The sequence below is a fragment of the Mus musculus genome, chromosome 14 (genome assembly GCF_000001635.26).
Source record: "Mus musculus strain C57BL/6J chromosome 14, GRCm38.p6 C57BL/6J".
NCBI classification, from domain to species: Eukaryota; Metazoa; Chordata; class Mammalia; order Rodentia; family Muridae; genus Mus; species Mus musculus.
In genome coordinates, this window is record NC_000080.6 from 56,152,368 (window position 1) to 56,220,788 (window position 68,421).

General features: G+C 43.8%; 3 protein-coding genes, 3 non-coding genes and 3 pseudogenes across 10 annotated transcripts; 4 read left to right on the forward strand and 5 right to left on the reverse strand.

Moving 5' to 3' along the window:
• The first annotated feature begins 3,780 nt into the window (after window positions 1-3,780).
• On the forward strand, window positions 3,781-3,862 carry LOC115488405. Its single transcript, XR_003951262.1, has one exon. It is a non-coding gene; the product is annotated as a small nucleolar RNA SNORD55/SNORD39 (small nucleolar RNA).
• Window positions 3,863-4,213: 351 nt separating this feature from the next.
• On the reverse strand, window positions 4,214-7,212 carry Gzmg (granzyme G). Its single transcript, NM_010375.2, has 5 exons — window positions 7,103-7,212; window positions 5,928-6,078; window positions 5,318-5,453; window positions 4,840-5,100; window positions 4,214-4,465 (listed from the first exon to the last, which is right to left on the reverse strand). Exons 1-5 carry the CDS (start codon window positions 7,155-7,157, stop codon window positions 4,322-4,324), a joined length of 747 nt encoding a protein of 248 aa, NP_034505.1. The 5' UTR covers window positions 7,158-7,212; the 3' UTR covers window positions 4,214-4,321.
• Window positions 8,898-10,438, reverse strand: Gm9547 (predicted gene 9547; annotated as a pseudogene).
• LOC115488407 lies at window positions 12,995-13,076 on the forward strand. Its single transcript, XR_003951264.1, has one exon. It is a non-coding gene; the product is annotated as a small nucleolar RNA SNORD55/SNORD39 (small nucleolar RNA).
• Window positions 13,077-13,418: 342 nt separating this feature from the next.
• Gzmn (granzyme N) lies at window positions 13,419-22,245 on the reverse strand. 5 transcript variants are annotated; one of them, NM_153052.2, is made up of 6 exons: window positions 22,179-22,232; window positions 16,645-16,747; window positions 15,453-15,603; window positions 14,873-15,008; window positions 14,409-14,669; window positions 13,429-13,680 (listed from the first exon to the last, which is right to left on the reverse strand). In NM_153052.2, exons 2-6 carry the CDS (start codon window positions 16,697-16,699, stop codon window positions 13,537-13,539), a joined length of 747 nt encoding a protein of 248 aa, NP_694692.1. In that variant the 5' UTR covers window positions 16,700-16,747; window positions 22,179-22,232; the 3' UTR covers window positions 13,429-13,536. The 5 variants fall into 5 exon arrangements, with proteins under 5 accessions (XP_006519083.1, NP_694692.1, NP_001292737.1 ...); NM_001305808.1 differs by having other exon boundaries at window positions 14,375-14,669; XM_006519020.2 differs by lacking the exon at window positions 22,179-22,232 and having other exon boundaries at window positions 13,419-13,680; window positions 15,453-15,601; window positions 16,645-16,708.
• Window positions 22,246-25,515: 3,270 nt separating this feature from the next.
• Gm8961 lies at window positions 25,516-34,557 on the reverse strand (annotated as a pseudogene).
• On the forward strand, window positions 29,460-30,137 carry Gm8963 (predicted gene 8963; annotated as a pseudogene).
• Window positions 34,558-52,444: 17,887 nt separating the features above from the next.
• Window positions 52,445-52,525, forward strand: LOC115488406. The gene has a single exon (XR_003951263.1). It is a non-coding gene; the product is annotated as a small nucleolar RNA SNORD55/SNORD39 (small nucleolar RNA).
• Window positions 52,526-52,895: 370 nt separating this feature from the next.
• On the reverse strand, window positions 52,896-59,040 carry Gzmf (granzyme F). The gene is made up of 5 exons (NM_010374.3): window positions 58,936-59,040; window positions 54,542-54,692; window positions 54,003-54,138; window positions 53,550-53,810; window positions 52,896-53,151 (listed from the first exon to the last, which is right to left on the reverse strand). The coding sequence occupies exons 1-5, from the start codon at window positions 58,988-58,990 to the stop codon at window positions 53,008-53,010; spliced, it is 747 nt and encodes a 248-aa protein (NP_034504.1). The 5' UTR covers window positions 58,991-59,040; the 3' UTR covers window positions 52,896-53,007.
• Window positions 59,041-68,421: the final 9,381 nt, after the last annotated feature.

The following is a 68,421-nucleotide window of genomic DNA, read 5'->3' on the forward strand; positions in this document are numbered from 1 at the left end:
ATTACAGGAAGCCAAGGAGCCAGGTGTTCTGTCCACAGGACAGGATGTCTCGCTGTCCCAATCTGGTACAGGAGGTCCTGAGGATTCCTAGAGATCTGCTGCTCTCATCTGTGATGGAGTCCTGAAGAACTAGGTTCTCCCACCAAGGAAGGAAACCTTAGCAGCAGGACAGATATAGCCAGAAAGGATGGGACAAGCAGGCAAAAGCAAACCTTTCTTTCTCCATGTCTTTGTGTGGGCTGCCTGTAGAAGTGGTGGCCCAGATTCAGAGTCCGTTTTCTACCTCAAATAATCTAATCAAGGGGTGCCTGGATGCTTGGGCTTGGTTATTTCGAAATGCAGTCAAGTTAACAACCACAATAACCCATCACAGACTATACTCCAAAATAAATAAAGAATTTCAGAAAGTAAATATCAGGAAAGTAAAAGTGCCAATCAACAAATGGGCAGTTAAAGGGAATGGATGGTTTAAACTGAAAGAAAAAGGATGAATGAAAGAAATAAAATCTAATAACTATAACTTTTACAGTGTTCAATATTCATCCATGAATTTAAGCACTACTACTGAGCTTCATAATAAATAGTGCATGGTGTTGTCATAAAACCAGACATGTTGATCAACAGAATCCAATGGAAGGTTTGGGTTTTTAAAAGAACTAACCTGTGGACAACTGATTTTTCATTTTAAAAATCTATAAATACAAAATGGAAAAAGAAGGCAGCTTGAACAAATGGTCTTCATCTAACTGGATATTTGCATGTAGAAGAATGCAAATTGGTCCATATCTATCACCCTTCACAAAACTCCAGAGCAAGTGGACCAAAAACCTTAATATAAATTCACAAACATTAAACCTAATAGAAAATAAAGTGGGGAAAATCCTTGAACCCATTGGCACAGGACACAACTTTCTGAACAGAACAGGGATAGTGCAGGCCCTATGACAAACAGTTTACAATGGGGATTTCAGGAAAGTGACAAATTAGTTTAAGGCAAAGGAACCTGTCAGTTAGAAAAAATGGCACCCTGGGAAAAGATTTTCATCAACTTCATAAATGACTCTAGCAGGTCTGAGCATGTCAAAGACAAGTCCTAGCATAACAAACATGGCGCCCACAGGTTTTGACTTTTACCCTCTTCTTCTTGCTTAAAAACTGTTAGAGTACATTCTTAAAGACAGGCACCAAGGTCTATTTCCTTATTTGGCCATTGACGCATTCGTGACACTAACCTCAATGCCCAAGAATCAAACTTCATTATTTGGTTAGCTTATTCAATCTCCATTTACCAACTCAACATAGCACACACTCCCATTTTCCCCTTAAAAGCAGGTTTCTGGCTATTCTGAATAAAGCTACTATGAATATAGTTGAGCAAGTGTCCAAGTTGTAGGATGGAGCACCCTTAGTGAGGTAACCCAGACCCAGAAAGACAAACATGGTATATAGTCACTGAGAGGTGGATATTAGCTGTTCAATAAAGAATAATCACACTGCAACCTACAGACCCAGACAGGCTAAGTGACAAGGAGAGATCAAAGGCAAAGGGGGGGTGGGGATCCTAGAGTTCCCTGAGAAGGAGAAATAGAATGAATTGTGCAGATGGACAGGGCTGGGTGAGGTTGGGAACAGGAAGAATCAGGTGAGGGAGGGACCAATGAAGGGAGAGTGTACTGAGATGATGACTGGAGTTGGAGCATTTGGAGGCAATGTGAAATCTACTGCAACAGACTGTCCCTGGAATCTTTGAAGGAGACCCTAGCATAGTCTCTAAGTCCTGGGAGATACAGAGGCTGAACAGGCCATCTTCTGTAACCAGGCAAGACTTCCAGTGGTGGTACTGGGACACCAACCTGGCCAGAAGTAATTGACCCACAATTTGTCCCGTCTACAAGATGTGCTGGGATAAAGGTGGCACAGCAATTGTGGTGTGGCCAATCAATGACTAGTCAACCTGAGGCTCGTACCACCAGAGGTAATCCAACACCAAACACTGCCTGCATGTTCAGGAAGCAAAGGCTGGATAGTCCAGAGACCAAGGATGGAAACAAACACAACTGGCCATAAGGAGAAGTCAATGAAATGATTCCTGCTGATACTCTGCCATACTCATAGATGGATGCCTACCCCATCAAGTTCAGAGAGGCTTCATCCAGCAACTGATGGGTCCAGTTGCAGAGACTCATGGCCGACCACTAAGCAGAGCTTGGGGGAAACCCCACTGAAAAGGATCTGGAATGATTTTACAAGCCAAAGGGGTCAAGTATACAAGGAAACACAGTCCACAGATTCAACTGGCAGGGCTCATAGAGCCTCTATGGATCTCAGCTAGGTCCTTTGCATATGTCTATGGTTGTGAAGCCTTGTGTTCTTGTGGGACTCCTAACAGTAGGATTAGACATGTCTCTGAACCTTTAATCTTCTCTTGTACCACTGTCCTCCTACTGGTTTGCCTTGTCCAATCTTGATATGAAGGCTTGTGCCCAGTCTTATTGTACCTTGTTGAGCTGTGTTCAGGTGACATCCCTGGGAAGCTCATGCCTCTCGGAAGGGCATTGGGGGAGGAGTGGATCTGAGGGAGAGGAGAGGTTGCAGGTGCTGGAAGAATTGGAGGGAAGGAAAACTCTGGTCAGGATGGAATGTATGAGAGAAGAAAAACTATAATTCACCAGGCTGCTGTGTGAGGGACTTGAATAGGGTCACATGGGTCACCATGAGCTGTGTTATACTTCAGTTGGAGTGGTTGAGTCTGTGATTACAATGTCAAGAAAGGTAAACCCTCTCTACTTGACTTTCTCCGGCTTCCGTGTTATGGTAGAGGGTCAACGTGAAGTACATAGAAAACCACAGGGGTAAAGAGCTTACAACTTCCTCCCATTCTAAGCCCAAGAATACCATGTCCATGGAACTGTTAGAATAGAGAGATTTTGATCATTTTTTTAAAAACATGAGTGTTTATTGTGCATTCCAGCTATAGATCCATGGATGCCACATTGAGATGCCTAGAGAAACAAGAGGATGAAGGTGGAGGAGGAGTCCAGTGTGTATCTGATACAAAACCAGAGACCTAGAAGTGTTGGTTGACGATGTCAAAATATATTTCTAGCTTAGCATCCCTTAGAACTCTAGAGTTCACAAACTGCCATATCCCCATGTGGCCAATAGGGGGAGGCCGAGGTTCTAGGACAAGCCATGGTAGTTGACAAACTGGAGGTCTTGATTGAGCCTCTCTGTCCATGGAATTGTCCAGGGATCATTAGCCTGGCTTTGGTGGGAGGGGTAACCCCAGGTGACTGGCAGCCCAAGTCTAGCTGGAATATGAGGTAGAGAAGACTCTACACTTTTGGAACTTTATAGGTAAAGGAGTGAAAATGTGATATAAATCAGGCCTGGCTGATGTAGGGATGGAGTAGAAACTACTGTTAGCCAGAGGTCAGATGAAAAACACTGGAAGGCCACAGAGGGGAACAGAAATTGACTGAGCTCTGTGGTGGGCTGGGAAACAAGACCCAGGTGAGTCTGGGTCCATCAGAGAGATGACTCCATATTAATACTACAGACAGTTCAGGAGAGGAGAGTCCCCTACCCTGCTAGAAAGGGGGACCAGAAACAGGAAACTGACTGGGTTGTACAGCCCATTGCCTTCTGAATCAAATCTCCTTTCACCCCAGTGCCTTGGACTTTCTGCCATTGTTGGGGCTGGATGAACGTGACTCAGAGATGAAGTAATTTCCTAGGTCCAGAAGATTCATTTCCAGAGGACAAAGTATGAAAAGTGACTTAGTGTAGGGCATCTCAGTAGTGCTGTAGACTCCTGATGTTTGTGTTGTGAGAAAGCCAACCTTGGAGACTTGAGAACTAAACATGGGTATGGCTGTATGTCGTGCACACACTTCTAATCCTCTCACCGAGGAAGCAGAGAGGGGCAAATATCTGTGAGTTGACAGCCAGGCTCATTTACATAGCAAATTTCACACAGCCAGAGCTATACAGTGAGATCCTATCTTATAAATGGAAACAAAGAAACAGCACCCTCCCTCCCACCATGTATGGGTGATAAACCTGTGGGAATTGTGTGGCCTGAAGTTCCAGCAAGAGCAGACGCTGGGGAAGGAGGAGGAAGGCAAGCCCAAGAAGTGACAGGGGAGGATTGTCTGGGCCAGCAGAGGGCCCAAACCATGGAGTGACTCAAACAGCAAAAATTTCAGCTCTATGCACTCTGGAGGTTATTTATTGTGAATTTTCATTCTTTGCTGCCCAGTCCATGTGGTTCTTGCCTGAGGTCGGACAGGCTGGTCAGGCACGGGTGGTTTAACTCCTGTTAGAGCAGCTTCATGTTTGTGCTTATCCACGGCAGGAAGTGCACAACCTTAGTGAAGACTCCTGGAGTGATTGTCCTGTTTATTCCATAGGATACAACTCCATAAGCTAGGTTGTCACACACGAGGGGTCCCCCCGATTCACCCTGTGGGCAGAGAAAGGAAGAACTTAGCCTGGCTCTCCCCACCTCCTCCTGGCAAGGCTAACTTTAGATCAGGGCAGGACAGGTTTTCCAGCTTCCCTCAGTCCCAGAGCTCCAGGGAGGCCCAACTTTTCCTTCTATCCCAGTCCTAGGCTTTCCCTGAAGTCCTCAGGGATACTGAGATAATTTATCCTGTTTGGGATGACAGAGGTTTTCCCACTTACAACTTTTGCTACACAGACACAAGGGATAGAAAATTTGATTTTTGCACTTTCCCTTCTTTGATCTGAAGCTTGAGGGTTTTGCCATTCTCACACCTTGTCCTCTCCCAGGTCCCTCTCACCCTGCATTTTGGTTCTTAAATGGTTGATCCCCACCTCGTAAGGAGCCTGTACTTTTTTTGGGTCTCCAGCACAGATCTGCGTGGTCTTGGAATAGGTGTACCAGAGTTTTTTGCATTCCTCGTCCTCCTGGATGATCAGTTGAGCCTCTCGCAGGCGGGCAGATGCTTTAGTGGCATTGATGGATGTTTTCCCCCAGCCAGCCACACTGCACACATCCCCTGGCTTCACCCTGGCATTGGGTCTGGGCAACTTGAGGGGCCTCACAGCTTTAGTTCTCTTGGCCTTACTCTCCAGCTGGTAGGGAAGAGGGAGGAGAGACCAGCTCAGCTAGGAGCCTGCTAGCCTGAGACTCTTTGAAAGTCAGGATGGAAGAGAGGGAAGAAGAACCAGTATCAGAAAAGGAGGGGGAGGCTCTCCCTGCACCAAGAAGAGCACAGACAAGTGGGCAGGGGTAGGTGATAGGGAAGAGGGGTGGGCAGAAGTGTGTACAAGAGATGGTGGCATGTCTCACTTTTAATAACATAATGTCATTGGTGCCATGCTTTCTATTAAAAGCTGGATGGGGAATGGCTTTTGCCACAGGGATGATCTGCTGTGTCTCCTCCTTAGCCTTGATGTTGTGGGCCCCCAGTGTGACTGTCATTGACCTGTGGAAAGAGCAGAGTGGAGAGCAGAGATGTGGAGTCAGAGAAGATGCAGTGCAAGAGCTGTGAAAGGCAGGGTAGGCAGGGTGGGGTTCTAGCTGAGGGGACTTGAGGACATTGGAGGGCCTCAGGGTCAGACCTACTGCTCTCTTCTTTTCCAGGACATGAGACATCTGGGGGTTCCTTCTTGAATCTCGGCAATATTCCAATAGCTTGCATTGTGTTTTAATGTGAACTTTCAAACTCAATCACTGCTTTAGTTTTCCCGGTGCAGTTGACCAACTCAAGTGAGCTGCTGGCTCTGATCTCTTACATGTTGATCTAAAACTGACCTCTCAACCAACTCCCATTTTCACAGTCCAGCCTTCAGGAGAGCTCACATGGGGCTCTATATCATTCACAATAGAGGACAGAAGATCCTGTGTATGTCGGGGTGGGGGATGTCTGAGTAAATGCGAGATAGCTGCTTCTCCTCACCTGTTTCTGCAGTGAGCAGCCGTCAGCACAAAATCATCTTGAACCAAGAAGCCTCCGCAGTATTTCTTCTTCCCTTCGATATCCACAGACTTAATGAACGCCATGTAGGGGCGGGAGTGTGGCTTCACCTCATGGCCGCCGATGATCTCCTCTGAAAAAAAGGGCTAGAATATGTCTAGAAGCAGTAGATAGGGTGAGCAGGGAGATCTACGAAGGGAGTGACTGGGCGTCGGATCTGCATCCCCCAAAGCCTATTGCAGACAGGATTCCTTGTTCATGGAATAAACTTTGCTGACACTTAAGCCTTAGAACCCTGCTCTAGGAAGATGTGGGTAGCACTTGACTTACACCTCCTTCTTTACAAATACATGGAGGGATATGCTCTGTCTTCATCATGTAGAGGCTGCGGGAATCCTGCGAATATCCATGCTGCTGTTTGGTTGTTAGTGAGTCATCTCACCCCTGTACAATGACTGGTGTCATTTTCTCACATTTTACCCACACAGGCCTTATAGAGGTGGATTTTTTAACATTATTGTGCCTAACACGTCTTGGGTTATCAGTAAATGCTTTTTGCTGAATGGAAGAGTGGCTTGTAATTAACTCGGGGGCTGGTGTGTCAGTGCTGGTGGGATTCAAAGCCAAGGCCATATTGGAACAGTGTGCTGTCCTAGCTGGGAGTAGCTGGGGACCTGCAGAAGTGGAGAGGTGAACTAAAACTAGCCTGCAAAGCTGGTGGAGCGTGCAGTGCAGGATCTTGTCAGCCTGGGTCTCTTTCTTCTGTAGAGCTGAAGGTAGACTTAATTAACAATGCTAAGATTATTGAGCTGGGGGCCTCACCCCATTGCAGACTGGTCATTAAAACTGCCTTGCCCCTTGGCTAAAGTCAAGATGCACATTTTTGATCTTTGCATTCTGTGCCACATCTCTTCTAAGGATGAGTTGAAAAAAAAAACAACTGGGAGAATCTAGTGGCTACTAAATTTCTGATAACACTATCCTTCCTCAGACCTTGTTGAGAATCTAGTCAGTGTCAGATTTCCAAGTCTGGGTTTGGTACCTGAGGTTCAGAAACATCCTGGGTCCAGTGCCAGGACAATTCCTGACTACTGCTGGGCAGAAAGTCACCAGAGGTGTCATGGGACGGCATCACTGGCACAGGGGTGTTCACTCACCTGCTCCAGCTCTGAGAGGCAGAAGTAGGGTCAGGAGAATCAGGATTGGTGGCATCTTCCCAGGAAGGCTGCTCAGGATGAAGGAGGGCAGAGCAGACACTGCCCTTGGAAGGCGAGGAAGGAGATGTGGGCTCAGGGGCCTCACAGGCATTTTAAACCTATGCACCTCTGCTTCTGATTGACGTCACATTACTTAAGGAAATATTCTGGTTTTGGTAAAAATGACACTATCACCACACTGACATCCTATGAGCTAAGTTGGGATAAAGGTAAAAAATGTACAGGTTTGGAGGTTGTGGTTGAGGAGGTCTGAGATCCCAGGAAGTCAACAGTGGCTGCACACAAGTATGTCCTTTTCTAAGGCTGAGACACTTTTTATATCTGTTTTGCTTTCTTTGTTTTTTTTTTCTCCTTCCATTTTCAAAAAATAATACTCACAACCAAATTATCCTCACAGCAGTTATCGCACACTACAATGCACTCTCAAAGTTCCACAGTACTGAGTGAGAGGTGAGACTGTGCCATATCTGCTGGGCAGTGTTGCTGTGCATCAGGGCATTAATCTCTGGGATGACATCATCCTGTGGAGTTGTCTGAATATTCTGATGAATTACTCTGAACTCACTCTGATTCTCCTGGAACTCCTAGGAAGTCACAGAGAAATATCAAAAGCAAGTGTTTGCCCTGTCTCCAAGTAGTCATGTGAACTGTCACACATAGTTAAGTATAATAATGGATCACAAATTACAGGTATACTTTATCTGTGAACTGGGTATTGTCATTTATCTCTGGGTCAATAACTTGAGGTCTGGATTTAATGACCTAGCCCCATTTTTCCATTCACTTCCAGGTAAGAAATCAAACAAATGTATACAGAGGTTACAACACAATACAGTTCTGTTATGTCTCACATATGACCCCTTCATATCCTAAGAAAGACATTTTTTCTTAGAAGTCACTAAGATCAGATCAGCATTGGCTTCCCTGCTGATGACTCCAGTGGTATTTCCTACAGTATTGCCTAGCATTCTCTATAGAAAAACAAGGACCATGATTAGGTCTTGAATGAGTATTTAATGGACTACATCCAGGAGTGAGAGATATATGGATGCAGCCCATGAAAATGTTCATCTTGATTGGAGAGAGATGAGAGCTTGTGCTTAGAGTGCTAGATGGTGAGAGCTGTGTGTGATCACTCTGGGAGATAAGACAGGCTGACCTAGACCTGAGCACAGGAGTGTGTGTGTGTGTGTGTGTGTGTGTGTGTGTGTGTGTGCATTCAGAAAACCTCAGATCTACCCCAGTCCTGCTTTCCTATCATTGCTTCGTGGATCTCAGATACTTTTGAATTTTCTCACTTCATATTTCAGATCAAGGGAGGCTTTTATTTCTTAGTTGTGAACTAAAGTTGTGATAATTTTAGATCAAAATTAGTCATGTAGCCCATTCTTATGTAACCTTTTAGCTTTTCTGGGCTACCGTGAAGGGATAACTCTTTTGGGCTACACATTACTTACATAAACTCTAATGAGTGTTGATATTTCCCCCTGAAAGGGACTGTGTATAAATGACATGGTATCTGCACATACAGATAAGCAACCAAAGCCTTACAGAACAGAATAATCTTAATCATATGGGTGACCACATAAAAAGAAATTTAAAATTATGATGGAGAATTCATGCTTGTGATATCTAATGAGTAAATTGTACACATGAAAGTAATAAAATTTGCTCTGGTTTTCTTTTATCATAAAAGCATGACTCTGGTTGTAAATTCAGCATGGCTTTTCTTTTTAAAGGCATCAAATGTATTTTAATAAGATGATGCTACATTACTGCTCCATTTCTCAGAAAAAAATTTCAAATTGAAAGTATCAGGAACAAATCATAGTACACTAATAAAAATTCACAGTGCAGCTACCCAAGACAGGCAAGACTAAGGCTACTGTTGCAGAGATTGTACTAGTCCTGTCAAGAAAAGCTGTGAACAGCAACATCAGAGACACAAAAAATGGAGGCAAGTTATCACAAGATCTTTTAAGATATACTAAAATTAAAAAACTCTAAGAGAAAGTGTCTTCTTTAGGACACAAAGTGGTCATATATGAGATATAACAGAACTGTATTTATGCTGTAACCTCTGTGGACATTTGTCTGAATTCTTACCTGGAAATGAATGGAGGAATGGGGCTAGGTCATTGGAGGATGTTTATGTTTTGTGGTATATATGGCAGTGTCTCTGGGGTTGAGGGGAATAAAGTTGAGAAAGTAATTAAAACACGACTCGGGCAGGGGAGGCAGAGAGAGAGAGAGTTAGAGAGAGAGAGAGTTAGAGAGAGAGAGAGAGAGAATTATCAAGATTAATGAAGCAATGAAGCTGAGTCCATTTTTTATGGTTCTCCAGGCTCTCAACAATCAATATCAATATAGTTCAGGAATGTACCAGGCAGACTTGATAAAGCACTATACCACAGACTTTGATTTGTTAAATACCACCCCCCCCTTGTCCTCTTCCTTCAAACATACTCCCTAGAGTAGTACAAGCAGGGAAGAAATATATATTGGGAAGAACCCCCAACAGTTTTTCAGGGTAGAGATCTGGCTAGTGCAAAAAGGGCCCTTCTTTTAAGGGCTGCAGGAAACTAGACAATACAACTTTATCTAATAGTGGCCTGTTTATTTGGAGCAAATTCAGCTCCCGGAGCTAGATGGTTGAAAGCAGGAGGAATTCCACCAATTGCTCCAATTTCTTCCATTGTAGCAGCTTGGTCAAAACATTCAGTTGTTGGTGGGGTTAATTCAAGGGTTCCATCTGGCATCATAGTGGCAGGTCTTGGAGGAGCTGAAGTACCAGATGGCACAGGAGCACTGGTCATGGCTCCTCTGTTGTTTATGCCCATAGCACCTTTCATAGCCATTTGGCCCATCTGTATCTCTTGTTCTCTCACATCAGAAAAGATTCCCTTGAATCCTTCCTTCTGTCATCGCATCATTTCTTCTTGTTGCTACTGCAATCACAGTGCCTGTGTTCCCATTCCTGTCTGAGTTCTAACTGCTTTTGTTTCTGAACCTCTTGGTTATGCAGTTCCTCTATCTTCCAAAGCTCTTCTTGACATCTCATCAAATCCTGCCTCATTGGCATAATGTGGTACTCATGTCATGCTGCCTGCATCTCCATCTCCAGGTTCTTATGATCCTCCTTGATGTTCTGGTCCACTTGATCCTGCTGTTGCTTCTCCATCGTAGTGAGTGCCTTCCAGCGCATGGCATACTCATACTCAAAGGACCCAGGTTGTGCAAATCTGGGTGGCTGTTCTCTCTCCTTGAGAAATTGCTAGAGAAGAAGGAAAGACGAGAAGAAAGGAAGATGGAGGAGGAACAAGATGATCCAGATTCTGCATGGTTTTTAATAGCCACAGGTAGTTATGATTATCTTATAAGGGATACATAATTGCAGGACAATTGGTCTTATCTAGTTGAGCAACTTATGTCATTATCAATTGGCTCTGAAATTATTTTTTGGGCACCTTGAGATTTGAGAATTTATAGATATATAAATCTGATTAATTATAAGCTTCTAGAGCTTTGATTTACTGGGTTAAGGGGTATTGTGACTGCTGACCATGAGGGGCGGAGGAACGATGGCTGAGAAGGTAAGGGTGGCTTTGAGGCAGGCGAACCGAAGAAGGGAAGGTTGTGGATTGAGGCTAGCCAAGAGGCAGCGAGACCACAGGGCAGAGAGTAGATGGGAATAGCATGGGAACTTGGTGTTTCTTTTTTAATATTTCCCCCAACAGGGTGGCCCTGATTTAGGGTCCATTTTCCATATCATGTAATCTAATCAAGAAAATCCCTCACAGGTGTGCCCAGATGCTTGGGTTTGGTTCCTTCCAAATGGAGTCAAGTTAACAACCACGATTAGCCACCACAGACTATTCTCCAAAATAAATAAAGAATTTCAGAAATTAAACACCAGGTAAGTAAAACTGCCAATCAACAGATGGAGAACTAAATAAAATAAACAAAAGTTTAAACAAAAAGGAAAGAATGAATGAAATAAATTCTAATAACTATAATTTTTAAAGTGTTCAATCTTCATCCCCGAATTTAAGCTCAGCTACTGAACTTTAGTAATAAATAGTGCATGGTGTTGTCATAAAACCAGACATGTTGATCAACAGAATCCAATGGAAGGTTTGGGTTTTAAATGCAGAGACCTATGGACAACTGATTTTTCATTTTTTTTAATTCCTAATACACAATGGGAAAAGAAGACAGCTTCAACAAATGGTCTTGGTCTAACTGGATATTTGCATGTAGAAGAATTCATATCTATCATCCTTCACAAAACATGAGGGCAAGTGGACCGAAGACCTTAACATAAATCCACGTACAATCAACCTGATAAAAAATAAGGTGAGGAAAAGCCTTGAACGCATTGGCACAGGAGACAACTTTCTGAACAGAACAATGATAGTGTAGTCCCTAAGACCAACAGTTTTTAATTGGGACTTCATAAAAGTGACAAATTTCTGTAAGGCAAAGGAACCTGTCAGTTAGATAAAAATGGCATTCTAGGAAAAGATTCGCACCAACTTCAAGAATGGCTCTAGCAGGTCTGAGCATGGCTAAGACAAGTCCTAGCATGACAGACATGGCGCCCATGGGTTTTGACTTTTACCCTAATCCCCTTGCTAAAAACTGTTGGATTTCATTCTTAAAGACCTCCCCCAGGATGGAATGTATGAGAGAAGAAAAACTATAATTCGCCAGGCTGCTGTGTGAGGGACTTGAATAGGGTCATGGGTCAGCATGGGCTGTCTTATACTTCAGCTAGACTGAGTGTACGATTTGAATTTCAAGGAAGCCAAATCCTCTCTACTTGCCTTTCTTCTGTCCACAAATTACAGTAGGGGCCCTACCTGAAGTACACTGAAATCCAGAGAGTTGGAAGTCTTCCAACTTCCTTCCAATTCTACACACTGCATTCTGAACCCAAGAATGCCAGGGACTTAGAACTGTTAGAATCGAGAGAATTTAATCATTTTTTTAAAACATGATTTTTTTCTGTGCATTCCAGATATAGATCCATCTGTGTCATGTTGACCTGTCTAAAGAAACAAGAGGATAAAGCTGAAGAAGGAGTCTACTGTGTACCTGATACAAAACCAGAGACCTAAAATTGTTTATTGTTGATGTCAAGAGATACTTCTTGCCTAGCATCTCTTGGATTTCTAGATTTCACAAACTGACATATCCCTATGTGGTCAGCAGGGGGAGGCTGAGATTCTAGGATAAGCCATGGTACTTGACAAACTGGAGGTCTTGATGAGTTTCTCTGTCCATGGAATTCATTAACCTTGCTTAGGTGGAAGGGGTGAGCCCAGGTGACTCGCAGCCCAAGTCTTGCTGGAATATGAGGTAGAGAAGACTCCAAAATTTTGGAATTTATAGGTAGAGGAGTGAAAGTCTGGTATAAATCAGGCCTGGCTGAGGTAGGGATGGAGTAGAAACTACTGTTAGCTAGAGGTCAGATGGAAAACACTGGAAGGCCACAAAGGGGGACAGAAGTTGACTAAGTTGTGTGGTGGGCTGGGAAATGAGACCCAGGTAAGTCTGGGTCCATCAGCTGATGTCTATGTATTTGAGACTGCAGGTGTTGAGAGTCACATGTCCTGCTAGAAAGGGGGAGTTCCTTCCTACAAACTGGAAAGTGACTGGGTTACACAGCTCATGGACTTCTGAATTCCCAGAATCAAATCTCCCTTCACCTCAGTGCCTTGTTCAACCATCTGCCATTGTTGAGGGGTGGTGGTGATGGTGGCTCAGAGATGTAGGAATTTCCTCTGTCCAGAAGATTCATGTCTGGAGGACTAAGTGTGAACAAGTGACTCAGTGCACGGCACCTCAGTAGTGCTGTAGACTCCTGATGTTTGTGTTGTGAGAAAGCCAACCTTGGAGACATGAGAATTAAACATGGATATGGCTGGATGTCATGGCACACACTTCTAATCCTAGCACCAAAGAAGCAGAGAGGGGCAGATCTCTGTGAGTTGAAGGCCAGGCTGGTTTACATAGCAAACTCTATGCAGCCAGAACTATACAGTGAGATCCTATCTTATAAATGGAAACAAAGAAACAGCACCCTCCCTCCTACCGTGCATGGGTGATAAACCTGTGGGAATTGTATGGCCTGAAGTTCCAGCAAGAGCAGACGCTGGGGAAGGAGGAGGAAGCCAAGCCCAGAAGTGACAGGGGAGGTCTGCTTGGACCAGCGAGGTTCGCAATCCATGAAGTGACTCAAACAGCAAAGAACTTCAGCTCTATGCACTCTGGAGGTTATTTATTGTGAATTTTCATTCTTTGCTGCCCACTCCACGTGGTTCTTGCCTGAGGGCGGACAGGCTGGTAAGGCACGGGTGGTTTAACTCCTGTTAGAGCAGCTTCATGTTTGTGCTTATCCACGGCAGGAAGTGCACAACCTTAGTGAAGACTCCTGAAGAGATCTTCTTGGATTTCACATAAGACAAAACTCCATGAGCTTTGTTGTTACACACGAGGGGTCCCCCCGAGTCACCCTGTGGGCAGAGAAAGGAAGATCTTAGCCTGGCTCCCTCTGGCTCTGCTTGTCCTCCTGGCAAGGCTAACTTTAGATCAGGGCAGGACAGGTTTTCCAGCTTCCCTCAGTCCCAGAGCTCCAGGGAGGCCCAACTTTTCCTTCCATCCTAGGCTTAGGCTTTCCCTGAAGTCCTCAGGGACACTGAGATAATTTATCCTGTTTGGGATGACAGAGGTTTTCGATGCTTACATTCTTGCTACAGCCACATAAGAAACCAATGCTGGATTTTGGGAGCTCCCAGGGACTAAACCACCAACCAAAGAGTACACATGGAGGGACCCATGGCTCCAGTCTCATATGCAGCAGAGGATGGCCTTGTTTGTCATCAATGAGAGGAGAGGCCCTTGGTCTTAGGAAGACTCAATGCCCCAGTGTAGGGGAATGCTAGGACCAGGAAGCAGTAGTGGGTCGGTTGGTGAGCAGGGGAAGGGGAGAGGTGATAGGGCGTTTTCTGAGGGGAAACCAGGAAAGGGGATAACATTTGAAATGCAAAGAAAGAAAATATCTAACTAAAAAAATAAAAAGAAAGTGACATCCAGCCCTGCCCTCCCCCTTATAAAAACAAACAAACAAACAAACAAACAAAACCCCAAGAGACCAAAGCTGAGGGTTTTGCCATTCTTACACCTTGGCCTCTCTCAGGACCCTCTTACCCTGGATTTTGTCTGTGAATTGCTTGATCCCCACCTTGGACGGAGCCTCTATTTTGTTTGGGTCTCCAGCACAAATCTCTGTGATTTTGGAATAGTGACGGAATTGTTTTTTGCATTCCTTGTTCTCCTGGATGATCAATTCAGCCTCTTCTAAGAGAGCAGATCCTTCAGTGGTATTGATGGACGTTTTCCCCCAGCCAGCCACACTGCACACATCCCCTGGATTCACCTTGTCTTTGGGCCCAGGCAACTTGAGGGGCCTCACATCTCTAGTCCCCTTGGCCTTACTCTCCAGCTGATTGGGAAGAGTCATGAGAGACCAGCTCAGCTAGGAGCCTGCTAGCCTGAGAGTCTTTTAAAATTGGGATGGAAGAGAGGGAAGAAGCAGGATTAGAACAGGAGGATCAGGCTATCTCTGCACCACTCGGAGCACAGGCACCAGGTGGGAGGGGAGAGGAGTGGGCAGAGGAGTGTGGGTGGGAGGGTAGCAGGTCTCACCTTTAATAGCATGATGTCATTGGTGTGATCCAGAGGATTATAGTCTGGGTGGGGAAGAGCTTTATTCACAGGAATAATCTGCTGAGTCTCCTCCTGTGCACGGAGGTTGTGGGCCCCCAGTGTGACTGTCATTGAGCTGTGGAGAGAGCATTGTAGAGAGGACAATGGGGAGTCAGAGAGCATGCAGTCCAGGAGCTGTTGAAAGGCAGAGGAGGCAGGGTGGGGCTCTAGCTGAGGGGACTTGAGGACATAGGAGAGCCTCAGGGTCAGACCTACTGCTCTCTGCTTCTCAACGACATGGGACATCTGGGAGTTCATCTAGGCAATATTCCATAGCTTGCATCGTGTTTTTAATGTGAACTTTCAACCTCAACCACTGCTTTAGTTTGGCCAGTGCAGTTGATCAACTCAAGTGCGCTTCGGGCTCCGACCTGTTACACTTTGATCTTAAATTTACCTCTCATCTGACTCCCATTTTCACAGTCCAGCCTTCTAGTGAGCTCTCAGGGAAACATCCACAACAGAGGACCAAAGCTTCTGTGGGATTCTCTGAAGACGTGGGCTAGCTGCTTCTCCTCACCTTCCAATGCAGTGAGCAGCCGTCAGCACAAAGTAGTCTTGAACCAGGAAGCCGCCACAGGAACTTCCAATCCCATTAACTTTCAGAAACACAACTAATGCCATGTAAGGGCGAGAGTGGGGCTTGACCTCATGGCCCCCGATGACCTCCTCTAGAAAAAAAAAAAGCTAGAATATTAGGTGTCTGGGAGCAACAGATAAGGTCATCAGAGTCGGTCAAGGGATGGAATGATCGCAGTTCCCCAAGCCTGTTGCAGACAGGATACTTTGCACATGGAGTAATGTGCTGACTCTGAAGTCTGAGTCATGTTCTGGGAAGCAGTGGGTAGCACTTGTCCCTCAGCTGCTGCTTTACAAATACACAGAGAGATGAGCTCTGTCTTCATCACGTAGAGGCTGAGGGAACCCTGCGAATATCCACGTTGGTGTTTGGTTGTTACTGAGTCATCCTAACCCCTAAAGTATTGACTGGTGTCATTTTCTCACATTTTACCCACACACCCTATAGAGTTGGATTTTCTAATTTTATCCTTGTTTGTGCCTAAAACACATCTTGGGTTCTCAGCAAAAATGCTTTTTGCTGCACGAATGAGTGGCTTCTAGTTAACTGGAGGGTTGGTGGGTCAGTGCTGGTGGGATTCTGAGCCAGGGACATATTGGAACAGCTGGGAGTAGCTGGGGACCTGCTGAAGAAGTGGAGAGGCCAACTAAAACTAGCCTGCAAAGCTGGTGGAGCGTGCAGTGCAAGATCTTGTCAGCTTGGGCCTCTTTCTTCTGCAGGGCTGAGGGTGGACTTAATGATGCTAAGATTCTTGGACTAGGGGGCCTCACCCCATTGCAGGTTGGTCATTAAAGCTGACTTTCCCTCAGCTGTAGTCAAGTTAATGATGCACTCATTGTATCTTTGCAGTGTCTGCCACATCTCTTTCTAAGGATGATTCAGTCTCCAGTTGATTTAAAAAATAAAAAAGCTGAGAGAAGCTAGTGCTTACTAATTTTTCTGGGAACACCTCCCTTCCTGAGATCTTCTTGAGAGTCTAGCCAGTGTCACATTCCCAAGTCTGGGTTTGGTATGGGACCTGAGATTCAAAAATCTCCTGGCGTCAGTGCCAGGACAATCATGACAACTGGTGAGCAGAAAGTCAGCAGAAGTGTCATGGGACAGCACCTGTGTCACAGGGGTGGTCACTCACCTGCTCCATCTCCTACTGGCAGAAGAAAGATCAGGAGAATCAGAACTGGTAGCATCCTCCCAGGAAGGCTGCTCAGTTGAAGGAGAGCGGAGTAGACACAGCCCTTGGAAGAGGAGGAAGGAGGTGTGGGCTCAGGGGCCTTGCAGGAATTTAAACCTAGGCACTTCTGCTTCTGTTTGGTGTCAGATTACTTAAGTAAGTTTTCTACTTTGGGTAAAAATGACACTATCACCACACTGACATCCTATGAGCTAAGCTGGGATAAAGACCAAAAAATGTAAATGGTTGGAGGCTGTAGTTGAGAAGGCCTGAGACTCCAGGAAGTCCACAGTGACTGCATGGAGAGTAGTGTGCCCCTTTGCTAAGGCTTCCACACTTACACTTTGAATCCTGGTAAGATGTGATTGGATTTATTTTTCTTCCTTTTTTCTCCTCCTTCTCCTCTCCCTCCTCTTCCGCCTCTTCCTCCTCCCCCTCCTCCTCTTCTTTCTCTTCCTTCTTCTCCTCTCCTCTTCTTTTCTTTATCTTTTCAAAATAATACTGGCAACCAATTTATCCTAACAACAATTATAGCATACTACACATACACTTACAGTGTTATACAGCACTTAATTAGAATTGATACTGAGTCATTTTCTGGGACAATATTGCAATACATCATCTCACTAACCTCTGGGATGACGGATAATTCTGTGGAACAATCTGTTTAAATATTCTAATTTATTAATCAAAGCTCATTCTGACTCTCCTGAAACTTCTAGAAGTCACAGAGAAATTGCAAAAGCAAGTGTTTGCTCTATCTTCAAATAGTCATGTTTCTGTCATACATAGTTAAGTGTAAAAACGGATCATGAATGACAGGTATACTTCACCTGTTTACTAGTTATTGTCATTATATCTGGGGAAAGAGCTTGAGGCCTGGATTTAATGGTCACTAAGATCAGATCAGCATCGGCTTCCCTGCTGATGACTCCAATGGTATTTGCTACAATGCTGCCTAGCATTTTCTATAAAAAAACAAGGACCATGATTAGATCTTGAGTGATTATTTAATAGGCTATATCCAGGAGTGAGAGACAGGGATGCAGCTCTTGAAATGTCTGATCATGACTAGAGGGAGCTGAGGGCCTGTAATTAGAGCACTAGATGGTGAGAGCTGTGTGAGATCACTCTGGGAGGGTGAGACAGGCTGGTCTCACTCTGAGCATAGCTCTCTCTCTCTCTCTCTCTCTCTCTCTCTCTCTCTCTCTCTCTCTCTCTGTGTGTGTGTGTGTGTGTGTGTGTGTGTGTGTGTGTGTGTGTGTGTGTGTATGTGCAGATCTACCCTGGTCCTGCTTTCCCATCACTGCTTCATGGATCTCAGATACTTTTGAATTTTTTTCATTTCGTACTTTCGAACCAAGGTAGGATTTCTTGTCTTAGTTGTGAACTAAAGTCCTGATAATAATTGGATCAGAATTAGTCATATAGTCCACTGGTATGCAACCTTTTAGCTTTTCTGAGCCACTTTGAAGGGATAACTCTTTTGGGCTACGAATTACTTATATAAGCTACAATATGCACAAATAATCCCCCCTGAAATGGACTGTGCATAATGACATATCTACACACATAGATAAGTTACTTAAAACACTTTCAGAGCAGAATAATCATCATTATATGGGTTACCACATAGAGAAAATCTATTAAAACCATGAAGCAGGATCCATGTTTGTGATATCTAATAAGTAAAGTGCACAATGTACATGATTAAATTTGTTCTGGTGTCAGTCAATGGAATACACATAAGCCACTGACGGTGTTAGTGTGAGAGAGCTGGCCCTGTACCTCATTTCCCAAGAGTTGTCATGGGAGATATCCCCTTCCTCACTACCCCCTCACACCTGAGGCAGGCAGGTGAGCTGAACTGAGGTCCTGGGACCTGGAGAGCTGGCCCCAGACAGCACAGGCTGCTGCACTGGGGAGAGCAGGCCCTACACCTGGCCTGAGCAACACAGTAGAGCTGGCCCCCATGTTGAAGGTATCAGTGAGCCAGCTGAAAGGATGTAAAACAGAACAACCCTCCCTGACCCTTGATGCCTGCAACACTGGGTGAGCTAGCCAGGGAAATGCAGGCGAGCTAGCCCTAGTGGTATTCATACAGGACTGCTGGTGGGCCAACCATCTCAGCTATCTTCTAGAACCAGATGCAGGGCTTTGAGCTGCCCCACCCCAACATCTACCCATCTATGAACTGCTGGAGCTTGTGAAGGTGCTGGTCCTGCAGAACCAGAGCCACAGGATCTCCGACCCAGGGCAACAGCACAATATCGGAGAGGAGTCCTCATGAGGATCCAATATGGACAGTGCATCACAAGGCCAAGGCCTTGAAACAGGCCAATGACTCATTTTAATGAACATTTGCAAGTAAAGATGTGTGGACAAAGGGTAGCCTGTGCGACCTGCTGTGACATCCTACAGCTTCCATGGCAAGATTTTTTCAAATTCAATCTCATTTTATTTTCTTTTTCTTGGAAGGGGGTTGCATGGCAGTGGGCAGATAAGAAGGGATGAAAAGATGAGTGGGATTGAGGTGCATAGTCAATAAAGTTAAAAAAGAAATAAAATAACAATTAGTTTAACATACTCTTTCATATTTCATGTCCATCACCTGTCTTCAATCTTCCATAGCCCCTTATTTTTACTCTCTTTCCTCACATTTTGTCCATTATTATAATGAATACATTACACTATAGTCTCATGTTTCCTGGTTTATGTATATACTATCTTACTAGTCATATTCAATCTGTGGTTTACTTCTCTCCAAAGTTTCAAGATATTACAAAAGGAAATCACAGAAAATGATTCATGATGGAAAAATATTTCCTGTTCCTGCATAGGCAGAACCAACATTGTGGAAAAAAAATCAATACTGCCAAATCGACATACTGAACCAACACAAAGCATATCAAAATTCCCATGTCATATTTCACAGGCATAGCAAAGAGTTAAAGAAAGATATAAAATTGCCAGAAGTAAGCAATTTTTGCCACCCCAACTGCCCCCCTCCCCCACACAGTCGCTGATGACACACTTTGCTGCCTGTCTTAGTTTACCTTGAGACCAGGCTGGGCACCAGAAGTAGCTATTAGCTGTTAAGTAAAGATTAATCATGCTATAATCCACTGACCCAGAGAGGCTAAAAGGAGTGCTGGGGGGGGGGGGGATCATGGATCTCCTTGGAAGGGGAGGTAGAATAGATTTTGCAGACGTACTGGGGTAGGTAGAGGTGTGATTGATCAGAAACAGTCAGGTAGAGAGGGCAGAATGAAGGGAGAATGTACAGGGGAGACGACTGGAATTGGTGTATGGGGAACAGGGCAATGTGGAAACCTAGTGCACTAGAAACTCCCTGGCATCCATGAGGTGACTCTAGAAAAGACTGCAAGAAATGGAGGTTATGGAGCCCAAATCAGGCCTCTTCTGTCACCAGGCAAGACTTCCAGTGGTGGGACTGGAACACCAACACAACCACAAAACCTTTGACCAACCATTTGTTCTGACTACAGAAATTGTCCAATGCACAAACAATGACTAGTCCAACATGAGGCTCACACCATGAGAGGACACCAGTGCCTCACACTGCCTGGATGGTCAGGAGCCAGAGGTGAGAATGCCCAGAGAACTAGGATAGAACCAAGCACAACTAGCCATAAAGAGAAGTCAACGGAGTGATTCTGCTATATGCATAGTTGGATGCCTAACCAACTATCGTCAGAGAGGCTTCACCCAGCAACGGTGCCACGCTGAGCTGTCTAGAGAAACAAGAGGATGACGGTGAAGAAGGAGTCTACTGTGTACCTGATACAAACCCAGAGACCTACAAGTGTTGATTGATGATGTCAGAAGTATACTTCTAGCCTAGCGACCCTTGGATCCCTAGGATTCACAAGCTGCCATATCCTCATGTGGACAGCAGGGGAAGGCAGAGGTTCTTGGCTGAGCCAGGGTTGTTGTGAGACTGGAGGTCATGGATCAGCCTCTATTTCCATGAAAGACTTGGGTTGAAAAAGGGCTCAACCAGCCAGGCCTACTTGGAAGGGGTGAACATCAGGTGACTTGCAGCTCAGGTCTAGCTGGAATATAAGGTAGAGCTGACTTCACAGTGCTTGGAACTTATAGGTAGAGGAGTGAAAGGATGGATTAAGTGAGGCTGGGAGTAGTGGGGCTGGATTGGAAACTACTGGTGTCTAGTGGAAGTTGGATAGAAAACACAGGAAGGCAAGAAAGGGGTGTAGAAGTTGACTGAGCTCTGAGCTTGGCTGGGAATCAGGACCAAGGTGATCCTGGGGCCATCAGAAGGATGGCTCAGCCTTCTAGACTGCAGACTATAAACTCTTGTGTACTGCGTGAAAGCTTCACTTGTCAATAAGAAAGCTTTTGAGCTATGAACTTGGGCAGTAAACAGGAGGTGGGAATTCATGAATACAGAGAGGATTTCTGGGATAGAGAGATGTGTGGGAAGGATTCACCCAGGAAGGCTAATGAAGAGATTCATGAGCCTGGGGGGAGGAAACAAGCCATATGGCAGGACTTAGACTAGAACAAGCCACATGGCAGGACTTAGACTAGAACAAGCCATATGGCAGGACTTAGACTAGAACAAGTGGGTAATTACGTTGTGATCTAATCGGAGAACATGCATAAGGGTTCTCCCTAAGAATCTATTCGTACATAATTCAGTCACGGAATCATTATTTTGGGGGACATAGAGGCCAGGTAGAACAGCTCGCAGCTACAGATGGTGTCTAATGTAAGGCATTGACTCCAAGTTTACAACAAAATGATTCAGGCATGGGAGCCAGACCAGAAGTCAGGCAGTTGTAAGCTAGCTGGACAGGCCTGGCCTTTTAAGAAAAGAAAGGAGCAAAGCCAGAAGCGGAGACAAGAAAAGGCTTCACTCTGCAGTCTCTCTTGGACCTGAGCTTCAGGTCACACAGTAGCTATGGCTTCTCCCAAGCCTGGCACGGTTTCAGAGAAAGATTGATTAGTGGGATAAAGAGAGCTGGTGACCCAATTTGGGTCCACTCGGGAAAAGACTACAAGTGCCCAGAGAAACAGACCAACCCAAGGGAGGAAGAGCAACGGCAGCTTGTTAGACCGAGTTAAGGGGGCAGAGTTAGCCACTACAGACACATGCTGGCCTGACGCCCTGCAGATTTTCCCGGATCTGCAATGGAACTAAAAAGTCCCAAACTTCTGAAGTGGTAAGGTATTAAGTTTGAAAACAGTAAAAGAGAAAATAAACTGGGTATAAAAATGTATAGGGAAAATACTTTAAAAATAAGGAAGTAAAGTCTGTCAGGGAAGGAGAGAGTTCGAGTTTACAGAAGAAAACGATTTTCTGAGTTAAGGGTGGAGAAGTCCACAGTGACACGGTGCATCCGGATCCCTTATGATTCTGTTTCACTCATAAGCATCAGATAATTATTGTTTCAGTAACGATTACAACTGTGTAGATCATCTTTAAGAGAGATCGGAATAAACAGACTTACATCAGAAGGCTAAAAGAAGGAATCCAAGATGGGAGGCCATGGAACAGAGGTTAGAGGGTTCTTTAAATCGGAATAAAGAACCTTCAGAAGAATCCAATCTGAAACCTAAGTAACAGCAAACAAGGGAGTTCCAGACGTAAAACAAAAAAACTCACAAAGCCTTGAGGAACTAGAACGGCAACTCACAGAGATGCAATATTTTGAGTTAAGCATCCAGATTCTACTGCATGATGCTATCTTAGGGCAATGTCAGACAGTAGATTATGTGTTTCATTTTATAGAGTTTGGAGAATTAAGACATGTACACATGTCGATACATCATACTATTGATGCACATTCAGAATTCCAAAGGGCTTTTGCCTTGAACTCTGAGAAGGATGATTCTGAGATTGCACATTTATGAGATGATGGCTGTCTTAGAATTGCCTCTGCAGATCGGAGCTGATGACGCTCAGGTATATGTACCCATTAGGATCCAACAATATTTTAAACATTATGGCATGAGATGTGTTACAGATTTATATTACAATCCTACAGGTCAAGCAACTTTAGAGAGAGATGTAACAGGACTTTAAAGGAAATCCTCACAGAACAGAAGGGGGATGTGAGATTTTTCCAGAGATAGTTTGAACTGTGCTTTATTGACTGAGTTTTTTTTTTTAAGACCAATGAGACAAAGCACAGCAGCTAAAATGCACTGGAATTTGGAAGGGACTGATGAATTAGATACACTCACATATATATATATGATAGTCTTGGAGTGGAGGGCAGGAAATATGTTGCATTAGGGAGGAGATTTTGTCTTTATTTCAACAGGAGAGAACAGACTGTTGACTCATCCAAACTGAGGAAAATCAGATTTGACAAGGGAAGAACCCCTGAAGATCTTGACTACAAACAGGAAGAGAGAGAAAGAAAAAATCAAAGACGTAAATAAGCAGATCCTTCTGCATGGGAACAGCTCTGAGACAGGCTGAGACATGAAGAGGTCCCCAGCCAGAACTTCAGCTATGTATAGTCAATAAATCATGTTAGTTACAAAGTCTTTAGGACTTATCATAGCATCCTTTCAAGTGGCATAGATAAAACTTTAGATTGCAGTCTGTTTATATAATCAAAACTAACTTATGAGAGGGACATATACTGGGCCTGCTCAGAGATCAGACAATTTTCTTAAAAATGACTTTTACACAGTGTACATTCCATACATATGTCAATCAGAAATGTGTAATATCTTTGAAAGTTTACGTGGACCAGACACAAAAGAAGACAAGTAACCCAGGTGATCTGACCTTAGACTGCCTTAATACCTGTTTCATCAAAACCTGCTTCCAGAACATTTCCAAAGAAATCTGCCAACCCCAATTGCTCCAGCCTTTCCGACTTTTCCAGTCAGAACTTCATGTAAACCCGCATTTTTCACAGCATGCAGAGACTGGACAACAAATGTTACAGCTAGCTCTCTTAAAATTGATCAATATCTCATTTTTTAGGGATCCCCCAAAAGGAAAATGACAGTGTAAATCAGCAAGGAACAATTTTTAAGAGGGCAACACCCCATTCCCGAGTCGGGTGGATGGGTTTTGGTCTTTCAGTGGGTGGTGGTTGTTGTTGTTGTTGAAGGGGGCTTGGTTTGTAAATTTAATGGTCTCGATTAGGGAGGAGACAAAGTATAAGCAATTAGAATCAGGGATCTATTTTTCTCTTTCCTTTTCTTTCCTGTATCGTCCTTTCTCGCCTGTCTAGTGTTCGGTGGAAAAGGAGAGAGAAGGGATGAAAAGAAAAGGGGGGGTATAATAGGAATAAACAGTAAATTATTAAATTTACTTTTAAACTATAGAGCTACTACTAGCCAAAAGTCTTATATTTGTATAGGTATTTGTATATTGATTGATACAAATTGAGCTTATATTTTACTACATTGGTATAGATCTTCGTATAGTGATACAAAATTAAGATTATATTTGGTTACAACACACTATGTATCAACCCTTTAAGGTATTGTAACTATATAATTCTTTAAAATTCAATGTTAATTTCTAGTTCTTTTGGAAACTAAAACTGTTTAAGATGATTAATAAATGTAAGTTAGCAGTCAGACAGTCAAACTCATGGTCATGTTGGATAATTTAGTTAATTACAGAAATATGCTTTCTAGGTTGAACAAATAGTTAATAGCTAGAAACAAAAGTTAATATATACCATATATAGACAAACGGTCTTCAAAAACCTCAGAGATCTAAACAATATGGCATTTAAAGATGTTTTACTAACATCTTTAATAATCTTTCTCACAGGTCCTCTCCTGACAGGACCTCCTTTCTACTTCAAAGAGGACAGTTAGCATCGAAGAACCACCTTGTGGAGTTTGCTTCAAAAGTGGAAACTGCCCTTGGTTCAACTGCTGACAGTATGCTGTCCAAACGGGACAGACGAGATGCAGGGAAGTTGGCTGCTGAGCCTTGCTTACCAAGACAGGGTAAGCAGTTCTTCATATTTCTTGCTTCACAAAATAATCTGAAGATGACACAGAGAAATTTGAGGAAACTACACTTCCTCCTTACTCAGGTGATATTTATTCCTTCTCCAGTCTCTGATGGGGTTGAACACTAGATAGTTATAGTCTCAGAATTAAGCTTAAGTTGTGTAGGATTTAATAAAATGTCCTTAAGTCTAAGAAGAGGCTTAAAGTTGGTAATGCAAATTATGATTGATCTATGTACAGAACTCTGAACGTTCCAAGATAGGATAGATAATAGAATGTTAGCTCCAAATACATATGGACTGGCCATTGTGAATGTAATGTAGTTTTTCATAAATGATGTTATTGTATATGGTTTATTATAGTAAGAGAAAAAGCCTTTTATTAGACTGAAAGGGAAGAAGTGTGGAGGGAGTCCCTAGGTGGAGCAAAGACTTTTGGCTTAAGCATTTATTCATGCAAAGGTCAGAGTTGTTATTCTGGGGAGCAGAGAACCCAGGTAGAAAAGCTCATTGCTACAGCAGATCATTCAGGTGGTGAGAGTCTCCTGCCCTGGCAGAGACGGGGAGCTCCAGGAAACAGGAAACGGAATGGGTGGCAGGACCCACAGGCTTCTGAGCTCTCAGAATCAAATCACTCTTCATCAATGCCCTGTTCGACTCTCTGGCAAATGCCAAAGAAGCAGCACCCTCCCTCCCACCGTGCATGGGTGATAAACCTGTGGGAATTGTGTGGCCTGAAGTTCCAGTAAGAGGAGTGGGTGGGGAAGAAGGAGGAAGCCAAGCCCAGAAGTGACAGGGGAGGTCTGCCTGGGCCAGCAGGGGGCGCAAACCATGGACTCAAATAGCAAAGAACTTCAGCTCCATGCACTCCGGAGGTTATTTATTGTGAATTTTCATTCTTTGCTGCCCACTCCACGTGGTTCTTGCCTGAGGTCGGACAGGCTGGTCAGGCACGGGTGGTTTAACTCCTGTTAGAGCAGCTTCATGTTCCTGCTTATCCACGGCAGGTAGTGCACAGCCTTAGTGAAGACTGCTGGAGAGATTTTCCTCTTTTTCCCATAGGCAGAAACTCCATATGCTTTGTTGTCACACACGAGGGGTCCCCCAGAGTCACTCTGTGGGTGGAGAAAGGAGAATAAAGCCTGGTTTCCCCTGGCTCTGCTTTCCCTACATCTTCCTGGCAAGTCTAACTGTTCAATCAGGGCAGGACAGGTTTTCCAACTTCCTTTAGTACCAGAGCTCCAGGGCGGCCCACCTTTTCTATCTATCTCAGCCCAAGACTTTTCCTCGGGTATACTCTAAGGTAATTTGTACTGCTTTGGGAAGACAGATGTTTCTCCATCTTTCTTGCTATACCCATGTGAAGAACTAAAAGCTGCACTTTGGAGCTGTCTCTTCTCTGAGGTAGGGTTCAGGGTTTGGGCATTTTCACATGCAGGCCTCTCTCAGGTCCCTCTCATCCTGCATTTTGTCTGTTAAATGCTTGAACCCTACCTTGAAAATAGCCTATATTTTCTTCGGGTCTCCAGCACAAATCTCTGTGGTCTTGGAATAGCGAGGGAAATAATTTTTGCATTCACGGTCCTCCTGGATGATCAGTCCAGCCTCTTGTAGGACAGGGGATCCTTCAGTGGCGTTGAGAGACATTAATCCCCATTCAGCCACACGGCACAGAACCCCTGACCTCACATGGTCATAGTGCATGGGCAGACTGAGGAGGCTCATAGCTCTAGTCTTCCTTGACTTTCTTACCAGCTGATGGGGAAATGATAGGAAGGACCGGCTAAGCTAGGATCCTATTAGTCTGGTATATTTTGAAAGTCGGGATGGAAGAGGGAAGAAGCAGGATCAGAGTAGGAGAGAGGGGCTAGCCTGCACCACGCAGAGCACTGGCACCAGGGTAGGTGTGGGAGGCTGAGGGATGGGTGGAGCTATGTGGGTGGGAGGGTGGCATGTCTCACCTTTAATAGCATGATGTCATTCGTGCTATTGTTAGGATGATAGCATGGGTGGGGGACAGCTTTTTCCACAGGGATGATCTGCTGGGTCCTCTCCTGTGTGTGACTCTCATTGAGCTGCGGAGAGAGCAGAGTAAAGAGGAGAGCTGTGAAGTCAGTCAGAGATCCTCACTGTCAGACATATCACTCTCTGCTTCTCAAGGACATGAGACTCCAGAGGGCTCCTTCTTGCATGGAGGCAATATTCCAAAGTTTGCATTGACTTTTAACATGAACAGTTAACCCCAACCACTGCTTTCATTTGGCCAGTGTAGTTGGCCAACTCAAGTGTGCCGCTGGCTCTCACTCCTTGATCTCAAATGTTCTACTTAGTAGACTTCAATTTTCACAGTTCTGCCTTCTAGTGAGCCCTCAGGGGAGCAACCACAATAGAGGACAGAAGCTCCGATGGGGAATTTCAGAAAGTGTGGCTAGCTGCTTCTCCTCACCTTGTGTTGCAGTGAGCAGCTGTCAGCATGAAATTAAATTGAATCAGGAAGCCTCCGCAACGACTCCTATTCCTGTCAGATGTAATAAAGGCCATATAGGGGCAGGAGTGGGGCATGGCCTCATGCCCCCCAATGATTTCCTCTGAAAGAAAGGGCAAGGATATGGGGTTCCTGAGAGTCACATATGAGGACAGGAGGGAAGATATAGGGAAGATGTAATTAGGGGTGGGATCTGCAGTCACCCAAAACTGTTGCAGAGAGAAATCCCTGCACATAGAATAATCTTTGATGACTCTTAAGTCTCAGAGCGGTGCTCTGAGAAGGGGTGGGTAGCCCTTATCTTCTAGCCCCTGCTTTACAAATACGTGGAGGTGTTATGTTATGGGCCAAGGGGCTCCTGGGTGGATGACTATTGGTCTTTCTTTAATAGTGAGGCACCCTAACCCCTATAATGTCGATTGGTGTCATTTCCTCACCTTTTGCCTCCAAGCCTTATCGAGGGTGGGAAGATTTCTAACATTCTGCTCTTCTGTCGACAATACATTTTGTATTCTCAGTAAATGCTCTTTGCTGCATGAAAGAGTGGCTTGTAGTTAACTGGGGGGGCGGGGGTTGCTGGTGGGTCAGTGCTGGTGGAACATATTGGAACAGTGTGCTGTCCTAGCTGGGAGTAGCTGGGGACCTGCAGAAGTGAAGAGGTGAACTAAAACTAGCCTGCAAAGCTGGTGGAGCGTGCAGTGCAGGATCTTGTCAGCCTGGGCCTCTTTCTTCTGCAGGGCTGAGGTGGACTTAATTAACAGTGCTAAGATTCTTGAGCTGGGGGTCTCACCCCTTGCAGGCTGGTCCTTAAGGCTGCCCTTCCCTCAGATGAAGTCAAGCTAATGATGTACATGTTTGTATATTTGTATTGTCTGCCACATCTCTTCTAAGGATGATCCAGTCTCCAGGTGATGAAAAAAAAAATCTGGGAGAAGCTAGTGGCTACTAAATTTCTGAGAACACCTCCCTTTTTCACACCTTGTTGAGAATCTAGCCAGTGTCAGATTTCCAAGTCTGGGTTTGGTACCTGAGGTTCAGAAACATCCTGGGTCCAGTGCCAGGACAATTCCTGTCTACCGCTGGGCAGAAAGTCACCAGAGGTGTCATGGGACGGCATCACTGGCACAGGGGTGTTCACTCACCTGCTCCAGCTCCAAGAGGCAGAAGAAGGGTCAGGAGAATCAGGACTGGTGGCATCTTCCCAGGAAGGCTGCTCAGTTGAAGGCGAGCAGAGGAGACAAAGCCCTTGGAAGGGGAGGAAGGAGGTGTGGGCTTAGGGACCTCACAGGCATTTTAAACCTATGCACCTCTGCTTCTGATTGAGGACACATTTCTTAAGAAATTTTTCTGGTTTGGGTAAAAATGACACTGTTACCATACTGACCTCCTGAGGTAAGCTAAACTGGAATGAAGATCAAGAAAGTAGAGGATGTGGAGGCTGTGGTTGAGGAGGTGGGAGACCTCCTTCTCCCTTCATGGGGGAAGTCCACGGTGACTGCACCGAGACAAAAGGGTGTCCTTTTCTAATGCTTACACCCTTTTACATCCTGGTAAGACAATTTTTGGCTTCTTTGGTTTTTTTTTTCTTCCTTTCTTTTCTTTTCCTTTTATCTTCCTTCCTTTTCTCTCTCTCTTCTTTTCTACCTTTCTCTTCCTTCCTTTCTTTAATTCTTTTTCTTCTTTCCTCCTTATACTGACAACCTATTTATCCTAACAACAATTATAGCATGCTACCTATTCACTCGCATAGTTATACAATATTTAGTGAGAGTTGAAACTGTGGTATATTTACCTGGGCAGTATTGCAATATATCATCCCACTAATTTTGGGATGATTGATCGTACTGTGGAACAATATGAATAGTCTGATGAATTAAACTTAACTCACTCTGACTCTTCTGAAACTGGTAGGAAGTCACAGAGAAATCTCAAAATGTCACTGTCACACACAGTTAAGTGTAATAACAGATCCCAAATGACAGGTATAGTTTACCTCTTTCCTAGCTAGGTATTGTCATTTAGCTCTGTGGCAAGAGCTGCAGGATTAGATTCAAAGGTCAGTAAGGTCAGATCAGCACTGGCTTCCTGGCTGATGACTTCAGTCGTATATTCCACAACTTTGCCTAGGGTTTTCTCTAGACAAGCAAGGGCTGTTATTAGATCTTAAATGATTATTAATGGGTTACGTTCAGGAGTGAGAAAGATAGGGATGCAACCTTTGAAAAGGCTGATCTTGGCTAGAGGTCTTACCCTTGGTTGCTAGATGGAACCAAGTAATCAGATTACCCATCTGATTGGCTAGGGGCACCATGCTAGATGGGTAATCTAATGACTGTGCCCTGTGTAAGAAAGATGTGGCCAACCTTGCCAAGCGGCATATGGGCTAAAGATTGGGGAAATGTTGATGTTATGGCCCTTTATGCCAACATTTGCCAGCAGAATGGCACTGGACCCACTGTGGAGCTTGAAATCCTTCCTAATGGAGACCATAACTTGAACCACTATCCATATGTAACAGAAATGTCACTGGCGGCTGTCTCCAAGGCCCTGAGTGACCGACTACCTTTTCTATCTGGAAGGTACATTGCTGAAGCCCAACATGATCACACCAGGCCATGCTTGCACCCCAAGATTTTCCAGTGAGGAGAATGTCATGGCAACTGTCACAGCACTTGGTCACAAAGTGCCCCATGCTGTACTTGGGGTCACTTTTTTGTCTAGAGGACAGAGTGAGGAAAAGGCGTCCATAAACAATGTTATCAACAAATGCCCCCTGCTAAAGCCATGGCTTGACTTTCTCCTATGGCTGAGCCCTGCAGGCCTCTGCTCCAAAGGCCTGGGGCAGGAAGAAAGAGAACCTGAAGGCTATCAAGGAGGAGTACGTCAAGTGTGCCCTGGACAACAGCCTCGCTTGTCAGGGAAAGTACACCACAAGTGGTCAGTCTGAAGCTGCAGCCAGTGAATCTCTCTTCATCTCTATCTATGCCTACTAACCAGAGCTGATCTAAGGCTGCTCCATCAGCACTCCAAGCCCCTGCCCACACACTTGCCATGGAAGAGGGGCCTTCAGGCTCTTTCCCATCACTCTTGCCACCCCAAGTGACTGGTGTGTGATGTTTGTGAATGCTAAATTTGTTATCTCTTCCAGCTCACTGCCAATAAACAACTGGGGGTGGGGGAAGCAAAGGCTGATATTGCTTGAAAGGAGAACCTGGCTTAGAGCACTAGATGGTGAGAGCTCTGTGAGATCACTCTGGGAGGTGAAACAGGCTAGCCTTGCCCTGAACGTGTGTGTGTGTGTGTGTGTGTGTGTGTGTGTGTGTGTGTGTGTGTGTGTACATGTGCGCACACATCCTGAAAACCTCAGAGCTACCCTGGTCCTGATTTCCCATCACTGCTTCATGGATTTCAGATACTTTTGAATCTTCTCCTGTCATATTTTGGGACCAAAGGAAGCTATCTTGTCTTAGTTGTAAACTAAGGTCTTAAGTTAAACCAAAGTCTTTAGTCTTCATCATCTAGTCCATGGATATACAACCTTTTTGGCTTTTCTGGGACACAATGAAGAGATAATTGTTTGGTGCTCCATATTACTTGCATAAGCTATAATGAACATTGATAATTTCCTATGAAAGTGATTGTGTAGAAATGTCATGGTATATGCACACACGGAGAATTTTTTTAATTTATTTTTTTAACTTATTCACTTTACATTCTGCTCACGGTCCCCTCCCTGTCACCCCCTACACACACACACACACACACACACACACACACACACAACCTTTTCCCCATCTCTCCTCGCCTTCTCCTCTGAGCAGGTGGGGCCCCCAGGGTCCCTCTGACACTTCAAGTTAGAGAGAATCTTTTAAAACCAGGAAGCAGGCTCCCTGTGTCTGTGATATCTAATAAGCAAACTGAACACATATAAGTAGTAAAATTTATTTTGTTATACTTTTATCATAGAGGTAAAGGAGGACAACGTGAATCTGGGTGGATATTCAACATTGCGTTTTCTTTTATTTCTTTTTCTTAATTAATTAAATTATTTACTTTACATCCCTATGGCAGCTTCCTCCCCTTCCTCTCCTCTCAGTCTCCCTCTCAGTTCCCCACATCCCCTTGTCCCTTTCTCCTCAGAAAAATGGAGGTCTCCAATTGATATCAACCCGCCTTGGGATAACAAGCTGCAGTTGGACATGGCTCATCTTCTCCTATTGAGGTTAGACAAGGCAACCCGGTAGGGGAAAGGGATGCCAAGGCAGACAACAGAGTCAGATTCAGGCCCTGCTTTGCTTGTTAGGGGATCCACATGAAGGCCAAGTTGTACACTTGTTCTGTATGTGTAGGGGGTCTAGGTTCATCCCATGCCTGCTCTTTGGTTAGTGGTTCAGTCTCAGCTCCTATGAGTCCAGGTTAGTTGATTCTGAAGGTTTTCTTGTGGTGTCTTTGACATCTATGGCTCCTCCAATCCGTCCTCTCCCTCTTCCACAGGATTCCCTAAGCTTGGCCTAATATTTGGCTATTGAGTCTCTGCATCTGTTTCCATCAGTTGCTGGGTAAAGCCTCTCAGATGACAGTTATGCTAGGTTCCTGTCTACAAGTACAGCAGAGTATCATTAATAGTGTCAGGGATGGTCCCTTTCTCATGGCATTTGTCTCAAGTTGGACCAGTCATTGGATGGCCATTTCCTCAATTTCGTCTCCTTCCTCACTCCTGCACATCTTAGGCAAGAATTTTGGGTCAAGGGTTTTGTGGCTCGGTTAGTGTCTACATGACTTCATTGGAAGTCTTGCCTAGTTACAGGAGGTAGTCATTTCAGGTTCTGTATCCCCTATTGTTAGATTTGGGGGGTTTCCATTGTCCTAGGTTTCTAGCTTGTCCAAGAGATGCTCCACACCAATTCCAGTTCTTGTTCCCTCTGTCCTCCCTCAACTTGATGCCCCCTGCTCCATTCCCCACCCCTTCTTCCACCTTGTTCCCTCCCTCCCTCCACCCCCAATGTCTATTCTATTTCCCATTCTCAGTGAGATTTAAGCATTTCACTTTGATCCTCATTACTTACCTTCTTTGGGTCTATGCAATATAGCATGGTTATTCTGTACTTTATGGCTAATATCCACTTCTAAGTGAATACGTACAATGTTTGTTTTTCTGGGTCTGAGTGAGTTAACTCACTCGGGATATTTTCTAGTTCTATCCATTTCCCTGCAAATTTCATGATGTGGTTGTTTTTAATAGATAAATGATAATCCACTGTGTAAATATACCATATTTTCTGTATCCATTCTTCAATTGAGGGACATCTAGGATGTTTCCTGTTTCTGGTTATTATCAATAAAGCTTCCACAAACATAGTTGAGCAAGAGTCTTTGTGGTATGGTGAAGCATCTTTTGGGTTTATGTCCAGAAGTGGTATAGCTGAGTTTTGAGATAGAACTATTCCTACTTTTCTTTCTTTTTCTTTTTTATAGATATTTTTTAACTTACATTTCAAATGCCATCCCCTTTCCCAGTTTCCCCTCTGAAAGCCCCCTATCCCTTCTCCCTCCCCCTGCTCACCAACCCACCCACTCCCATTTCCTGGCTCTGGCAGTCTCCTATACTGGGACATAGAACCTTCACAGGACCAAGGGCCTTTTCTTCCATTGATGCCCAACAAGGCCATCCTCTGCCACATATGCAGCTGGAGCCATGAGTCCCACCATGTGTGCTCTTTGGTTGGTGGTTTAGTCCCAGGGAGCTCTAGAGATACTGGTTTGTTCATATTGTTGTTCCTCCTATGGGTCTGCAAACCCCTTCAGCTCCTTGGGTCCTTTTTCTAGCTCCTTCACTGGGGACCCTGTGCTCAGTCCAATGGATGGCTGTGAGCATCCACTTCTGTATTTGTCAGGCACTGGCAGAGCCTCTCAGGAGACAGCTATATCAGGCTCCTGTCAACAAGCTCTTGTTGGCATCCACAATAGTGTCTGGTTTTGGTGGTTGTCTATGGGATAGATCCCCAGATGGGGCAGTCTCTGGATGGTAATTCCTTCAGTCTCTGCTTCACACTTTGTCTCTGTAACTCCTTCCATGGGTATTTTGATCCCCCTTCTAAGAAGGACCAAAGTATCCACACTTTGGTCTTCCTTCTTGAGTTTCATGTGTTTTGCAATAAACCCTGTTTTAAAGAAAATTTCATACATAAAACTAAAAAGACCAAAATCAGCCAGCTCCCCAGTCTGTACTGTTCAATGAACTTCTTTACAGTTAGAACGAGCACTCAGAATTTAAGCTGTGAAGCTTCACACCAAATTCCACGCTTTCAGTACAAAGTATATTTTATGTGTTTATCTACCACCAAGACAAAAATATCTATGACACAATTAGGACACAAATAACAGTGAACCAGTGGCCTTGTCCCAGGCCAGAAGAAAGTCACCCATTCACCTGCCTCAGGTGTCACTACAATGGGCTACTGTGTGATGGAGAGATGGTAAAGATGAGATAGTAAGTTGAGAGATGGAGAGAAAATGAAGCTGAAGGGTTTGTATGGGTAACAGAGGAACTGGAGACTTGACAGCAGTGAGGAACAAGCACATATGAGGAGGCCACAATGAGGTTCTGGCACAGACGGAAGCCAGCAGTCATGTCTGGTTCTAAGGTCCTGTTGCAGCTAGAGTCGATATCCATGTGTGTGGCCTGAATTATCATCAAAGGCAAAGCAGATGTCCGTGGTCTGGGCTACCACTGGAGAGCATGTGAATATCTGAGAGTCGTGCTGCTGGGGTGTCACAGGGACGGGGACAGGGAGCTGAACTGAGTGGCCTCCTCTCCCATCCGAGGCCATAAGGATATCTAGGTCCAGACTACTGCTAGAGCCCATGTCTGGGTTCATGGTTCTTTGGCAGCTGGCGTCTCTGTTGATGTCTCAGGCCATTGTTAGCACCAAAGGCCATGCAGATGTCCCTGGTCTGGATTGCCGCCTGAGGTACTGAGTAACACAGTTGAGCTGATTCATCCTGGTACTGGTAGAACAGGCAAGTGGACAAGGAGGGCATGAGGGTGAATGGGATGCCCCCAGGCACAGATTGCTTTGGGTGAGGGAGAAATCCCTCCTTTCCCTTTTGCCCTCGCCACCTGTGGCAGATGGGAAGCTTGCCCCGCTGGGGTTATGAGAGCAGGAGAGCCTGCCCTGCCCGTCACCTGCAGCAGCACTCGAGAATGGGGGCCCTGCACAGCACGTGGGCAGCACAGAAGAGCTGACCTGAGTGGTAAAATGCAGGTAAGCTAGCTGAGGGTGTGAGTGCCAAAGAGTTGTCCCTCCCCCTGGTTAGCTAATGGTTGGTTTGGCCAAGATGTCCTCCCATCAGTCCTCATTACCTGAGGCAAGCAGGTGAGCCAGCATGAGAGCCTGAGACCTGGGTGTCTGGCACAGCCCCTCCCTTGCTGTCACACTGGGGAGAGCAGGCCCTACACCTGGTCGGGGCAGCACAGTAGAGCTGGTTCAGATGGTGAAGGTGCAAGTGAGCCAGCTGGGATACAGGAGAGCAGGAGAGCTGACCCGACGCTGGACAGCTGCAGCACTGGGTGAGCCAGCAGGGGCAGTGCAGGAGAGCGCACCCTGGTGGTGTTGGTACAGGACTGCTGGCAAGCTGACCAACTCCACTACCTTCCAGAACTAGATCCAGGGCTTTGAGCTGCCCCACCCCAACATCTACCCATCTATGAACCGCTGGAGCATGGGAGGGGGCGGGTCCTGCAGAACCATAGCCACAGGATCTCCATGACTCAGGACAACAACACAATATCTGAGAGTTCTCCTGAAGCTCCAGTATAGATAGTGCAGCAGAAGCCAGAGGCCTCAAAACAAACCAATGACTCATGGCAATGAACATTCGCAAGTAAAGATGTGTGGACAAAAGGGTAAACTGTATGACACACTACAGCTTCCATGACAAGATTTCTTTATTCCATTCTATTTTCTTTTCTTTTGGGGGGAGGGTTGCAAGGATGGAGGACAGATAAAAAGGGACAGAGAGATGATGGCGACTGAGGTGCGTGATGTGATAGCCACAAAGAATTAATTAAAAAGTTAAAAAAAAGAAATGCAAATACATGCTTCCACAGGCCCTTATTTTTAACCTTTCTTGTTATCTTTCTTCACATTATTATCCATTATTGTAATGAATACATTATACTGAATTCACATGCGTGTTTGTTTATATGTGCTATGTTATCGAATATATTTAACATGTGAGGCAGAACGTGTGGTTTACTTCTCTGTGAAGTTTCAAGATACTTCAAAGGGAAATCACAGGAGATGATACAAGGTGGAGTATTATATCCAGCATAGGCAGAACCAACACTAAAAAAATAATCAATACTGCAAATTTAACACACAGAATTCATCAATGCATATAAAATTCCCATGCCATATTTCATAGGCTAAGAAGAAGAACCAAAGAATTCATATGGAGCCACAAAAGACCACCAATATCAAAGCAGTCCTAAGGAATAAGAACACTGCTGAAAATGTGGCAATACCTCACCGTAAGTTATACCACAAAGCCATAGTGATGAGGCAGCCTGGTACTGGTGCAAAAACAGACAGGAAGACCCACGGAGTAGAACAGAGGTTATGGGCATGAAGAGGCAAAGCAAAGGCCACTGAATGGCTGACAAGGAGGGGAAATTGTTTATAAAAGTTCAACAAATAGTGCTGGTGAAACTGGATATCCATCAGAGGGAAGAAATTGGATTCTTTTTTTTTTTTTTTTTTTTTTTTTTTTTTTCCTTTTTTTTTCCCTTTTTTTTTCCCTTTTTTTTCTTTTTTTTTTTTTAATTTTTAATTTTTTTTTCCTTTTTTTTTTTATTAGGTATTTAGCTCATTTACATTTCCAATGCTATACCAAAAGTCCCCCTTACCCACCCACCCCCACTCCCCTACCCACCCACTCCCCCCCTTTGGCCCTGGCGTTCCCCTGTACCGGGGCACACAAAGTCTGCTTGTCCAATGGGCCTCTCTTTCCAGTGATGGCCGACTAGGCCATCTTTTGATACATATGCAGCTAGAGTCAAGAGCTCAGGGGTACTGGTTAGTTCATAATGTTGTTCCACCTATAGGGTTGAAGATCCCTTTAGCTCCTTGGGTACTTTCTCTAGCTCCTCCATTGGGAGCCCTGTGATCCATCCATTAGCTGGCTGTGAGCATCCACTTCTGTGTTTGCTAGGCCCCGGCATAGTCTCACAAGAGACAGCTACATCTGGGTCCTTTCAGTAAAATCTTGCTAGTGTATGCAATGGTGTCAGCATTTGGAAGCTGATTATGCGGTGGATCCCTGGATATGGCAGTCTCTACATGGTCCATCCTTTCATCTCAGCTCCATACTTTGTTTCTGTAACTCCTTCCATGGGTGTTTTGTTCCCACTTCTAAGGAGGGGCATAGTGTCCACACTTCAGTCTTCATTTTTCTTGAGTTTCATGTGTTTAGGAAATTGTATCTTATATCGTGGGTATCCTAGGTTTTGGGCTAGTATCCACTTATCAGTGAGTACATATTGTGTGAGTTCCTTTGTGATTGTGTTACCTCACTCAGGATGATGCTCTCCAGGTCCATCCATTTGGCTAGGAATTTCATAAATTCATTCTTTTTAATAGCTGAGTAGTACTCCATTGTGTAGATGTACCACATTTTCTGTATCCATTCCTCTGTTGAGGGGCATCTGGGTTCTTTCCAGTTTCTGGCTATTATAAATAAGGCTGCTATGAACATAGTGGAGCATGTGTCCTTCTTACCAGTTGGGGCTTCTTCTGGATATATGCCCAGGAGAGGTATTGCTGGATCCTCCGGTAGTACTATGTCCAATTTTCTGAGGAACCGCCAGACTGATTTCCAGAGTGGTTGTACAAGCCTGCAATCCCACCAACAATGGAGGAGTGTTCCTCTTTCTCCACATCCTCGCCAGCATCTGCTGTCACCTGAATTTTTGATCTTAGCCATTCTCACTGGTGTGAGGTGGAATCTCAGGGTTGTTTTGATTTGCATTTCCCTGATGATTAAGGATGTTGAACATTTTTTCAGGTGCTTCTCTGCCATTCGGTATTCCTCAGGTGAGAATTCTTTGTTCAGTTCTGAGCCCCATTTTTTAAGGGGGTTATTTGATTTTCTGAGGTCCACCTTCTTGAGTTCTTTATATATGTTGGATATTAGTCCCCTATCTGATTTAGGATAGGTAAAGATCCTTTCCCAGTCTGTTGGTGGTCTTTTTGTCTTATAGACAGTGTCTTTTGCCTTGCAGAAACTTTGGAGTTTCATTAGGTCCCATTTGTCGATTCTCGATCTTACAGCACAAGCCATTGCTGTTCTGTTCAGGAATTTTTCCCCTGTGCCCATATCTTCAAGGCTTTTCCCCACTTTCTCCTCTATAAGTTTCAGTGTCTCTGGTTTTATGTGAAGTTCCTTGATCCACTTAGATTTGACCTTAGTACAAGGAGATAAGTATGGATCGATTCGCATTCTTCTACATGATAACAACCAGTTGTGCCAGCACCAATTGTTGAAAATGCTGTCTTTCTTCCACTGGATGGTTTTGGCTCCCTTGTCGAAGATCAAGTGACCATAGGTGTGTGGGTTCATTTCTGGGTCTTCAATTCTATTCCATTGGTCCACTTGTCTGTCTCTATACCAGTACCATGCAGTTTTTATCACAATTGCTCTGTAGTAAAGCTTTAGGTCAGGCATGGTGATTCCACCAGAGGTTCTTTTATCCTTGAGAAGAGTTTTTGCTATCCTCGGTTTTTTGTTATTCCAGATGAATTTGCAAATTGCTCCTTCTAATTCGTTGAAGAATTGAGTTGGAATTTTAATGGGGATTGCATTGAATCTGTAGATTGCTTTTGGCAAGATAGCCATTTTTACAATGTTGGTCCTGCCAATCCATGAGCATGGGAGATCTTTCCATCTTCTGAGATCTTCTTTAATTTCTTTCTTCAGGGACTTGAAGTTTTTATCATACAGATCTTTCACTTCCTTCGTTAGAGTCACGCCGAGATATTTTATATTATTTGTGGCTATTGAGAAGGGTGTTGTTTCCCTAATTTCTTTCTCAGCTTGTTTATTCTTTGTGTAGAGAAAGGCCATTGACTTGTTTGAGTTAATTTTATATCCAGCTACTTTACCGAAGCTGTTTATCAGGTTTAGGAGTTCTCTGTTGGAATTTTTAGGGTCACTTATATATACTATCATATCATCTGCAAAAAGTGATATTTTGACTTCCTCTTTTCCAATTTGTATCCCCTTGATCTCCTTTTGTTGTCGAATTGCTCTGGCTAATACTTCAAGTACTATGTTGAAAAGGTAGGGAGAAAGTGGGCAGCCTTGTCTAGTCCCTGATTTTAGTGGGATTGCTTCCAGCTTCTCTCCATTTACTTTGATGTTGGCTACTGGTTTGCTGTAGATTGCTTTTATCATGTTTAGGTATTGGCCTTGAATTCCTGATCTTTCCAGAACTTTTATCATGAATGGGTGTTGGATCTTGTCAAATGCTTTTTCTGCATCTAACGAGATGATCATGTGGTTTTTGTCTTTGAGTTTGTTTATATAATGGATTACATTGATGGATTTTCGTATATTAAACCATCCCTGCATCCCTGGAATAAAACCTACTTGGTCAGGATGGATGATTGCTTTAATGTGTTCTTGGATTCGGTTAGCGAGAATTTTATTAAGAATTTTTGCATCGATGTTCATAAGAGAAATTGGTCTGAAGTTCTCTATCTTTGTTGGATCTTTCTGTGGTTTAGGTATCAGAGTAATAGTGGCTTCATAAAATGAGTTGGGTAGAATACCTTCTACTTCTATCTTGTGAAAAAGTTTGTGCAGAACTGGAATTAGATCTTCTTTGAAGGTCTGATAGAACTCTGCACTAAACCCGTCTGGTCCTGGGCTTTTTTTGGCTGGGAGACTATTAATAACTGCTTCTATTTCTTTAGGGGATATGGGACTGTTTAGAAGGTCAACTTGATCCTGATTCAACTTTGGTACCTGGTATCTGTCCAGAAATTTGTCCATTTCGTCCAGGTTTTCCAGTTTTGTTGAGTATAGCCTTTTGTAGAAGGATCTGATGGTGTTTTGGATTTCTTCAGGATCTGTTGTTATGTCTCCCTTTTCATTTCTGATTTTGTTAATTAGGATTTTGTCCCTGTGCCCTTTAGTGAGTCTAGCTAAGGGTTTATCTATCTTGTTGATTTTCTCAAAGAACCAACTCCTCGTTTGGTTAATTCTTTGAATAGTTCTTCTTGTTTCCACTTGGTTGATTTCACCCCTGAGTTTGATTATTTCCTGCCGTCTACTCCTCTTGGGTGAATTTGCTTCCTTTTTTTCTAGAGCTTTTAGATGTGTTGTCAAGCTGCTAGTATGTGCTCTCTCCCGTTTTTTCTTGAAGGCACTCATAGCTATGAGTTTCCCTCTTAGAAATGCTTTCATTGTGTCCCAAAGGTTTGGGTACGTTGTGGCTTCATTTTCATTAAACTCTAAAAAGTCTTTAATTTCTTTCTTTATTCCTTCCTTGACCAAGGTATCATTGAGAAGAGTGTTGTTCAGTTTCCATGTGAATGTTGGCTTTCTGTTATTTATTTTGTTATTGAAGATCAGCCTTAGTGCATGGTGATCTGATAGGATACATGGGACAATTTCAATATTTTTGAATCTGTTGAGGCCTGATTTGTGACCTATTATGTGGTCAATTTTGGAGAAGGTACCATGAGGTGCTGAGAAGAAGGTATATCCTTTTGTTTTAGGATAAAATGTTCTGTAGATATCTGTCAGATCCATTTGTTTCATCACTTCTGTTAGTTTCAGTGTGTCCCTGTTTAGTTTCTGTTTCCATGATCTGTCCATTGGTGAAAGTGGTGTGTTGAAGTCTCCCACTATTATTGTGTGAGGCGCAATGTGTGCTTTGAGCTTTACTAAAGTTTCTTTAGTGAATGTGGCTGCTCTTGTATTTGGAGCATAGATATTCAGAATTGAGAGTTCCTCTTGGAGGATTTTACCTTTGATGAGAATGAAGTGTCCCTCCTTGTCTTTTTTGATGACTTTGGGTTGGAAGTCAATCTTATCAGATATTAGGATGGCTACTCCTGCTTGTTTCTTCATACCATTTGCTTGGAAAATTGTTTTCCAGCCTTTCATTCTGAGGTAGTGTCTATCTTTTTCTCTGAGATGAGTTTCCTGTAAGCAGCAAAATGTTGGGTCTTGTTTGTGTAGCCAGTTTGTTAGTCTATGTCTTTTTATTGGCGAGTTGAGACCATTGATGTTAAGAGATATTAAGGAAAAGTAATTGTTGCTTCCTGTTATTTTAGTTGTTAAAGGTGGCATTCTGTTCTTGTGGCTGTCTTCTTTTATGTTTGTTGAGGGATTACCTTCTTGTTTTTTCTAGGGCGTTGTTCCCGTTCTTGTATTGGTTTTTTTCTGTTATTATCCTTTGAAGGGCTGGATTCGTGGAGAGATAATGCGTGAATTTGGTTTTGTCGTGGAATACTTTGGTTTCTCCCTCTATGATAATTGAGAGTTTGGCTGGGTATAGTAGCCTGGGCTGCAGTTTGTGTTCTCTTAGTGTCTGTATAACATCTGTCCAGGCTCTTCTGGCTTTCATAGTCTCTGGTGAAAAATCTGGTGTAATTCTGATAGGCTTGCCTTTATATGTTACTTGACCTTTTTCCCTTACTGCTTTTAGTATTCTATCTTTATTTAGTGCATTTGATGTTCTGATTATTATGTGTCGGGAGGAATTTCTTTTCTGGTCCAGTCTATTTGGAGTTCTGTAGGCTTCTTGTATGTTCATATGCATCTCATTCTTTAGATTTGGGAAGTTTTCTTCAATAATTTTGTTGAAGATGTTTGCTGGACCTTTGAGTTGAAAATCTTCATTCTCATCCACTCCTATTATCCGTACGTTTGGTCTTCTTATTGTGTCCTGGATTTCCTGGATATTTTGAGTTAGGATCTTTTTGCATTTTCCATTTTCTTTGATTGTTGTGCCGATGTTCTCTATGGAATCTTCTGCACCTGAGATTCTCTCTTCCATCTCTTGTATTCTGTTGCTGATGCTCAAATCTATGGTTCCAGATTTCTTTCCTAGGGTTTCTATCTCTAGTGTTGCCTCGCTTTGAGTTTTCTTTATTGTGTCTACTTCCCTTTTTAGGTCTAGTATGGTTTTGTTCATTTCCATCACCTGTTTGTATGTTTTTTCCTCTTTTTCTGTAAGGACTTCTACCTGTTTGATTGTGTTTTCCTGTTTTTCTTTAAGGACTTGTAACTCTTTAGCAGTGTTCTCCTGTATTTCTTTAAGTGATTTATTAAAGTCCTTCTTGATGTCCTCTACCATCATCATGAGATATGCTTTTAAATCTAGGTCTAGGTTCTCAGGTGTGTTGGGGTTCCCTGGACTGGGCGAAGTGGGTGTGCTGGGTTCTGGTGATGGTGAGTGGTCTTGGTTCCTGTTAGTAAGATTCCTCCGTTTACCTTTCGCCATCTGGTAATCTCTGGAGTTAGTAGTTATAGTTGACTCTGTTTAGAGATTGTTCTTCTGGTGATTCTGTTACTGTCTATCAGCAGACCTGGGAGACAGATTCTCTCCTCTGAGTTTCAGTGCTCAGAGCACTCTCTGCTGGCAAGCTCTCTTACAGGGAAGGTGCGCAGATATCTTGTATTTGGACCTCCTCCTGGCCGAAGAAGAAGGCCCAAAACAGGACCTTTCTCAGACACTGTGTTGCTTTGGCAGTTCCCAGGTGGTACAGACTCTCACCTAAGCAGACTAAATTCCTAAGTTCCTTGGAGTCCCGGGACCAAGATGGCGACCGCTGCTGCTGTGGCTTAGGCCGCCTCCCCAGCCGGGTGGGCACCTGTCCTCCGGTCCGGAAGGTGGCCGGCTGTCCCCGGCCCACACAGGGTGCTGCCTCAGCGCCTCTGTGCTTCTGCCTGTTCCAGAAGCTGTCAGGTTCTCTGGCGCACCCTCTCACCTGTTCAGACTAATTTCCTAAGTTCGGCGGGTCTCGGACCAAGATGGCGACCGCTGCTGCTGTGGCTTAGGCCGCCTCCCCAGCCGGACGGGCACCTGTCCTCCGGTCCGGACGGTGGCTGGCTGTCCCCGGCCCACACAGGGTGCTGCCTCAGCGCCTCTGTGCTTCTGCCTGTTCCAGAAGCTGTCAGGTTCTCTGGCGCACCCTCTCACCTGTTCAGACTAATTTCCTAAGTTCGGCGGGTCCCGGACCAAGATGGCGACCGCTGCTGCTGTGGCTTAGGCCGCCTCCCCAGCCGGGTGGGCACCTGTCCTCTGGTCCGGAAGGTGGCCGGCTGTCCCAGGCCCACACAGGGTGCTGCCTCAGCGCCTCTGTGCTTCCGCCTGTTCCAGAAGCTGTCAGGTTCTCTGGCGCACCCTCTCACCTGTTCAGACTAATTTCCTAAGTTCGGCGGGTCCCGGACCAAGATGGCGACCGCTGCTGCTGTGGCTTAGGTCGCCTCCCCAGCCGGACGGGCACCTGTCCTCCGGTCCGGAAGGTGGCCGGCTGTCCCCGGCCCACACAGGGTGCTGCCTCAGCGCCTCTGTGCTTCTGCCTGTTCCAGAAGCTGTCAGGTTCTCTGGCGCACCCTCTCACCTGTTCAGACTAATTTCCTAAGTTCGGCGGGTCCCGGACCAAGATCACATTTTCTTTATCTATTCTTCATTTGAGGGACATCTCCGTTGTTCCTCTGCCTTTGGTGTTCTGTCCTCAAAACTCTTTCTTTTCCCAATATTTTGAAGCTTGCCCCCTGCATTTTCTGAAAGTTGTGTTTCTAGTTTCAACCTAAGCCCTTTAGTCCGTTTTGAAGTGGATTTTGTACAAGACGAAAGATAAGAATCCAATTTCTGATCTTGGTCCGGGACCCGCCGAACTTAGGAAATTAGTCTGAATAGGTGAGAGGGTGCGCCAGAGAACCTGACAGCCTCTGGAACAGGCAGAAGCACAGAGGGGCTGAGGCAGCACCCTGTGTGGGCCGGGGACAGCCGGCCACCTTCTGGACCGGAGGACAGGTGCCCGCCCGGCTGGGGAGGCGACCTAAGCCACAGCAGCAGCGGTCGCCATCTTGGTCCGGGACCCGCCGAACTTAGGAAATTAGTCTGAACAGGTGAGAGGGTGCGCCAGAGAACCTGACAGCTTCTGCAACAGGCGGAAGCACAGAGGCGCTGAGGCAGCACCCTTTGTGGGCCGGGGACAGCCAGCCACCGTCCGGACCGGAGGACAGGTGCCCACCCAGCTGGGGAGGCGGCCTAAGCCACAGCAGCAGCGGTCGCCATCTTGGTCCGAGACCCGCCGAACTTAGGAAATTAGTCTGAACAGGTGAGAGGGTGCGCCAGAGAACCTGACAGCTTCTGGAACAGGCAGAAGCACAGAGGCGCTGAGGCAGCACCCTGTGTGGGCCGGGGACAGCCGGCCACCTTCCGGACCGGAGGACAGGTGCCCACCCAGCTGGGGAGGCGGCCTAAGCCACAGCAGCAGCGGTCGCCATCTTGGTCCGGGACCCGCCGAACTTAGGAAATTAGTCTGAACAGGTGAGAGGGTGCGCCAGAGAACCTGACAGCTTCTGGAACAGGCAGAAGCACAGAGGCGCTGAGGCAGCACCCTTTGTGGGCCGGGGACAGCCAGCCACCGTCCGGACCGGAGGACAGGTGCCCGCCCGGCTGGGGAGGCGGCCTAAGCCACAGCAGCAGCGGTCGCCATCTTGGCCCCGGGACTCCAAGGAACTTAGGAATTTAGTCTGCTTAGGTGAGAGTCTGTACCACCTGGGAACTGCCAAAGCAACACAGTGTCTGAGAAAGGTCCTGTTTTGGGCCTTCTTCTTCGGCCAGGAGGAGGTCCAAATACAAGATATCTGCGCACCTTCCCTGTAAGAGAGCTTCCCAGCAGAGAGTGCTCTGAGCACTGAAACTCAGAGGAGAGAATCTGTCTCCCAGGTCTGCTGAGAGACGGTAACAGAATCACCAGAAGAACAATCTCTAAACAGAGTCAACTATAACTACTAACTCCAGAGATTACCAGATGGCGAAAGGTAAACGGAGGAATCTTACTAACAGGAACCAAGACCACTCACCATCACCAGAACCCAGCACACCCACTTCGCCCAGTCCAGGGAACCCCAACACACCTGAGAACCTAGACCTAGATTTAAAAGCATATCTCATGATGATGGTAGAGGACATCAAGAAGGACTTTAATAAATCACTTAAAGAAATACAGGAGAACACTGCTAAAGAGTTACAAGTCCTTAAAGAAAAACAGGAAAACACAATCAAACAGGTAGAAGTCCTTACAGAAAAAGAGGAAAAAACATACAAACAGGTGATGGAAATGAACAAAACCATACTAGACCTAAAAAGGGAAGTAGACACAATAAAGAAAACTCAAAGCGAGGCAACACTAGAGATAGAAACCCTAGGAAAGAAATCTGGAACCATAGATTTGAGCATCAGCAACAGAATACAAGAGATGGAAGAGAGAATCTCAGGTGCAGAAGATTCCATAGAGAACATCGGCACAACAATCAAAGAAAATGGAAAATGCAAAAAGATCCTAACTCAAAATATCCAGGAAATCCAGGACACAATAAGAAGACCAAACGTACGGATAATAGGAGTGGATGAGAATGAAGATTTTCAACTCAAAGGTCCAGCAAACATCTTCAACAAAATTATTGAAGAAAACTTCCCAAATCTAAAGAATGAGATGCATATGAACATACAAGAAGCCTACAGAACTCCAAATAGACTGGACCAGAAAAGAAATTCCTCCCGACACATAATAATCAGAACATCAAATGCACTAAATAAAGATAGAATACTAAAAGCAGTAAGGGAAAAAGGTCAAGTAACATATAAAGGCAAGCCTATCAGAATTACACCAGATTTTTCACCAGAGACTATGAAAGCCAGAAGAGCCTGGACAGATGTTATACAGACACTAAGAGAACACAAACTGCAGCCCAGGCTACTATACCCAGCCAAACTCTCAATTATCATAGAGGGAGAAACCAAAGTATTCCACGACAAAACCAAATTCACGCATTATCTCTCCACGAATCCAGCCCTTCAAAGGATAATAACAGAAAAAAACCAATACAAGAACGGGAACAACGCCCTAGAAAAAAGAAGAAGGTAATCCCTCAACAAACCTAAAAGAAGACAGCCACAAGAACAGAATGCCACCTTTAACAACTAAAATAACAGGAAGCAACAATTACTTTTCCTTAATATCTCTTAACATCAATGGTCTCAACTCGCCAATAAAAAGACATAGACTAACAAACTGGCTACACAAACAAGACCCAACATTTTGCTGCTTACAGGAAACTCATCTCAGAGAAAAAGATAGACACTACCTCAGAATGAAAGGCTGGAAAACAATTTTCCAAGCAAATGGTATGAAGAAACAAGCAGGAGTAGCCATCCTAATATCTGATAAGATTGACTTCCAACCCAAAGTCATCAAAAAAGACAAGGAGGGACACTTCATTCTCATCAAAGGTAAAATCCTCCAAGAGGAACTCTCAATTCTGAATATCTATGCTCCAAATACAAGAGCAGCCACATTCACTAAAGAAACTTTAGTAAAGCTCAAAGCACACATTGCGCCTCACACAATAATAGTGGGAGACTTCAACACACCACTTTCACCAATGGACAGATCATGGAAACAGAAACTAAACAGGGACACACTGAAACTAACAGAAGTGATGAAACAAATGGATCTGACAGATATCTACAGAACATTTTACCCTAAAACAAAAGGATATACCTTCTTCTCAGCACCTCATGGTACCTTCTCCAAAATTGACCACATAATAGGTCACAAATCAGGCCTCAACAGATTCAAAAATATTGAAATTGTCCCATGTATCCTATCAGATCACCATGCACTAAGGCTGATATTCAATAACAAAATAAATAACAGAAAGCCAACATTCACATGGAAACTGAACAACACTCTTCTCAATGATACCTTGGTCAAGGAAGGAATAAAGAAAGAAATTAAAGACTTTTTAGAGTTTAATGAAAATGAAGCCACAACGTACCCAAACCTTTGGGACACAATGAAAGCATTTCTAAGAGGGAAACTCATAGCTATGAGTGCCTTCAAGAAAAAACGGGAGAGAGCACATACTAGCAGCTTGACAACACATCTAAAAGCTCTAGAAAAAAAGGAAGCAAATTCACCCAAGAGGAGTAGACGGCAGGAAATAATCAAACTCAGGGGTGAAATCAACCAAGTGGAAACAAGAAGAACTATTCAAAGAATTAACCAAACGAGGAGTTGGTTCTTTGAGAAAATCAACAAGATAGATAAACCCTTAGCTAGACTCACTAAAGGGCACAGGGACAAAATCCTAATTAACAAAATCAGAAATGAAAAGGGAGACATAACAACAGATCCTGAAGAAATCCAAAACACCATCAGATCCTTCTACAAAAGGCTATACTCAACAAAACTGGAAAACCTGGACGAAATGGACAAATTTCTGGACAGATACCAGGTACCAAAGTTGAATCAGGATCAAGTTGACCTTCTAAACAGTCCCATATCCCCTAAAGAAATAGAAGCAGTTATTAATAGTCTCCCAGCCAAAAAAAGCCCAGGACCAGACGGGTTTAGTGCAGAGTTCTATCAGACCTTCAAAGAAGATCTAACTCCAGTTCTGCACAAACTTTTTCACAAGATAGAAGTAGAAGGTATTCTACCCAACTCATTTTATGAAGCCACTATTACTCTGATACCTAAACCACAGAAAGATCCAACAAAGATAGAGAACTTCAGACCAATTTCTCTTATGAACATCGATGCAAAAATCCTTAATAAAATTCTCGCTAACCGAATCCAAGAACACATTAAAGCAATCATCCATCCTGACCAAGTAGGTTTTATTCCAGGGATGCAGGGATGGTTTAATATACGAAAATCCATCAATGTAATCCATTATATAAACAAACTCAAAGACAAAAACCACATGATCATCTCGTTAGATGCAGAAAAAGCATTTGACAAGATCCAACACCCATTCATGATAAAAGTTCTGGAAAGATCAGGAATTCAAGGCCAATACCTAAACATGATAAAAGCAATCTACAGCAAACCAGTAGCCAACATCAAAGTAAATGGAGAGAAGCTGGAAGCAATCCCACTAAAATCAGGGACTAGACAAGGCTGCCCACTTTCTCCCTACCTTTTCAACATAGTACTTGAAGTATTAGCCAGAGCAATTCGACAACAAAAGGAGATCAAGGGGATACAAATTGGAAAAGATGAAGTCAAAATATCACTTTTTGCAGATGATATGATAGTATATATAAGTGACCCTAAAAATTCCAACAGAGAACTCCTAAACCTGATAAACAGCTTCGGTGAAGTAGCTGGATATAAAATTAACTCAAACAAGTCAATGGCCTTTCTCTACACAAAGAATAAACAGGCTGAGAAAGAAATTAGGGAAACAACACCCTTCTCAATAGCCACAAATAATATAAAATATCTCGGCGTGACTCTAACGAAGGAAGTGAAAGATCTGTATGATAAAAACTTCAAGTCCCTGAAGAAAGAAATTAAAGAAGATCTCAGAAGATGGAAAGATCTCCCATGCTCATGGATTGGCAGGACCAACATTGTAAAAATGGCTATCTTGCCAAAAGCAATCTACAGATTCAATGCAATCCCCATTAAAATTCCAACTCAATTCTTCAACGAATTAGAAGGAGCAATTTGCAAATTCATCTGGAATAACAAAAAACCGAGGATAGCAAAAACTCTTCTCAAGGATATAAGAACCTCTGGTGGAATCACCATGCCTGACCTAAAGCTTTACTACAGAGCAATTGTGATAAAAACTGCATGGTACTGGTATAGAGACAGACAAGTGGACCAATGGAATAGAATTGAAGACCCAGAAATGAACCCACACACCTATGGTCACTTGATCTTCGACAAGGGAGCTAAAACCATCCAGTGGAAGAAAGACAGCATTTTCAACAATTGGTGCTGGCACAACTGGTTGTTATCATGTAGAAGAATGCGAATCGATCCATACTTATCTCCTTGTACTAAGGTCAAATCTAAGTGGATCAAGGAACTTCACATAAAACCAGAGACACTGAAACTTATAGAGGAGAAAGTGGGGAAAAGCCTTGAAGATATGGGCACAGGGGAAAAATTCCTGAACAGAACAGCAATGGCTTGTGCTGTAAGATCGAGAATTGACAAATGGGACCTAATGAAACTCCAAAGTTTCTGCAAGGCAAAAGACACTGTCTATAAGACAAAAAGACCACCAACAGACTGGGAAAGGATCTTTACCTATCCTAAATCAGATAGGGGACTAATATCCAACATATATAAAGAACTCAAGAAGGTGGACCTCAGAAAATCAAATAACCCCCTTAAAAAATGGGGCTCAGAACTGAACAAAGAATTCTCACCTGAGGAATACCGAATGGCAGAGAAGCACCTGAAAAAATGTTCAACATCCTTAATCATCAGGGAAATGCAAATCAAAACAACCCTGAGATTCCACCTCACACCAGTGAGAATGGCTAAGATCAAAAATTCAGGTGACAGCAGATGCTGGCGAGGATGTGGAGAAAGAGGAACACTCCTCCATTGTTGGTGGGATTGCAGGCTTGTACAACCACTCTGGAAATCAGTCTGGCGGTTCCTCAGAAAATTGGACATAGTACTACCGGAGGATCCAGCAATACCTCTCCTGGGCATATATCCAGAAGAAGCCCCAACTGGTAAGAAGGACACATGCTCCACTATGTTCATAGCAGCCTTATTTATAATAGCCAGAAACTGGAAAGAACCCAGATGCCCCTCAACAGAGGAATGGATACAGAAAATGTGGTACATCTACACAATGGAGTACTACTCAGCTATTAAAAAGAATGAATTTATGAAATTCCTAGCCAAATGGATGGACCTGGAGAGCATCATCCTGAATGAGGTAACACAATCACAAAGGAACTCACACAATATGTACTCACTGATAAGTGGATACTAGCCCAAAACCTAGGATACCCACGATATAAGATACAATTTCCTAAACACATGAAACTCAAGAAAAATGAAGACTGAAGTGTGGACACTATGCCCCTCCTTAGAAGTGGGAACAAAACACCCATGGAAGGAGTTACAGAAACAAAGTTTGGAGCTGAGATGAAAGGATGGACCATGTAGAGACTGCCATATCCAGGGATCCACCCCATAATCAGCATCCAAACGCTGACACCATTGCATATACTAGCAAGATTTTATCGAAAGGACCCAGATGTAGCTGTTGCTTGTGAGACTATGCCGGGGCCTAGCAAACACAGAAGTGGATGCTCACAGTCAGCTAATGGATGGATCACAGGGCTCCCAATGGAGGAGCTAGAGAAAGTATCCAAGGAGCTAAAGGGATCTTCAACCCTATAGGTGGAACAACATTATGAACTAACCAGTACCCCTGAGCTCTTGACTCTAGCTGCATATGTATCAAAAGATGGCCTAGTCGGCCATCACTGGAAAGAGAGGCCCATTGGACACGCAGACTTTGTGTGCCCCGGTACAGGGGAACGCCAGGGCCAAAGGGGGGGAGTGGGTGGGTAGGGGAGGGGGGGTGGGTGGGTAAGGGGGACTTTTGGTATAGCATTGGAAATGTAAATGAGCTAAATACCTAATAAAAAATGGAAAAAAAAAAAAAAAAAAAGAAAATGTGTCCTATTTTTTACAATGGACATCACTCAGCTGCTAAAAAAAAAAAAAAAGATAACCTGGAAATTGCAGGCAAATGGAAGGAAGTAGAAAAAAGTCCTCCTGAGTGAGGTAACCGAGACCCAGAGAGACAAGCATGGTACATACTCACTCTAAGTGGATACTAGCTGTGAAGTAAAGGATAATCATGCTGCGACCTACAGACCCAGGCAGGCTAAGTGACAAGGAGGGGTCCAAGGGGAATCCTGAAATTCCCTGGCAAGGAGAAATAGAATAGATTGTGCAGATGGACAGGGCTGGGTGAGGTTGTGAACGGGAAGAATCAAATGAGGGAGGGAGCAATGAAGGGAGAGTGTACTGAGATGATGACTGGAGTTGGAGGGTTTGGGGGCAATGTGGAAAACTATTGCACCAGAAAATCCCTGTAATCTATGAGGGTGACCCTAGAGATGTCTACAAGTATTAGGAGATACAGAGGCTGAACAGGCCATCTTCTGTAACCAGGCAAGACTTCCAGTGGTGGTACTGGGGCACCAATCTAGCCAAAGATTTGACCTACAATTTGTCCTGTCTATAAGACGTGCTAGGATAAAGGTGGCACAGAAATTGTGGGGAGGCCAATCAATGATTGATCCAACCTGAGGCTCATGCCATGAGAGGGATCCCATATTAGACACTGCCCGGATCTGTTCAGGAACCAGAAGCTGGATTTCCCAGAGAACTAGGATAGAACCAAACACAACTGGCCATAAGGAGAAGTCAATGAAATGATTCTTGCTTATATGCTGCTATACCTACAGAGGGATGCCTACCCAGTCATTATCAGAGAGGCTTCATCCAGCAACTGGTGGGAGTAGTTGCAGAGACCACAGCCAAACACTAGGCAGAGCTCAGGGGAAGCACCTCTGAAAGGGATCAGGAAGGATTTTAGGAGCTAAAAATTTCAAGAACACCAGGAGAGCATGGCCCACAGAATCGCCTAGGCAGAGCTCATAGGGACTCACAGAGGCTAAAATGATACTCATGGAGCCTCCGTGGACCTGAGCCAGGTCCTATGCATACGTGTTATGGTTGTGTACCTTTGTGTTCTTGTGGGATTAATAACAGTGGGAGTGCACATGTCTCTGAACCTTTCACCTGCTCTGGGATCCTTTTTCTCCTACTGGGTTGCCTTGTCCAGTCTTGATATGAAGGTTTGTGCCCAGGCTTATTAAACCTTGTTAAGCTGTGTTCAGCGGATATGCATAGGAAGCCTGCACTCTTCTGGAGGGAAATGGGGGAGCAGTGAATCTGAGGGAGATGAGAGGCTGGGGGTGCTGGGAGAAGTGTAAGGAGGGTAAACTGTGGTCAGGATAGAATGTATGAGAGAAGAAAAAACCCATAATTCACCAAGCTGCTGTATGAGGGACTTGAATAGGGTCACATGGGTCACCATGAGCTGTCTTATACTTCAGCTGGGTTGGCAGGGTCTATGGTTTTAATGTCAATCAAGTTAAAGCCTCTCTGCTTGCTTTTCTCTCGCTCGCTTATATTGATGAGGGCTCCACATGAGGTATATTGAAAACCACAGGACTGAAGGAGTTCCAGCTTCATCCTAGTTCTACACACTGTGTTCAGAGCCAATGAAGAACAATGCACGTTAGAGTATAGAAAATTTAATCATATTTAAAAACACATGTGTGTGTGTGAAAATCCCAAATATAAACCTATTTGTGCCACATTGGGCTGTGTAGAGAAACAAAAGGATGAAGGTAAAGAAGGAGTCTACTGTGTACCTGATATAAAACCACAGACTTTCAAATTTTGGTTAATGATGTCAAAAAGATACTTTAGCCTAAATCCCTTGGATCCCTACGATTCACAAGCTGCCATATCCCCATGTGGCCAGCAGGGGGAGGCAGAGGTTCTTGACTGAGCCAGTGCTGTTGAGAGACTAGAGGTCACGATTGACCTCTTTCTCCATGAAAGACTTGGACTGGAAAAGACTTGGGGTTGGAACAGGGCTCAACCAGCCAGCCTAGGTGAGAGGGATGAGCAGGAGTTGACTGGCATACTAAGCCTGTCTGGAATGTGAGGTAGAGGAGACTTCACAGTTTTGGAACTTATAGGTAGAGGAGTGAAAGACTGGTATAAATCAGGCCTGGGTGAGGTAGGGATGGAGTAGAAAGTTTTGGTAGCTAGAAGTGAGATGGAAAACACTGGAAGGCCAGCAAGAAGGACAGAAGTTGACTGAGCTCTGTGCTAGGCTGGGTAATGAGTCAAAGGTGAGTCTGGGTCCATAAGAGACATGTCTCCATATTTGAGACTGCAGACAGTTCGGGTGACCAGAGTCCCATTCCCTGCTAGAAAGGGGGACCAGAAACAGGAAACTGACTGGGTTGCACAGCCCATGGCCTTCTGAATTCCCAGAGTCAAATCTCCCTTCACCCCAATATCTTGTTTGACTCTGCAAATGTTGGGTCTGGATGAAGGTAGCTTAGAGATATAGAAATTTCCTAGGCCCAGGAGATTCATGTCTGGAGGACTAAGTATGAACGAGTGACTTAGCACAGGGCACCTCTGTAGTGCTGAGACTCCTGATGTTTGTGTTGTGAGAAAGCCAACCTTGGAGACTTGAGAATTAAACATGGGTATGGTTGATGTCATGGCATACACTTCTAATCCTAACACAAAGGAAGCAGAGAGGGGCAGATCTCTGTGAGTTGAAGGCCAGGCTGGTTTACATAGCAAACTCCATACAGCCAGAACTATGCAGTGAGATCCAAAATATAAACAAAGAAACAACACCCTCAAGAATATAAACAAAGAAACAGCACCCCACCTCCCACCGTGCATGGGTGATAAACCTGTGGGAATTGTGTGGCCTGAAGTTCCAGTAAGGGGAGGGGGTGGGGAAGGAGGAGGCAGCCAAGCCCAGAAGTGACAGGGGAGGTCTGCCTGGGCCAGCAGAGGGCGCAAACCATGTGAGTGACTCAAACAGCAAAGAACTTCAGCTCTATGCACTCTGGAGGTTATTTATTATGAATTTTCATTCTTTGCTGCTCACTCCACATGGTTCTTGCCTGAGGTCGGACAGGCTGGTCAGGCACGGGTGGTTTAACTCCTGTTAGAGCAGCTTCATGTTCCTGCTTATCCACGGCAGGTAGTGCACAACCTTAGTGAAGACTCCTGGACCGATTGTCCTGTTTAGCCCATAGGTTAAAACTCCATAAGCTTTGTTGTTACACACGAGGGGTCCCCCGGAGTCACCCTGTGGGTGGAGAAAGGAAGAACTTAGCCTGGTGAGTCTGGGTCCATCAGGCTCTGCTCTCCCCACCTCCTCCTGGCAAGGCTAACTTTAGATCAGGACCAGGACAGGTTTTCCAGCTTCCCTTAGTCCCAGGGCTCCAGGGAGGCCCAACTTTTCCTTCTATCCCAGGCCTAGGATTTCCCTGAAGTCCTCAGGGATACTCTAAGATAATGTATGCTGCATAGGTTGAGAGAGGTTTCTCTACCTTACACATTTGCTACACCCACAGAAGACACAAAAGCTGTACTTTGGGGCTGTCCCTTCTCCGAGGAGGCTTGAGGGTTTGCTCATTCTCATACCTTGGCCTCTCCCAGGTCCCTCTCACCCTGCATTTTGTTCATTAAATGATTGATCCTTACACTGTAAGTAGACTGTATTTTCTTTGGGTCTCCAGCACAAATCTGCATGGTCTTGAAATACTTATAGAAGTATTTTTTGCATTCCTTATCCTTCTGGATGATCAGTTGAGCCTCTCGTAGGCAGGAAGATCTTTGTGTTGCATTGATGGATGTTCTCCCCCAGCCAGCCACACTGCAAACATGCCCTGGCTTCACCCGGGCATTGGGTCTGGGCAACTTGAGGGGCCTCACAGCTTTAGTTCTCTTGGCCTTACTCTCCAGCTGGTAGGGAAGAGGGAGGAGAGACCAGCTCAGCTAGGAGTCTGCTAGCCTGAGACTCTTTGAAAGTCTGGATGGAAGAGAGGGAAGAAGCAGAAGGGAAAGACTACATCTGTACCAAGCAGAGCACAGCTACAAGGTGGGAGGAATGAGAGATGGGCAGAGGAGTATAGGTGAGAGTGTGTCAGGTCTCACCTTTAATAGCATGATGTCACTGGTGTTGTCCTTATCATCATAAGCTGGGTGGGGAATGGCTTTTGCCACAGGGATGATCTGCTGTGTCTCTTCCTTAGCCCTGATGTTGTGGGCCCCCAGTATGACTCTCATTGAGCTGTGGAGAGAGCAGAGTGGAGAGCAAAGATGTGGAGTCAGAGGTGATGCACTCCTGGAGTTGTGAAAGTCAGGGTAGGCAGGGTGGGGCTCTAGCTGAGGGGACTTGAGGACAGAGGAGTGGCTCAGGGGGCACCCTCTTGCATCTAGGCAATATGCCAAATTTTGCATTGTTTTAATGTAAACTTTCAACCTCAACCACTGCTTTAGTTTAGCCAGTGCAGTTGAACAATTCAAGTGTGCTGCTGGCTCTGACCTCTCACCCTTGGACCTACATTTACCTCTCATCCAACTCTCATTTCCACAGTCCTTCCTTCAAGAGTGCTCACATAAGAACATCCACAATAGAAGACAGAAGCTACTTTGGGGTTCTCAGAAGACATGGGCTAGCTGCTTCTCCTCACCTTCCAGTGCAGTGAGCAGCCGTCAGCACAAAGTAGTCTTGAACCAGGAAGCCTCCACAGGAATGTCTTTTTCCATTATCTTTCACAAACCTCACACGTGCCATGTAAGGGCGGGAGTGGGGCTTGACCTCATGGCCCCCGATGATCTCCTCTGAAAGTTAGGAAGGAGGCTAAATTATGGGGTTGTCTGGGGAAGCAGAGGAGATCAAGGAAGGCAGTGATTGGGAGCTGTGGTCCCCCAAGCCTGTTGTAGACAGGATTCCTTGCACGTGGAATAATCTTTGCTGTCTTTGAAGCCTCAGAACCCTGCTCTGAGAAGGAGCAGGTAGCACATGTCATACATATCTAAACTCCCATGCCATATTTCATAGGCTTAGAAAAATAACAGAAGAATTCATATGGAATCACAAAGACCATAAATACCAAAGCAGCTTCAAGGAATAAGAACATTGCTGGAAATGTGACAATATCTCACCTTAAATTATACTACAGAGCCATAGTGATGAGGCAGCCTGTTGCAAAAATAGACAGAGACAAATGGGATAGAACAGAGGTTGTGGACATAAAGAGGCAAAGAATTACTAACTTAACTGTTGTCAAGGAGGAAAAACATACAAGCAAGCAAAAAAAAAAACTTAAAAAATTTTTCAACAAATGCTGCTGGCAAAACTGGATATCGAACATCAGAGGAATGAATTTACATTCTTATCCTTCACCTTGTGCAACAAATGTAGGCATGATGTTATTGTACACGGTACAAAGCTAATTCTTGTATTATCCAAATTTTGATACCTGTGCCCCCATATCTGATTAAAATCATTATTGTGAGAATCTTCTGTCTCAAAGCTGTATAAACATTGCTCCCCAATTATTCTCTAATTATTCAGTTAAGCTAGCTGGTCATCCATTGAAATAGCAGGAGAGAATGGTGCTGGACTTCCTCATAGCCAGGGAGGTGGAGAGGGGAGGGGAAGGGAGGGGAGTGGAGGGGAGGGGAGGGGAGGGGAGGGGAGGGGAGGGGAGGGGAGTGGAGGGGAGGGGAGGGGAGGGGAGAGTAGGGATTCTCCAGGATGAGAGAGTCCGGGAGACAGAACATCTGGAGCTCAGGGAGCCAGATCAGTACTAAAATACAAGTAGCCAGATTAGGTCAGAAGACTAGACTAGGTTAATATTGTTCAGTTGTTGTGCCTTAGTGGTTGTTAAATAAATCTAATAGTCTCTCAATTATTTGGGAGCTATCTGGGTTTTTTTTTTTTTAAAAAAAATGCCACTTTTAAATTTACACTAACACACCAAAAACGATAAAAAACAAACAAACAAACAAACAAAAACCATCAAAATGGATTACAGGCCTTAGTTTAAAACTGGATGCACAAACTTTAAGCAGAAAACCTTTCAAGATATTGAAAAAGGCAAGTATTTTTAAAACAGAACACCAAAGGCAGAAGAACTAACTCAGTATCGACAGGTGGGACAACATGAAAATAACGATGCTGTGTAGCAAAAGAAACAATCAGGGCTGACTCCTGACAGGAAGCCAAGGAGCCAGGTGTTCTGTCCACAGGACAGGATGTCTCGGCTGCCCCAGTCTGGTACAGGAGCTCCCGAGGATTCCTAGAGATCTGCTGCTCTCATCTGTGATGGAGTCCTGAAGAACTAGGTTCTCCCACCAAGGAAGGAAACCTTAGCAGCAGGACAGATGTAGCCAGCAAGCATGGGACAAGTAGGCAAAATCAAACCTTCCTTTCTCCATGTTCTCATGTGGGCTGCAGCTAGGAAGTGTGGCCCAGATTTAGGGTCCATTTTCTACCTCAAATAATCTAATCAAGAAAACCCCTCACAGGGGTGCCGGATGCTTAGGTTTGGTTACTTCCTAATGCAGTCAAGCTGACAACCAAGATTAACTATCACAGGCTATTATCAAAAACTTACGAAGAATTTCAGAAATTAGATATCAAAGAAATAAAACTGCCAACCCACAAGGGAACAAGTGAGTGAAATAGAAATTTTGAAATTTCTATTTCGAGAAGAAAAAAGAGGGAGAGAAAGAGAGAGAAATGATTATTCTTAAAAAGTACCGAATATCTCTAGAAATTAGTTAAATTCAAATAGTATTAAGTTGAGATGCCATCTAACCCCAGTCAGAAAAACTATCAGCAAGTCTGAGATGAAATGTTTGAGAGGATGTCGAGAGAGAGAAACAGTGATTTACTGGTGGTGGAAGCACATGCCAACAGGGCCACTGTGGACGTCAGTTTGGAGTCAGTTTGTCAAAATATCAAAACTTGAAATGCCATAGGTGCCAGCTATTTTATTCCTAGGCATATACACAGAGATCTCAGTACCCTTCCATAAAGGTATCTGTACTCTTGTATTAACTTTATTCACTACAGCAACTAACTGGAATCAAAATAGCTGTCCATCAACATATTAATGGATAATAAAACACACAGGGGTGTGTGTGTGTGTGTGTGTGTGTGTGTGTGTGTGTGTGTGTAAATATTGCCTCTAAAGAAAAAATAAAGTTTAAAAACTTGAAGGTAAATGAATGGACTTAGAATGATTAATATTAAGATTTATTAATTTTACGTGTATGAGTGTTTTGTTTGCATGTATGTTTTCACACCAAAAGAAGGCATCAGATCCCATAGGTTTATAGTTATAAATTGTTGTGAGTTGTCATGTGGGTATGGAAATTTGAACCTAGGATTTCTGGAAGAGCAGCCAGTGCTCTTTAACAACTGAGCTATCTTCAGGCACATCATAGGAGATGTATCATATATATTTAATGAATTCCTTTAATACTTCTTAACTGAAGGGTGGGCTCTCCTAGTTTCCTGAAGAAATACTGACTATGACTGCCTAGTGTTGGGGAAATGGACAGTGGTCACACTAGGTCGAACTGTGAGAAGTTTGCTAAATTGCTTCTGCTGATTAATGCCAGAAGAACTGAAATCAGAAACCTGGGGACTCAAGGCAGCTAAGCACTTGAATGAAGTCTTTGAGGCTCATTGTCATACTTTCAGCTTCTTTAATAATTGGGTTAAGAGGTTACAGGTCAGCAGAGATCCTTGCCTCATAGACTACCATGTTCAAGGTTATATAAAGCACAATATTCTTTTTCTTCAGAAAACTCTCTGAGGTATGGACACACTGTTTACCCTAACTATCCCCTAGAAATAGAAGAAAGTCACAGGGGCTACTGTGTTTGTTCTGACATTGGTTGGCATTCCAAATTTCTTTTTTGAGAAATATCAACATCAGATGTTCCCATACCAGGTGACAAATTCACTATACTCTCCATAACCTCAGTTCAAACTTCAACCATAATCACAAACTCAAACATCCCCTGTCCAATATCCAAGGAACATTACAAAAGTATGGAGAAAACCTTTGTACACTGTTGGTGGAAATTCAAATCAGTATTGTTATTGTGGGAAACTGAATAAAAGGCTTTTGATAAAACAAACCATTATATAATCTAGTTATCCCACTACTCGGTAAATGGTAAAAGAATTTAGAATTCATATGTTACAGAGCATTCTGTGCTATCATAGATACTATGGCTGTATTCCCAAGAGCTAAGTGATTAACCCATGTACTGCATAAATAGGAGGGCTGAGGGTGGACTTAATTATGGAAGGCTGAAAGAAGCTGAGGAGAAGGGTGATTCTATAGGAGGACCAGCACTCTTAATTAATCTGAATCCCCAAGATCTTTCAGACACTGAACCACCAAAGAGACAGCATACATCAGCTGATATGAGGCCCCCAACACACATACAGTAGAGGACTTCCAGGTCTGTGTTCACTCAGAGATGAAGCACCTAACCCTCAAGAGACTGGAGGCCCCAGGGAGTTTAGAGGTCAGGTGGGAAGGAGGGTGGGGGCATCCACATGGAGATGGGGTGGGGTGGGAAGAAGTTGTGTGATGTGGCACATCAGAGGGAGGATGGGGAGGGAGCAAGGAATGGAATATGGAGTGTAAAAAATGAATTGAAAATAGAACTAACTAAATAAATAAACGTGCTAATTTTCTTGAGCTGGTGAAATCACCACATTGTAGGCTTGTCCCCGAAGCTATCTTTATTCTCTGCCACACTCTTTCTAAGGATGATCCAGTCTCCAGAAGGTGAAAAAAACAAGACAAAACAAAAACAAAACAAAACAAAACAAAACTGGAAGATGCTCTTGCCGACTAACTTTCTAAAAACACATCCCTTACTCAGACCTTGTTGAGAATCTTGCCAGTGTCAAATTTCCAAGTCTGGGTTTGGTACCTGAGGTTCAGAAACATCCTGGGTCCAGTGCCAGGACAATTCCTGACTACTGCTGGGCAGAAAGTCACCAGAGGTGTCATGGGACGGCATCACTGGCACAGGGGTGTTCACTCACCTGCTCCAGCTCTGAGAGGCAGAAGAAGGGTCAGGAGAATCAGGATTGGTGGCATCTTCCCAGGAAGGCTGCTCAGGATGGAGGAGGGCAGAGGAGACACTGCCCTTGGAAGGGGAGGAAGGAGATGTGGGCTCAGGGACCTCACAGGCATTTTAAACCTATGCACCTCTGCTTCAGATTGACGTCACATTACTTAAGGACATATTCTGGTCTGGGTGAAAATGACACAATCACCACACTGACATCCTATGAGCTAAGCTGGGATAAAGACCAAGAGTGTAGATGGTTGGAGGCTGTGGTTGAGGATGCCGAGGACCCCAGGAAGTCCACAGTGACTGCACGGAAACAAATGTGTCCTTTTCTAAGGCTTAGACACTTTTGCACCTGGTACGATCTCTTGGTTTCTTTGGTTTTTCTCTCTCTCTTTTTTCATTCCTTTCATTCCCTTTCTTTTCTTTTCTTTTCTTTTCCTTTCTTTTCTTTTCTTTTCTTTTCTTTTCTTTTTGCATTCATTAATTCTTTTATTGATTTTTTTCCATTTTCTTTAACTATTTTTTTCTTTTTTTTATTACGTATTTTCTTCAATTACATTTCCAATGCTATCCCAAAAGTCCCCCACACTCTCCCCCTCCACTCCCCTACCCACCCATTCCCATTTTTTGGCCCTGGCGTTCCCCTGTACTGGGGCATATAAAGTTTGCCTGACCAATGGGCCTCTCTTTCCAGTGATGGCCGACTAGGTCATCTTTTGATACATATGCAGCTAGAGTCAAGAGCTCCGGGGTACTGGTTAGTTCATAATGTTGTTCCACCTATAGGGTTGCAAATCTCTTTAGCTCCTTGGATACTTTCTCTAGCTCCTCCATTGGGGGCCCTGTGATCCATCCAATAGCTGACTGTGAGCATCCACTTGAGTGTTTGCTAGGCCCCGGCCTAGTCTCACAAGGGACAGCTATATCACGGTCCTTGCAACAAAGGCTTGCTAGTGTATGCAATGGTGTCATCGTTTGGAGGCTAATTATGGGATGGATCCCTGGATATGGCAGTCTCTAGATGGACCATCCTTTTGTCTCAGCTCCAAACTTTATCTCTGTAACTCCTTCCATGGGTGATTGTTTCCAATTCTAAGAAGGAGCAAAGTGTCCACACTTTGGTCTTCGTTCTTCTTCAGTTTCATATGTTTTGCATATTGTACTTATATCTCGCTATACTAAGTTTCTGGGTTAATATCCACTTATCAGTGAGTACATTTCATTTGAGTTCTTTTGTGATTGGGTTACCTCACTCAGGATGATGCCCTCCAGGTCCAACCATTTGCCTAGGATTTTCGTAAATACATTCTTTTTAATAGCTGAGTAGTACTCCATTGTGTAAATGTACCACATTTTTTGTATCCATTCCTCTGTTGAGGGACATCTGGGTTCTTTCCAGCTTCTGGCTATTATAAATAAGGCTGCTATGAACATAATAGAGCATGTGTCCTTCTTACCGGTTGGGACATCTGCTGGATATATGCCCAGGAGAGGTATTGCAGGATCCTCCGGTAGTACTATGTCCAATTTTCTGAGGAATCGCCAGACTGATTTCCAGAGTGGTTGTACAAGCTTGCAATCCCACCAAAAATGGAGGAGTGTTCCTCTTTCTCCACATCTTCGCCAGCATCTGCTGTCACCTGAATTTTTGATCTTAGCCATTCTGACTGGTGTGAGATGGAATCTCAGGGTTCTTTTGATTTGCATTTCTCTGATGATTAAGGATGTTGAACATTTTTTCAGGTGTTTCTCAGCCTTTTGGTATTCCTCGGGTGAGAATTCTTTGTTCAGCTCTGAGCCCCATCTTTTAAGGGGGCTATTTGATTTTCTGGAGTCCACCCTCTTGAGTTCTTTATATATATTGGATATTAGTCCCCTATCTGATTTAAGATAGGTAAAGATCCTTTCCCAATCTGTTGGTGGTCTTTTTGTCTTATTGACGGTGTCTTTTGCCTTGCAGAAGCTTTGCAGTTCATGAGGTCCCATTTGTCAATCCTCGATCTTAAAGCACAAGCCAGTGCTGTTCTATTCAGGAATTTTTTCCCTGTGCCCATATCTTCGAGACTTTTCCCCACTTTCTCCTCTATAAGTTTCAGTGTCTCTGGTTTTATGTGGAGTTCCTTGATCCACTTAGATTTGACCTTAGTACAAGGAGAGAGGAATGGGTCGATTCGCATTCTTCTACATGATAACAACCAGTTGTGCCAGCACCAATTGTTGAAAATGCTGTCTTTCTTCCATTGGATGGTTTTAGCTCCCTTGTCAAAGATCAAGTGACCATAGGTGTGTGGGTTCATTTCTGGGTCTTCAATTCTATTCCATTGGTCTACTTGTCTGTCACTATACCAGTACCATGCAGTTTTTATCACAATTGCTCTGTAGTAAAGCTTTAGGTCAGGCATGGTGATTCCACCAGAGGTTCTTTTATCCTTGAGAAGAGTTTTTGCTATCATAGGTTTTTTGTTATTCCAGATGAATTTGCAGATTGCTCTTTCTAATTCGTTGAAGAATTGAGTTGGAATTTTGATGGGGATTGCATTGAATCTGTAGATTGCTTTGGCAAGATAGCCATTTTTACAATGTTGATCCTGCCAATCCATGAGCATGGGAGATCTTTCCATCTTCTGAGATCTTCTTTAATTTCTTTCTTCAGGGACTTGAAGTTTTTATCTTTCACTTCCTTAGTTAGAGTCACGCCAAGATATTTTTATATTATTTGTGACTATTGAGAAGGGTGTTGTTTCCCTAATTTCTTTCTCAGCCTGTTTATTCTTTGTGTAGAGAAAGGCCATTGACTTGTTTGAGTTAATTTTATATCCAGCTACTTCATTGAAGCTGTTTATCAGGTTTAGGAGTTCTCTGGTGGAATTTTTAGGGTCACTTATATATACTATCATATCATCTGCAAAAAGTGATATTTTGACTTCTTCTTTTCCAATTTGAATCCCCTTGATCTCCTTTTGTTGTCGAATTGCTCTGGCTAGGACTTCAAGTACTATGTTGAAGAGGTAGGGAGAAAGTGGGCAGCCTTGTCTAGTCCCTGATTTTAGTGGGATTGCTTCCAGCTTCTCACCATTTACTTTGATGTTGGCTACTGGTTTGCTGTAGATTGCTTTTATCATGTTTAGGTATGGGCCTTGAATTCCTGATCTTTCCAAGACTTTTATCATGAATGGGTGTTGGATCTTTTCGAATGCTTTTTCCGCATCTAACGAGATGATCATGTGGTTTTTGTCTTTGAGTTTGTTTATATAATGGATTACATTGATGGATTTTCGTATATTAAACCATCCCTGCATCCCTGGAATAAAACCTACTTGGTCAGGATGGATGATTGCTTTAATATGTTCTTGGATTCGGTTCGTGAGAATTTTATTGAGGATTTTTGCATCGATATTCATAAGGGAAATTGGTCTGAAGTTCTCTATCTTTGTTGGATCTTTCTGTGGTTTAGGTATCAGAGTAATTGTGGCTTCATAGAATGAGTTGGGTACAGTTCCCTCTACTTCTATTTTGTGGAATAGTTTGTGCAGAACTGAGATTAGATCTTCTTTGAAGGTCTGGTAGAACTCTGCACTAAACCCATCTGGTCCTGGGCTTTTTTTGGCTGGGAGACTATTAATGACTGCTTCTGTTTCCTTAGGGGATATAGGACTGTTAGATCGTTAACTTGATCCTGTTTTAACTTTGGTACCTGGTATCTGTCTAGAAATTTGTCCATTTCATCCAGGTTTTCCAGTTTTGTTGAGTATAGCCTTTTGTAGCAGGAATTCTTCAGGTTCTGTTGTTATGTCTCCCTTTTCATTTCTGATTTTGTTAATTAGGATGTTGTCCCTGTGCCCTTTAGTGAGTCTAGCTAAGGGTTTATCTATCTTGTTGATTTTCTCAAAGAACCAACTCCTCGTTTGGTTAATTCTTTGAATAGTTCTTCTTGTTTCCACTTGGTTGATTTCACCCCTGAGTTTGATTATTTCCTGCCGTCTACTCCTCTTGGGTGAATTTGCTTCCTCTTTTTCTAGAGCTTTTAGATGTGTTGTCAAGCTGCTAGTATGTGCTCTCTCCCGTTTCTTCTTGGAGGCACTCAGAGCTATGAGTTTCCCTCTTAGAAATGCTTTCATTGTGTCCCATAGGTTTGGGTGTGTTGTGGCATCATTTTCATTAAACTCTAAAAAGTCTTTAATTTCTTTCTTTATTCCTTCCTTGACCAAGGTATCATTGAGATGAGTGTTGTTCAGTTTCCACGTGAATGTTGGCTTCCATTATTTGTGTTGTTTTTGAAGTTCAGCCTTAGGCCATGGTGGTCTGATAGGATAATGGGACAATTTCAATATTTTTGTATCTGTTGAGTCCTGTTTTGTGACCAACTATATGGTCAATTTTGGAGAAGGTCCCGTGAGGTCCTGAGAAGAAGGTATATCCTTTTGTTTTAGGATAAAATGTTCTGTAGATATCTGTCAGATCCATTTGTTTCATAACTTCTTTTAGTTTCACTGTGTCCTTGTTTAGTTTCTGTTTCCATGATCTGTCCATTGATGAAAGTGGTGTGTTGAAGTCTCCCACTATTATTGTGTGAGGTGCAATGTGTGCTTTGAGCTTTACTAAAGTGTCTTTAATGAATGTGGGCTGCCCTTGCATTTGGAGCATAGATATTCAGAATTGAGAGTTCCCCTTGGAGGATTTTACCTTTGATGAGTATGAAGTGTCCCTCCTTGTCTTTTTTGATAACTTTGGGTTGGAAGTCTATTTTATCCAATATTAGAATGGCTACTCCAGCTTGTTTCTTCAGACCATTTGCTTGGAAAATTGTTTTCTAGCCTTTCACTCTGAGGTAATGTCTGTCTTTTTCCCTGAGATGGGTTTCCTGTAAGCAGTAAAATGTTGGGTTCTGTTTGTGTAGTCAGTTTGTTAGTCTATGTCTTTTTATTGGGGAATTGAGTCCATTGATATTAAGAGATATTAAGGAAAAGTAATTGTTGCTTCCTTTTATTTTTGTTGTTAGAGTTGGCATTCTTTTCTTGTGGCAGTCTTCTTTTTGGTTCGTTGAGAGATTACTTTCTTGCTTTTTCTAGGGCGTGATTTCTGTCCTTGTATTGTTTTTTTTCTGTTATTATCCTTTGAGGGGCTGGATTCTTGGAAAGATAATGTGTGAATTTGGTTTTGTCATGGAATACTTTGGTTTCTCCATCTATGGTAATTGAAAGTTTGGCCGGGTATAGTAGCCTGGGCTGGCATTTGTGATCTCTTAGTGTCTGTATAATATCTGTCCAGGCTCTTCTGGCTTTCATAGTCTCTGGTGAAAAGTCTGGTGTAATTCTGATAGGCCTGCCTTTATATGTTACTTGACCTTTCTCCCTTACTGCTTTTAATATTCTATTTTTATTTAGTGCATTTGTTGTTCTGATTATAATGTGTCTGGAGGAATTTCTTTTTTGGTCCAGTCTATTTGGAGTTCTGTTGGCTTCTTGTATGATCATGGGCATCTCTTTCTTTATGTTTGGGAAGTTTTCTTCTATTATTTTGTTGAAGATATTTGCTGGCCCTTTAAGTTGAAAATCTTCATTCTCATCAACTCCTATTATCCGTAGGTTTGTTCTTCTCATTGTGTCCTGGATTTCCTGGATGTTTTGAGTTAGGATCCTTTTGCATTTTGTATTTTCTTTGATTGTTGTGCCAATGTTCTCTATGGAATCTTCTGCACCCGAGATTCTCTCTTCCATCTCTTGTATTCTGTTGCTGATGCTCGTGTGTATGGTTCCAGATTTCTTTCCTAGGGTTTCTATATCCAGCGTTGCCTCGCTTTGTGTTTTCTTTATTGTGTCTACTTCCCTTTTTAGGTCTAGTATGGTTTTGTTCATTTCCATCACCTGTTTGGATGTGTTTTCCTGTTTTTCTATAAGGACTTCTACCTGTTTGGTTGTGTTTTCCTGTTTTTCTTTAAGGACTTGTAACTCTTTAGCAGTGTTCTCCTGTATTTCTTTAAGTGAGTTATTAAAGTTCTTCTTGATGTCCTCTACCATCATCATGAGATATGCTTTTATATCCGGGTCTAGCTTTTCGGTTGTGTTGGGGTGCCCAGGACTAGGTGGCGTGGGAGTGCTGCGTTCTGATGATGGTGAGCAGTCTTGATTTCTGTTAGTAGGATTCTTATGTTTGCCTTTTGCCATCTTGTATTCTCTGGAGCTAGTTGTTATAGTTGTCTCTGGTTAGAGCTTGTTCCTCAGGTGATTATGTTAGCCTCTATCAGCAGACCTGGGAGACTAGCTCTATCCTTAGTTTCAGTGGTCAGAGTACTCTCTGCATGCAAGCTCTCCTCTTGCAGGGATGGTGCCCAGATATCTGGTGTTTGAACCTGCCTCCTGGCAGAAGTTGTGTTTCACTCACCAGAGGACTTAGGATCCCGTGGCGGATCCTGTGTGGGTCATTGTGGGTCTCCGTAGACTCCCCCAGGCCAGGAACCCAGGTGCTGCAGTGGGCAGGCCGGAAGGGACTTGAGCCCCATATCAGGCCAGGTTTCCTGCTTCTTTAATTAATGCAGTCTCAGGACCTGCGCAATTGGATTGGAGCGGGCGCTGTGTTCCACTCACCAGAGGTCTTAGGATCCCGTGGCGGTTCCTGTGTGTGTCCTTGCGGGTGTCCGCAGACTCTCCCGGGCCAAGGACCACGGTGCTGGTGCTGCAGTGGGCCAGCCAGAAGGGCTCCCTTTCTTTTCTTATTTAAAAAATAGTACTGACAAGCAATTTATCCTAACAACAGTTAGAGCACACTCACAAAGTTACCCAGGACTTAGCGACAGTTGATTCTGCTCCATATCTGCTGGACAGTATTGCATGCAGTTCATCATCACATCACACAGTATTGCATAATCTTTGGGACAACTGATCATCCTGTGGAGCGATATGAATATTCTGATGGATTAATCTGAACTCACTCTGGCTCTCCTGGAACTGCTAGAAGTCACAGAGAAATCTCAAAAGCAAGTGCTTGTTCCATATCCAATGATCATGAGTTACTGTCATACAAAGTTAAGTGTAATGACGGATCACAAATGACAGGTACAGTCTACCTGTTTGCTAGGTTTTATCATTTAACTCTGTGGCAAGAGCTGGAGGACTGATTTCAATGGTCATTGAGATTAAGTCAGCATTAGATTCCCTGCTGATGACTCCAGTGGTATTTTCTACAATGTTGCCTAGCATTCTCTATGGAAAAACAAGGACCATGATTAGGTATTGAATGAGTATTTAATGGACTACATTCAGGAGTGAGAGACACATGGATGCAGCCCATGAAAACGCTCATCTTGTCTGGAGAGAGGTGAGAGCTTGTGCTTAGAGTGCTAGTAGTGAGAGCTATGTGAGATCACTCTGGGAAATAAGACAGGCTGACCTTGCCCAGAGCACAGGGGTGTGTGTGTGTGTGTGTGTGTGTGTGTGTGTGTATCCAAAAAAACCTTCAGAGGTACCAGATTTCTGCTTTCCCATTGCTTCTTCTTGGATTTCATATAATTTGAATTTTCTCCTCTCATATTTTGCAACCAAGGAAGGCTTCCTTGTATTAGTTGTGAACTAAAATCCTGATTAGTTGGACCAAAATTAACAAATAATTTGGATCAAAACTAACCTTCTAGTCCATGGATATGCAACCTTTTGGATTTTCTCAGTTACATTAAAAGGATAACTGTTTTGGGATGCACATGAGTACAGATGCCCTTGGAAGCCAGAGGAGCTGAAGTTTCAAGTGGTGATGAGCTATTCAACATGGGTGCTCAGAACTGAACTTGGGTGCTTGGCAAGAGCAGTGTGTACTGTTAGGACATCTGAGACATCTCTGCAGTCAGGTATGCTCATTTCTTGAAACTAGTTGCTCACAAATGTAGGTACTATGAAAAAGTGGTGCCTGAGTACAGTGTGATTGTAAAGTGTGAGCATTTGTCTCTGAGAAGGACTCATAAAAGCCCTGAAAAAGGGTGGGAAGGGACGTGGTAAAAAAAAAATTTTAAACAAAAGATTCCAGTTCTATGCATTCCTTTCTATGCATTTGAAAATCAGTAGGTACCATATCTATGCTGATGAGATGTAGGCTTTGAGTCTATCAAAATAGTGATAATATTTCTGGAGGTTTTGAAATCTGATTTCAAGTTCTCATGTCCGACCAGCAGAAGAGCGACGACACAGCATTCTTCTCAAAGCAGTTTATTCAGGAACCTTTCAACATGCATGCAGGAATCTCTCTCTAGGAAAAAACTCTAGGAATCTCCCTCAGCCCCAATCACAATCCCTTATATAACCCCTCAAACATGCCCCATCAGCCCAGTCCACGTAACAGCAGTCCATTGGCCAGAATCATCACTTGTTATATGGTCCGATCTTGCATCATGGTGCACCTGCACAGTTCTCACGATGGTCGTGGCTTATTTTCAGGTGTATGAGGAAGTCAGGTGCAAGTCATAAGACTTGGCTGCAGTCCCGGGCTCCATCTTGGGACTGCTGCCACACCTGCTCCTCACACATGTCAAATGTCAAATCAAGGCTACACACATAATATGCACTCACTGATAAGTGGATATTAGCCCAGAAACTTAGAATATCCAAGATACAATTTGCAAAACACATGAAACTCAAGAAGAAGAAAGGCCAAAGTGTGGATACTTCGTTCATTTAGGAGCAGAGGTCCTAAAATTCAACTTCCAACAACCACATGAAGGCTCACAACCATCTGTACAGCTACAGTGTAATCATATCCATAAAATAAATAAATAAATCTTTAAAGAAAGAAAATATTGTTCATAAATAAAAACACACATGAAAATTAACCAAACCCCATGTCTATAGTATTCAATATACTAGTATGCAGTAGAATTGGCGTTGAGAATGGAAGCTGTGAAGCTTCGCAGCCAATTGTACACTTTCTCTACAGAATATGCTTTTAGTGCTTTTCTACCACAAAGTTTAAAAAAAGAATCCATGACAGATTCAAAACAAAAATAACAATAAATACACCAGTAAAGCTGACCTGGAAGGCCTGATGGAAGACAGGACCAAAATTCATATACAGACTTAATGCAATGCATATCAAAATTCCCATCCCATATTTCACAGACTTAGCTAAATAACCAAACATTTCATATGGAACCACAAAAGATCAAAAGTACCAAAGCAGTCCTAAGGAATAAGAATACTGCTAAAAATACCTCACCTTAAATTATATCACAGAGCCATACTGATGGGACATCCTGGTACTGTTGCAATAATAGACAGGAAGACAAATGGAATAGAGCAGAGGTCCTGGATACGAAGAGGCAAAGCAATGGTCAGTTAATTGTTGACAAGGAAGAATAAAACTTTGGGGAAAAAGATCAACAAATGGTGCTATCAAAATTGGATATCCATCTACAGAGGAATAAAATTAGATTTTTATCCTTCACCGTATACAAAAATGTAGGCATAATGTTACT

Excerpts from the sequence above, each read along its gene's own strand:
- Gzmg (NM_010375.2), bottom strand. The coding sequence starts at position 7,157 with ATGCCACCAATCCTGATTCTCCTGACCCTACTTCTGCCTCTCAGAGCT. Across the intron at positions 6,079-7,102 it reads GCCTCTCAGAGCTGGAGCAG|AGGAGATCATCGGCGGCCAT; the intron begins GTGAGTGAACAC and ends CCTTTTTTTCAG. Across the intron at positions 4,466-4,839 it reads AAGTACAGGCTCCTTACGAG|GGTGAATCGGGGGGACCCCT; the intron begins GTGGGGATCAAC and ends CTCTGCCCACAG.
- Gzmn (NM_153052.2), bottom strand. The coding sequence starts at position 16,699 with ATGCTACCAGTTCTGATTCTCCTGATCTTTCTTCTGCCAGTAGGAGAT. Across the intron at positions 15,604-16,644 it reads GCCAGTAGGAGATGGAGCAG|AGGAGGTCATCGGGGGCCAT; the intron begins GTGAGTGACCAC and ends TTTTTTTTCTAG. Across the intron at positions 14,670-14,872 it reads ATGACATCATGCTATTAAAG|CTGGAGAGTAAGGCCAAGGG; the intron begins GTGAGACCTGCT and ends CTTCCCAATCAG.
- Gzmf (NM_010374.3), bottom strand. The coding sequence starts at position 58,990 with ATGCCACCAATCCTGATTCTCCTGACCCTTCTTCTGCCTCTCAGAGCT. Across the intron at positions 54,139-54,541 it reads GCTGCTCACTGCACTGGAAG|CTCAATGAGAGTCATACTGG; the intron begins GTGAGGAGAAGC and ends CTCTCTCCACAG. Across the intron at positions 53,152-53,549 it reads AAATACAGTCTACTTACAGT|GGTGACTCCGGGGGACCCCT; the intron begins GTAAGGATCAAT and ends CTCCACCCACAG.